A 71,668-nucleotide genomic window follows, 5' to 3' on the forward strand; every position below is an offset into this window, starting at 1 on the left:
ACTTTCTTTTTTTGATGCCGCAAATGTGTTTAACAAACACACTGTCACAGCAGCCAAAAAAGACAAAATATATAATAAGTGTTAAGAGCCCAACTAATGAAAACACTAATCACTGTTATGGTGACACACATTAGAGTTAAACCTTTGTTAATTCTCAATAAAAACTTTTGTGGATGTCTAACAGAAATAAAGTCAGTCTGGTTAGTAATAAGTGAAGCTGGTAAAGGTGTTTGTGGAGTTGTTTAATCCTCCTCTGGTGAGATCTCCAGAGATTTGATGTCTTCTTTTATCTTCAATTGATTTCATCTAAGGTTGTGGCTGAAGTCAGTTTTAGTTCTTGTGTTTCTGCTCATCTCTTTTTTGTTCTCTTCTTTCCTTCAGTGATTCTACTTGTTAACAGGCTTATTAAGGCTGAAATTACTTCATTTGTAATATAGACACAGATTTTGTGGCTCAGATAAGGTCCAGTTCTGGTTAATTTCTTTACTTTTGGCTGACATGTGGCTTTTCTATGGCCTGCTTGTGGTTCAAATCTGGCAAACAGGAGCGGTTCCAAGGGCCATCATTCCACGCTGCATGTGGGCCAGATCATCTTTCCACGGGTGCCAGATGTGGGCCGGATCTGGCCCGACACAATGTTGCTATGTGGGTTGTGTTGCTGTGTTGAGTTTAGATAAAGTACTATAAGTTTTGGTAAACGCTTGTTAGCAGTTGAAAAAAAAAACTGTAATGACAATTCCCTTTATTACTTATTGTCTAGACTCTCTGACAATGAGCGTTTTCATTTTTATTCCCAAAACTTCAGTTGCACTAATGCTGGTGATATTCTTTTCTATGTTTTATAAAATCTTCAGTTGCACTAATGCTGGTGATATTCTTTTCTATGTTTTATAAAATTAAAAACACTTTTTCTCAAGATTCACAATCATAATATTATATTGTCTCATTTATCAAAAAAAAATAAATAATTTTATATATATATATATATATATATATATATATATATATATATATATATATATATATATATATATATATATATAGCCCCCATGGCACTGTATTCATATTTAAATATTGATAAAGTTTGACACTATATTGAGCAGAACATTGAAATGTGTTTCTGTTGCTACATGAGAACATCTCAAGACGTCAGTATATTTGACAAATATTGCATTTAATCCACTTCATTTGTAATAAAGTATGCATACACTGAGCGTCACTATGGGAAGCACAAAGTATCTCTGTTTTCAACAAGTCATCGAGACGGAGGAAGGTTAATGTGGGAAGGGCGTAAAAAGTGGAATGCAGTCTTGCAGTTGTGCAGGAAGAGTTGAAAATGTGGACCACTGTAGTGATTTTCAGATGTTTTCTCATCTGATTTTCAAATGTTTAAGCTGGACATTCAGTTAAATTGTATTTTACATTCGTGAATGAAATATGAGTAAATGATTTCTGCTCCCAAGGGATAGAAATTTTCTTCAGATCTCAATTAGCTAATAGCTGGAAATATAGATAATTTTGTTTTGTCCAATTACATATAAAAACCTCAATCCAGTGTTTGAATCCACATTAAATCTGAGAAACTCCTTAGCTGGGTGAATTTCATCATCATATTCAGAATATTAAAAATCACTTGACATGTGGAAGGGGAAACAAAATATATTAGCTTCTGAACTCATTTACTGAATTTCTCCTGAGATGTTGAAAAAAAGCTACCCATACAGTATAAGACCAGCATAGCTTTAAATAAAATTAAAATTTTTTAAGAATTAATTTCAACCAGATTTGGAGATGATGTGCTATTCACCGTTTAGGCTAACAGATGGCTAAATCGTGAAGAGTCTTAATAAAAAAAGAAGGAAAAAATAAACTCAAGTAACATGAACCCTTTTGCAGTTGTTTCTTTCGTTTCATACCTCTGCATGATCATACATGTGCTTCTAGAAAACACACGGCCAGTATCAAGAGTTCTAAAACAAATCAGGTTACAATCCTGTTTTAACTTGTATAAAAGAAATTACTTAACAACAATGGCTTTACTAAAAATAGTTAAAAGCTTATTTGTTAACCTAACAGTTTTATATGTAAAGATGATCAACTATGTGAAAAAAAGATGTGATGTGATGTGATGTGATGTTACTATAACAGGACAGGATGAAACCCTTCACTTACAAACTCAACATACATCAAACAAATACCAACGCAAGCACTTACGCACAACCTGTCTGTCCATCAGCAGCTCAAACCACATTTCTGAAGAAACTCGACCGCAGCAGCTTTCAAGCTGTCTCAGCAGACGACTCTGCTAGTCAGAGTTAGCAGACTGTATGCAATATACTGTATGCATTTGCAAAAAGTGAATGATTGCAAAACATTTTTAAAACGCATAAGCTTTATTGTACCATGAAATTTAAGTTGACTGTCCAATGTTCACACAGTACTCTCTCTACAACTACATAATAAACACAGACAGATCTGTAAAAATTATCAATGTTCAATTATCAACAAGTGAAGTCTTAAAGGAATATATATATGTATATTGGTTCTCAGGGGAGTGTTTTGAAGAACCAGACAATCCAAGATAATGCTAAATCAACAACGATCAAATCCAGCTGAGTTAGACATGTGCCTTCATTGGTTGATTCGTGTCATGTGACCCTTACTGTTTTGTTTTAGCAGCCCTCATGTTGCCATTGTCTCTTGTTGAGTATTGTCCCAGTAACCTGTTGGTTAGCTTGTGGTTTTGTTTATGTCAAGTCTGCACATGCTATGTCTGTTCATGCCGAGCCAAGCCAAGTTTATTGTTTGGATTACGGTTTTATGTTGGGATCACTTTGAATAAAGCAGCACTTGGGTTCTCACTAAGCTCGCCTCAGTGTACTATTCATTACATAAAGCTCTTTCTGATTCTGAGTAAGGATTATAAATAAATAAATGGGGACAAGCAGAGAAAAAGAAGCAGGCCTATCACTGATGAGTAACTATTTTTACATATGGTGTACAACATGACTTGTCTATAACCACACTGTTACAGTGAACCACCCCAACACATCAGTTACCACCCTGTCACAAGGTCCTTTTCTTACATTTATAGAAAGGAAATTAAATGTTACATAAATGAATGTTGAATGATGCTGATGTGTGTGTGGATTAATCCAATAAATGTAAATTTTTAAAATCTTATTTAAAAAAATCTCTAATGGTGTACATATTGTCCGATATGGGATGGTAAAATTAAGGCACTCTTTCCTGCATAAAAATTTGTTAGTTAGCTAGCTTAGCTATAGCCTTGTAGCTTATTTATCAAGTTACATAGTCATTAAAAGATCTACTTAAAGTTTGGGGTGGTGAAATGATCCTTTGACAATGTTTCCTGGCGCCAATTACATTACTCTCCAGTTGGCAGTTCTCAGAGTAATAAAACACGTTACTTTCTTTTGTGTCCTTACTTCCTTCTTTATTTACTTCCTTCTTATTCTCGTTGTCAGTGCAGAATTGTTATTGTTTGTATCTTATCTATTGTACCTTATATTGACTATTATGAAAAGAGATTAGCGGCCTGCATAGAAAAGGCCTTAATTAAACTTTAAACAACAGGAGAAAAATATAATTGATGACTAGACATAAATATTTAATGACTCTAGAAACCTCTTTGTGAAGACAGGGGCATAATACAGTGAAATATGTTCTTTAGCTATATAAATACAGTCATGTGTGTGGGAAAAATTTACCCACTGGCGCTTTTACATCGACCCCTGGCAGTTGACTTAACTTGACTTGACTTGACAGACTTTTATTGTCATTCAGTATACAACAAGTGTGTACAGAACGGAATTTCGTTTGCATAGGCCACAGTTTCAGTACAAAGTGTTTAAGTGTTCAACAGTCTGATGGCTTGGGGAAAAAAACTGTTATAGAACCTGGTGGTCCTACACCGCATGCTGAGGAACCTCTTTCCGGAGGCCAGCAGAATAAACAGACCATAATGGGGGTGAGAGGAGTCGCTACAGATTTTTCTGGCCCGAGATGCACAGCGGTTCTCTGCAATATCCTGAATGGAGGGGAGAGAAGTGCCGATGATTCTCTCTGCTGTCCTCACCACTCTTCTCATATCCTTCCAGTCAGAGGCACTACAGCCTCCACACCACACTGAGATACAGCTGGTCAAGATGCTCTCTATGGTGCTTCTGTAAAATATGGTGAGGATAGGTGGAGGCAGATGGGCTCTTCTCATCCTCCGTAGGAAGTACATCCGCTGCTGTGCCCTCTTCACCAGTGATGCAGTGTTTACAGACCAGGTAAAATCATTTGTGATAAGCACCCCCAGAAACTTTGTACTACTAACCACCTCCACGGTTATGTTGTTGATGAGTAGTGGAGCATGGCTGGGCTGGTTCTTCCTGAAGTCGACAATGAGTTCTTTGGTCTTGTCGACATTCAGGATCAGGCTGTTATCTCTGCACCAGCCCACCAACTGCTCCACCTCTTCTCTGAACTGAAGTCCAGAAACAACAGCCTAACATGCGTGTTCTTCTCCTCCAGATGTGCAAGGCTCGAGTGTAGAGCGGAGGAGATGGCATCCTCAGTGGAGCGATTTGGCCGGTAGGCAAACTGAAAGGGGTCAAGCGTGAGAGGGAGTCTAGAGATGATGTAGTCTTTGACCAGCCTTTCAAAGCACTTCATTATGATGGAAGTCAGTGTGATGGGCCGGTAGTCATTTAGAGAGGTGATCCAAGATTTTTTTGGCACTGGGATAATGGTGGCGGTCTTTAGGCATGATGGCACTATGGCTTGGTCTAGCGAGATGTTAAAAATATCCGTCAGAACACAAGCCAGCTGGTCTGCACATTCCTTGAGCACTCGCCCCTGTATGTTATCAGGGCCTGGAGCCTTCTGGATGTTTACCCTCCTCAGAGACTTCCGCACATCAGTTATGTCCAGGCAAAGCATCTTTTCTTGCTGATGGGGAACTGCTTTCTCAGCACGGGTGCTGTTTAGTGCCTCAAACCTTGCAAAAAAATATTTATATTTTTATATATCTAGAACTGTAATTAATAACAGTTCTAGATATATAAAATATTAACAGTTTCACTGTCAAAAGCTGTCAAGCCAGGTTTATTTTTTAAGTTTTCATTTATTGTTTTTGTTTTGTTTATTTCATCTGATTAGTTTAAAATCACAAACACATATTCATAATATACATCAGCACTAGAATATACATCAGTAAAAAGGGAGTTCTAATAATTCTCTTCCTATGAATAAATTGAAAGCTTTCAGGCTTATTATAAGAAATCTGGCATTGAAAGTGTTAATCAAGTTTGCATTTTGAGACTCATTTATTGTTCTGTAATGCAGGGCTCCACCCTCATCCGTCTATTTTGCCTCCTTCCTTGGTTTATATCTCTCTTGCTTTATTGCTCTCACTTACGCTTCATCAGTCTGTGGACATGACTATGCAAAAATAATGCTGCTCCGTCAGAATTTTATCATCATTCTAGTGTTCTTTGGGATGGTATTGAGTGGGTATGTGTGACGACCTGGGTATTCATTGGGCTTTTTTCCAGTAGACGTCGGATGACTCCGCCCCCGTAACCTGGTTGCATCCGTGACACCTGTGCCCAATTTCCCTTGCCTCTTTATAAGAAGCAAGCTTGATGGCAGAAGAGCGGGCGGCCAACTTGATTGTTTTTCGTTATAGTTTGATGTTTCTTTTTTGCACACATCACGAGACCACACCACAGGATATTACCTTCTCGCACATATCTTTAGGATGCCATTACTGACTTTGAATACTATCTTAAGACGTTTTGGTATATTTGTTTGAGCTAAATAAAACGTTTTTTTTACGAATTGGCTTTCTTATGTCCCAGTTTTTGTTGCGTCCCCTTTTTGAGTCACGGGACGTAACAAATGGGGGCTCGTCCGTTCTTAGGCAAATTCTATGCCTTAGTTGAATATGTTTGATTATTTGGATTGTTTTGTTGTTTTCTATTCCTTTAAAGGGGATTGGAAATTATTTGGTCGTGACGTTTGGGGGATCCCAATTTGAATAATTACGTCATGATAGCTGCTTTGGGACATCTGAAAGCGTTTGGTGTAGCTAGTTGTTTGGTCGTCGTTTGAATCCTCCGACTGGTAAGTTTCTTTTGTGCAATAGTGTTTGTTTTGACTTGGAATTTATCCCTGGTAGGTTTAGCGGTGTGTTTCCTTTGAAACATATCGGGTTTTGTTATAGAGTTGTGGTGAACGCGGGTAGTAGCGGTTGTCTCGGGAGCATTTCCATGGTGTTGAGAATTGTCGCTGGTTTAACCAGTTGCAGTTCCACCCACTGGGCTTGTGTGCTTAATTTCCCCCCGCCAGTATCCACATGAAGATTTAGGTTTTAGTTAAGTAGGTAGATTTTTGGGAGTTAGATAGTGGGCTAATTTCCAAGTATTTGATTGCACATTTGAATACTTTCAGTCTGTGGTTTATTTGCTTATGGCTGATATTGACCAGTTTGTTGAATCGCCGTCGTACGTGTTGTTAAATAAGTGTACAAAAGAACAACTTTTGAAAATCGCTGAATATTATGAAGTAAAACTTAGCGATAAGAGAATAAAAGAAAGTAGTATTAAAACTGAGCTGAGGAATAAACTGGTTGATAAGAAAGTTCTGACAGCTGAAATGAGTGAAAGTGACCAGCATGTAAAAAGTTTGACTACACAGTCTGCTTTAACTTTTGACCAGCAAAAAGAGTTATTATTGTTACAAATGGAACATGAGAAAATAAAGCAGAAATCGGAGCGTGATAAAATAGAATTGGATAAAGCAAGGATGGACTTGCAGTATTTAAAACTGAAGCTCATTGAAGAAGGTAAAGTTGGTGACGTTGGGTCAATTGTTGGTCAGAGTGAGAAGTTTCCACTGAATCAAAGCTTAAAACTTGTTCCTAAATTTAATGAGGTTGATCCGGATGTTTTCTTTACTATGTTTGAACGTGTTGCGGTGTTACAAGGTTGGTCTAAAACCGATTGTGTTCTGTTACTACAGAGTGTATTGGTCGGTAAGGCTCAGTTAGCTTTTGCTGCTTTGAGTACAGATGACTGTAGAGATTATGAAACCGTTAAATTCGCAGTTTTGAAAGCATATGAGTGTGTACCAGAAACATATCGACAACGTTTTAGGTCTTGTAAAAAGGAGCAAGGACAGACTCATTTGGAGTTTGTGCAAGATTTAAGACGACATGTTACTCGTTGGTGTGCATCGCTAAAGGCCAAAACATTTGAGGAACTGCTGGAATTGATTATAGTTGAACAGTTTAAACTTTCCGTTTCTGATCCAATTGCGATGTATATCAGTGAGCACAAAATTGAGTCTCCTGAGGCGGCAGCATTGTTGGCTGATGACTTTGTGCTCACTCATAAAAACACTGCTGCTGATTGGAGAACACGTGAAGTTGCCGCGAATCGTGTTACATATGCTGGTTCTCAGGGTGGATACTTTTCTTCAGGGAAGTTTGATTCGTCTAAAATATGTAATTACTGTCGGGGAAAAGGCCATTGGAAAGGGGACTGCCCTATACTTAAAGAGAAAAATAAACAGATTGACGTAAATAAGTTTAAGCCTGCTGCAGTGGCAAATTCTGTTCATTCTAGTGGGGCTGAGTCTGAGGATAAACTGTTTAATGATTATTTGTCCACTTATGCTCCTTTTATTACAGAAGGTCGAGTGTCATTGTCAGATGGAGTTGAAGTTCCTGTCAGAATTCTACGTGACACAGGTGCTATGGATTCTTTCATTTTAGAGTCCATTTTGCCGTTTTCAGTGCAATCTGAAACTGGTAATAGTGTTTTAGTTCGAGGTATGGGCTTAAATACATTAACAGTTCCTCTTCATAAGGTTAAGCTTCACTCTGACTTAGTGACTGGGGAAGTAGTAGTGGGTTTGCGTCCTGCTTTACCAATTGAGGGTGTACACCTTATCTTGGGAAACAAATTAGCAGGAGATAAGGTGTGGCCAAATGCGTCTCCGTCTCCTATGGTTTCATCTAGTGGAGAGTTGAGTGAGTACGAAATGGTGGTAGACCCTGTGGGGGTTGTAACTCGCGCTATGGCTAAAAGTATGGAGCATTTGAAGCCTCAAGAAAGAAGTGAGCTAAAGGCACAGCACATTTTTTTGCCTGTACCTGATTTGTCTTCTCTGCCTTTTCCTCTGTCTGCAGATGACCTGAGTAAAGAACAACGGTTAGATTCCACTTTGGATGAGCTGTTTACCTCTGCACTTCAGGATGGCGATGTATCAGATAAGACTAGAGGCTATTTTGTACAAGATGGGTTATTGTTGAGGAAATGGAGTCCTCATGGTGAGAATTTTGTGGGAGATCCTATTGTTCAGGTAGTGGTTCCCACAAAATTTCGGCGTGGCGTGTTGGAGGTTGCACACGAAAAGTCGGGGCATTCTGGGGTGCGTAAGACCTATGATCGTGTTTTGCAGTATTTTTTTTGGCCACATTTAAAGAGCAATATTTCAACCTATATACGGTCATGTCACGTTTGTCAGGTAACCAGTAAGCCAAATCAAAAACTGAAACCAGTTCCATTACATCCGATTTCTGCTGATTGTAATCCCTTTGAACATCTCATAGTTGATTGCGTGGGCCCTATGCCACCTTCAAAATCGGGAAGCAAATATTTGCTTACGGTCATGTGTTTGGCTACACGTTTTCCTTCAGCCTATCCATTGCGAACAATTACATCGCGATCAATTGTAAGAGCTTTGTCACAATTCATGTCATTTTTTGGCATTCCTAAAATCATTCAAAGTGATCAGGGTACTAACCTTACCTCTCATCTCTTCCAACAGGTTTTAAAACAGCTTAAAATCAAACATAATCTTGCTAGTGTGCATCATCCGCAAAGCCAGGGAGCGTTGGAGAGATTTCATCAAACGTTGAAGTCTCTTCTTCGTGCTTATTGTGTGCAGTTGGACAGAGATTGGGAGGAGGGTTTGCCCTGGTTACTACTGGCTGCACGTGGGGTTGTGCACGAAAGCACTGGGTTTAGTCCCAATGATTTAGTTTTCGGTCATAAAGTTCGTGGGCTTGTGGGAGTGTTACAAAGTTCCGTCAAAATTTCTGACTCACCGAAAAATCTGTTGTCGTACGTTTATGGGTTTAGACAGAGGTTAATTGAGGCTAGAGCATTGGCCAGAGTTCAACAAAAAAAACAACAGGCAGGCATGAAACGGTTGTATGATCGCCAGGTGGAATGTCGTGTTTTTGAGCCAGGAGACCAAGTTCTTGTGTCACGTCTTTTGCCATCTTCTCCTTTCGAGGCAAAATTTGAAGGCCCGTATGTGGTGAAGCGTAAATTGAGTGATGAAAATTATGAGATTTTCACTCCGTTTCGGAGAAAGTTAACTCAATTATATCATGTGAATTTACTGAAACCATATTATGAGAAGTCTAATGGGGAAGTAAACCCTGTTTGTTCTGCTCTCCTTGCTGTTTCAGGTGTTGGAGCTGGGTTTTGCTCCGGGCAAATGGAGAATGAGGGTAAAGAACCAGATGATGGTATTTTACGTGGACGTTTAAATAATTCTGAGTCTTTGGAAAGGTTAAACGATGATCTGGTCCACTTGTCTCCTTCGCAGGTGGCGGAGTTGAGTGCACTTTTGCGGAGTTTCCCTGGGTTGTTTGGAGATACGCCGTCTCGAACAGATTGGGTTGAGCATGATATTGATGTGGGTAATGCTTCCCCTGTCAGACAGCGTTATTATCGTGTGTCACCAGAAAAAAGAGATTTGATGGAAGCAGAGATTAGGTATATGCAAGAAAATGATATTGCAGTTTCTTCGTGTTCCAACTGGGCGTCTCCGTGTCTATTAGTAGGAAAACCTGATGGGTCTGTAAGGTTTTGTACAGACTTTCGAAAGGTAAACGCTGTGACAAAGCCTGATTGTTTTCCACTCCCTCGGGTGGACGATTGTGTTGACCAGGTAGGCTCAGCTAGGTATGTAACTAAACTTGACCTGCTAAGAGGTTACTGGCAGGTGCCCTTGACTCGGCGAGCTCAAGAAATCTCTTCCTTCATTACACCATCAGGTCTTTACTCCTACAAAGTAATGAGTTTTGGGCTTAGAAATGCTCCTGCCACCTTTCAACGCCTGATGAATCGTGTGGTATCAGGCCTTGAGGGGTGTGCTGTGTATTTAGATGATCTGGTTGTCTTCAGTGACAGTTGGGATTTGCACTTACAACGTCTGCATGCAGTTTTGATGCGCCTTTCGGAAGCTAGCTTGACTGTGAATTTAGCCAAGTGTGATTTTGCTCGGGCCACTGTGACATACTTGGGTAAAGTGGTCGGAAGTGGTGAAGTTCGACCATTAAATGCAAAAGTTCAAGCTATTCAAGAATACTCTGCGCCTACTACCAAAAGAGAGCTTATGCGGTTTTTGGGTTTAGTGGGTTATTATCGTTCCTTTTGCTGTAACTTTTCGTCAGTTGTTGCACCACTTACCGATCTTTTGAAAACCAAAACAAAGTTCATATGGTCGTCAAATTGTGCGCTAGCTTTTGAAAATGTTAAGTCTCTATTGTGTTCGTCTTCTGTCCTTGCGGCTCCTTGTTTTGAAAGGTCCTTCTCTTTGCAGGTTGACGCAAGTCAGGTTGGAGCTGGAGCTGTTCTCCAACAGTCTGATGAACAGGGGGTTGTTCGGCCTGTCAGCTTCTTTTCGCGCAAGTTTAACTCATACCAGCTAAATTATTCCGTGGTGGAAAAGGAGGCTTTAGCGTTGATTTGGGCGTTACAGCATTTTGACATCTATGTTGGCTCAAGTCAACCTGTTGTTATTTATACAGACCACAACCCCTTGACGTTTTTAAATTCTCTTCACTGTCCTAACCAAAGGCTGATACGTTGGTCTTTGTTTCTTCAGGCTTATTGCCTTGATATTAAGCACATTAGAGGGTCTGAAAACGTTGTGGCAGACGCCCTGTCACGTTCCCCTATGAATGAGGCTTAAGTTGGTGTAAAAAAAAAAAAAAAAAAAACACTCTTTTGGCTCTGGTTGCTGTCTTTGGTACTTAATTTTTTTTTTTTCTTTTCTGTATGGTGTTTGTTTTTGTTTTAATTGTTTGTTTGTTTGCAGGGATTCTTAACAGATCCCTGTTCTAAGGGGAGGAGTGTGACGACCTGGGTATTCATTGGGCTTTTTTCCAGTAGACGTCGGATGACTCCGCCCCCGTAACCTGGTTGCATCCGTGACACCTGTGCCCAATTTCCCTTGCCTCTTTATAAGAAGCAAGCTTGATGGCAGAAGAGCGGGCGGCCAACTTGATTGTTTTTCGTTATAGTTTGATGTTTCTTTTTTGCACACATCACGAGACCACACCACAGGATATTACCTTCTCGCACATATCTTTAGGATGCCATTACTGACTTTGAATACTATCTTAAGACGTTTTGGTATATTTGTTTGAGCTAAATAAAACGTTTTTTTTTACGAATTGGCTTTCTTATGTCCCAGTTTTTGTTGCGTCCCCTTTTTGAGTCACGGGACGTAACAATATTAGGAGGCTTGCTTTGTGTTTGAGTTGTGAATTGATGTGATAATAATGCGGTTTTATTCCTCAAAAGTTGGTAACATTACCGCTGCTGGACTTAATGCTATGCAATGCTATGTATTTAACATAGCATTGCCACTCTATTCTGCTTATGCAACTTTTATTAATGACAAAAATCTTTATAAACTAACCTTGACAAACATACTTTACATTTCCAAAACTGCATTTTATGACCCATTTAATTTTTTTTTTTTTTTTTGGAGAATTATATTAAGAGTGGTTTAGTGGTTCAGGTTTCAGGATTTCTAAATGATAGGTTTGGGACAGGAAACTCTAAAATATATAAAGCAATTATTTATTTACTCAGAATTTTTTGTGTACATGACAAGCAAATAATCTCATTCAGATCTATGTCTTTCTTTACAGGATCATTTACCTGAACAATAACCAGTGCAGGTGAGTCTAGTGAATTAAGAAAAACATAGTGCAGATGTAGTGCATGTGTTTTTCCCATTCAGGGAACTCGAGCTGCATCAAAAATGTCTCAGGTTACTTATGTAGCCATGGTTGCCTGAGTAGGGAATGAGATATTGCGTTCTCTGGGGTTGCTATGGGGAATGCTTCGTGTGATCCTGCAATAGCCCATGACGTCACTACCAATGCGACTATAGTATAAATAGGCACCGGGAGAACATGACATCCACTTCTTTGTCTGAAGCTTCCTTCCGAAGCATTGCAGAGAACCATGGTTACACAAGTAACCTGAGACGTTCCCTTTCAACCGCGTTTCCATTGTTGGGACAAAAGCAGGCATGCTAGTGCGTTTACAATACAAATTGTTGCAAAGCTGCTTTGTAATGATTTTTATTGTAAAAAGCGCTATACAAATAAACTTGAATTGAATTGAATTGAAAGGGAGCGAGATTAATAACGTGTAACCCTTACCATAGAGGTTTTCAGAAAGTGTGCAGAGTTTTCCCCCTCAAGAACATTGCGTGCATGCTCTTCACCCAAACAAAAAACACAGAGATGTGTGTCATCAAGTGTCAAATAAGGATGACATGGATTTACACATACTCTAAATACCTTGCTAGTACACACCATAATTTGGGAATAGATATCGCTCTTACTACTGAAATGCACGCTTAAAACAAAACAGTCAAGGTCAAATTCAAGGTCAAACTTATTTATATGGCACAATTAAAACAACAAGAATGTTAACCAAAGTGCTTCACAAGCAGAGCACGTACACACAAATAAAACAGGGCTGGAAGGTATTCAGTCCAATCATAACAAGATAATTTAAACACAATTATAAAATAAAATAATAATAATAATTACAACCCCTAGCATTTAAGAGATACATAAGATAAACCCAAATTAAGAATAAGCCTGAGAAAAGAGGTATGTTTTAATTGATGCTTTAAAAAGTCTTAATGTAGGAGAAGCTCTGATAATTAAGGGTAGTGTTTTCAAAAGTTTTGGAGCATAGACTGAAAAAGTCCTGTCGCCTTTTGTTTTCAACCGAGAATTTGGGACATTTAAAAACAGCTGGACTGAAGATCTGACTGAGTGATCTCTGAGGGGAATATAAACTTAAAAGTTCTGATGTATAGTTAGGGGCAAGTCCATGTAGAGCTTTAAACATGTATGTTAAAACCTTGAAATCAATTATTTGTTTCACGGGAAGCCAATGAAGAGAAGCCTGTATAGGGCTTTTTTGTCCCAGTCAAGAAATGAGCTGCAGCATTTTGGACTAACTGTAATCGTGTACTGTAACTGTATTAAAAGGGATGACTGTCTAATTCCAGCATACAATGGATTGCAATAATCAAGCCTTGAGTAAATAAAAGTGTGAATTAAAGTCTCCAAATCCTGAAAGGTGAGGAGGAGCTTTAACTTTCGCAGTCGCTTTAGCTGGAAAAAGCTAGCCCTGACCACTGAATTTATTTGTTTGTCGAACTTCAGGTCAGCATCTAAAATGACCCCCAGATTTTTCACAATTTCTTTGACTGAAAATGCCCCAAGAGACCACTGTATTTGTCAATCTGTGGTTTAGACCCAAATAGGATAATCTGGGTCAATCTCGATAATTCTTTAATATCCTTTAAACATGCTAGTAGAGAAATGACAGATTCACTACCAGAATCTAATGGTAAGTAGAGCTGGGTATAATCTGCATAGATTTGATAGGAGATGTTATGGCGCTCAAAATTAAACGCTCAATGGAAGCATATAAAGAGAAAATAAAAACTGGACCCAGAATAGAACCCTGTGGCACCCCACAGGTGATTGGCCTAGGGAATAATGAAGGTTCTCCAATTTCTACAGATATCCTCCTATTTGATAGATAAGACTCAAACCAATCTAAAGCAGCTGTCACTGAATATGAAGAAAAAGATGACGTATTCTCCCGGCACCTATTATACTATACACACACCGGTAGTGATGTCATGGGCTGCTGCCGGCCAACATGTTGCTGCTGTTTTTGAGCGTATGCTTCAGACAAGGGTCACAACAAGCCGTTCCAAATAGTGACCCCTAGAGGATGCAGTTCGAAGTTCCCTTGAAAGGGAACTGTTGATTTGAGAAGTTTGTATTACTGAATTATTTATTTCTACTGTTTTAAGATGCAATCAGAAGATGAAAGAACAAGGCATCATCAAGTATGAGGAGCAACTGCATGCACACACATGCTAGTTTTTATGTACATGCTCATGTTCAAAAACACAAGCACACCCTGTTTTATTTTTCATTTTTCAATGTTTTATTGATATTTTGAGTGTACACATAAAAGTAGACCCTTTTCAGATTTGTATTATTCTTATATGTACTATCAAGTCTGAGGGAGCATTTTAAGTTCTTTTCACTGTTATCATTAAAATCTGCAAGTGGTGGCACCGACGAAATCATCCACCCAAGGAAGTCAAGATGCAATCAGCAGATAACAGAACAAGGCATCACCAAGTGAGTAATGATGTAGTACACACATACACACACATGCTAGTATTTATGTACATGTTCATGTTCAAAATCACAAACACAGCATAATCTAATTCAGATATGTAAGGGTTTGACTTTGTTATTATCAGCCTAGAATGGAAGCAAAATACCTTTGGATTGCGCTCATCACCAGGGTAAGTAAAACTTCATCTTCTTAAAAGTGACTTTATTTTTAAGTTGATCCATAGTTAAAAAGGACAGATGCTTAGGACAAATATATTATTGGTTTATGGTTGTTTTTGTTGATCTGTTCAGATGACCAGTAATAACGAGTTAAACGATGATTCTTCAGGTCATAGTTGGAAATAATAATAAAAAAAATAGGAAACCCATGTTTTAAATGTGTATCGACTCTTTGAACAAATCAAATCTCTGTTGTTCTTTCTGCTCGTTAATTTTTATAACAGGTTGTTGTACAACCAGCAGAGTGCATTGGTAGGGTGAGTATTATGTTATAGTATCAACCTTTATAGCCCATTTCCACTCCTAAATAGATTGATTTACAGTGTTGTATGTGTGTTTTTAAAGAAGTCGGACAGATGTTGCTTCTGTGACTTCATGGTCAGCTCCAATCATTTGGGAGGGAACATTTGACTCCACACTGATCGACTCGATCTACAAACAACAGAATCTCACCATCGCAACCACTGCCTTCGCTTTGGGAAAGTAAGCTTTCATGATACTTCTTTTCTTGTATTGTATTGTACATTTCGTTTCCCCTCCTCTGTTTTCTTTGTTTCTGGAAATATTAATGAGTAAAGGATAAATTAACACTCTAAAAAAAATGCAGGGTTAAATACAACCCTGTGTTGGGTAAAATATAGACAAAACCTGCAATTGGGTCGTTTTGACCCAGCGGTTGGGTTGCTGGGTAAAATATGGACAAACCCCGCAGTTGTCTAAACTAGCCGGTTGCCCATTTGTCCATACAACCAGCACTGGGTTGTATTTAACCTAAAAAATTTTTAGAGAGTAATATAGCTCCCTGTATTTGTTTTCTCTGTTTGTTAGATACGTTCGTTTTGTCAAAGATTTTCTGGAGTCAGCTGAGCAGCATTACTTTGTTGGATTTCGAGTGCATTACTACTTGTTTACAGATCAACCAGAATTAGTTCCTGAAGTGAAGATGGGTGAAAACCGTAGTCTGACAGTTCTAAAGGTTCAGAGTTTGAACAGATGGCAGGACATCAGTATGAGCAGGATGGAAAAACTGGAGAAACTGATAGAGAGTGAACTGGCCAGTGAGGCCAACTATATCTTCTGCCTGGACATAGATACCAAGTTCTATGGCCGTTGGGGTGTGGAGTCTTTGGGTCGTCTGGTAGGCGTGATACATCCTTGGCTCTATGATACTTCAAGGGATAAATTCACATATGAGCGCAGTCCAAAGTCTCAAGCATACATTCCAGCTGGGGAAGGTGATTATTATTACGCTGGAGGTGCATTTGGTGGTTCATTGGAGGATGTATATCATCTCACAAAAACCTGCAGGGAGAAGATGAGCATTGATGCTGCAAGCTCCATTGAGGCGGTATGGCAAGAGGAGTCACACTTGAACAAGTATTTCCTTTTGAACAAACCTAGTAAACTGCTCTCTCCTGAATATATGTGGCGGGACATCAACGCAAGTGCCGCCCAAATAAAAATTGTTCGCTTCACTAATGTACCTAAAAACTATGCTGAAGTTCGTCCAAACCCGTAGGAACTGTTAGCTGAGGTGTTCATTTAAGTTGTAACTGTGTATTGGATGTTCTTGTACAAAACAGAAATGAAATAAAGTTTGGTAAAAATTTTAAAGTCTTCTACTTTAAAATTGAATTTAAAATTAAAAGTGATTAAAGGCAGTACAATAATAAAACAGAGCAAACTATTACAGAATAAACATGGAGGGTGATTTACAAATGTACATATACATCTAAACACATTCAAGTATCTACTCAAGAACTTAGGGACTAATTTTTAATAGGCAGGCAAACTATATCAGCTATCACATTTTATCACAGTTTTTTTTTTTAAGTCACAACTCGAACTTCTATTCAAACTCAGCTTCTTACAGAAGACATATTTAGGAGATGGGTCGATTTAGTGTGCAGCTTTTCATCTGAAAACACACTGCAAACATTTCCATTAGAGTCAGGCATTGTCTTTTTTTCAACTGGGGGCACAAGAGTGGCCATAATTGATACAGAGGGGACAATTGTAAGTTTTTTTTTTATTTATATGTAGAACTGTAAATATCCAAATCATAGTTGAAAATGTGTACTTAAGTACAAGTACTGTTACATTGATGAAAAAACAAAAACAAAATTACAAGTAAAAGTATTGCTGTCAAAACAGTACTTAAGTTAAAGTTCTCCTCTCAAAAACTACTCAGAGTTCTAGTTTCTAGTTACTTTTTAGCTGCCGATTTTTAATGAATTAACCAAATATATATATATATATATATATATATATATATATATATATATATATATATTAATTCTTATCAAAGATCTATGTGACAGTCGAGGTTCAAAACTACTGAATTTGTTCTCACTCACCGAACTTGTTTGTGTAGGTGATGCAGGGGTGCCAGGTTTTTGCAAAAAAATCTGCTCAATTGCTGCTTAAAAATAGTCCAAAACTAGCCTAATCACATTTCTAGGAGTAAATTAAATGTCATGTTTTCAGAATCAGAATCAGAATCAGAATGAGCTTTATTGCCAGGTATGTTTACACATACGAGGAATTTGTTTTTGTGACAGAAGCTCCGCAGTACAACAGAATGACAGCGACAGAACATAAAACACATAATAAAAGAATAAAAAATACAAATAAGTAGATAGTGAATGACAATATACAAATGACAATTGTAGGCAGGTATATTACAAAATGCAGTTATATATGTACATGTAAATTATGTGCAAAATTTAAGTGTATACTAAGTATGTGTGTTAGATAAATAAAGTGTATGAAAGTGTATTTATTCCCCAGTAAAAATTGCATTCAAGAGGGTCCCATGCAAGTTTTTTTTTTTTTTTTTTTTTTTTTTTGTGGGGTTCCTCTGGTAAAAATTCGCATTCACGTTATTGGGGTTGCTTCAACCCGCAGCAACAGGGTTAAGTAGCCAAGCTCCGCAGGAAAACCATGGACCATTAACACTGAGGTGATGTAAAAGAGGAAAGCAGGCATTTGGACCAAAGCACTGTGAGTCGAGGGAGGGGGAGACCCAAAATGTTTCTATACTTAAAATGCATTTTTGCCACATTTATGTAATTTTACTACTCACACAATTATTAAAGTATAATTATATAAGTATTTATAAGTATAAACCATTGTAATTAACAATGAGCAGTGTGGTTTATGATCATATTTTTTTTGGGGGGGAGGCCTAATGGTTAGAGTCGGACTCCCAATCGAAGGGTTGTGGGTTCTAGTCCCGGGCTGGCAGGAATTGTGGGTGGGGGGAGTGCATGAACAGCTCTCTCTCCACCTTCAATACCACGACTTAGGTGCCCTTGAGCAAGTCATCGAACCCCCAACTGCTCCCCGGGCGCCGCAGCATAAATGGCTGCCCACTGCTCTGGGTGTGTGCTCACAGTGTGTGTGTGTGTGTGTGTTCACTGCTCTGTGTGTGTGTGCATTTCGGATGGGTTAAATGCAGAGCACAAATTCTGAGTATGGGTCACCATACTTGGCTGAATGTCACTTCACTTCACTTCACTTCACTTCACTTCACTTCACTTCACTTCACTTCACTTCACTTCTCTTTAGGTGGGGCCTGTTTGCACCTCCACTTTAATCAACAGGAAGCAGATGCGTGTCAAACTCACTGTCAGAGAGGAAAGAGAGACACAGCTTGTCTCTGTGTATATCCGGTAGATACTGTGGAAAATTAGTAATGGAACCATGTCAGATATTTCAGTATCTGCATCAAAATATAGATGATAAGTAATTGATAAATTACTCTGAGCTCCCTCACTGTCAGATCAGGGGTAAGTTCAAGCTCAAACCGGTGCACAAAGTTTAGCTACGGTTTTCGTAGCAATTTTAAAATTGGAAGAACCACTTCCAGACCACTTCTGGAAAAGTATTCTTTGGACGGCTGAAATTAAGTTCAACCTGTACCAGAATGATGGGAAGAAAAAAGTATGGAGAAGGCTTGGAACAGCTCATGATCCAAAGCATACAACATCATCTGTGACACATGGTGGAGCAGTGTGATGCATGAGTGTGCATTGCTTCCAGTGGCACTGGGTAACTGATGTTCATTAATGACATGACTGAAGACAAAAGCAGCCGCAAGAGTTCTGAAGTGTATAGAGATATAATGTCTGCTCAGATTCAGTCAGTTGGTTGGGCGGCGCTTTATAATGGACGATGACCCAAAATATACAGTAAAAGCAACCCAGGAGTTGTATTTTTCATTTTAAAATACAATTTTCATAAATTAAAAAAAATGAAATGAACACTACTGAACTGAAAATAAGTGCTGATTATTTTATCTATATAAATGATTAGATTAATCTGTAAAGTTTAAACTGCTCCATCTTAATTTACATTTTAGAACTATAATGGTGGCGCAGTCATTTTGGAAAAAAATTTGAAAAAATGTTGATGTTTTAAAGTAAAAGAATAATAGGAGAAAATATGTGTCTGATTTTAATTATAGTTCTAAATGATATAATATGAAAAATAAGTATGATAGTATAATATGAATAAAAAAAGAGGACAATGTATAGTTTGGTGTAGGGCTGGGATAAACGATTATTTTTTAAACGATTAATCTAGCGATTATTTTTTTCGATGCATCGATTAATCTAACGATGAATTTTTTCAGACCCATTCGATTTTGATTATCTCCCCATTAATTGACTACTAACAATTTATACATGTTGATTTACATATCTGAATGAAAAAAACATGAATTCCTTAACATTGCAATATATGTTTATTGCTCTTAAAATTACAAAATAAAAGACTAAGAAAGAATTACTTTGCACATGTATAGAGATGGCATTGAATAAAACCTTGAAGCCTTGAAAACACATAGCTTACTGAAACAAACTTACTGAACACATAGGGCCTAGCTTACTGAAAAAAAGTTCTTCTTTCAGATGAAAATAACAACAACTTGATGTCACCCAAAATACTTGTTTAGAGCAATTGAAAGAATACAGTAACCAATGTAAACTTGAGGGCTTTAAGCTAATACAGAGAGTGCTTTTACAAAAAAATAAAAAAATAAAAAATTAACAGTGGGAGCCAGCAGCCTGTCATGGAAAAAAAAAAAAATCTCAGAATGCTCCACGTGAAACTTTGGCGTTCCGCCCTTTTTCTATCGTGTCTAATGATTTTGATTAATATGCACAAGGGAGAGTGAGAGCAAGAAGCACTCGTGTTGTTTGAAGACTGTTAGTATGCGCGCAGCCGGGGCTCTCTCTCGTATGCGCCCTGTCAGGCGCAGCAGTCATTCTATTCTACATCACTCACGGATCAAATAAAGCTTTGACAGCTGCCAAAAAAAAAGATCAATGCAGAAAAACCCCTGGATTGGTTATACAGGTCCTTCTAAAAAATTTGCATATTGGATAAAAGTTCATTATTTTCCATAATGTAATGATAAAAATTAAACTTTCATATATTTTAGATTCATTGCACACCAACTGAAATATTTCAGGTTTTTTATTGTTTTAATACTGATGATTTTGGCATACAGCTCATGAAAACCCAAAATTCCTATCTCAAAAAATTAGCATATCATGAAAAGGTTCTCTAAACGAGCTATTAACCTAATCATCTGAATCAACTAATTAACTCTAAACACCTGCAAAAGATTCCCGAGGCTTTTAAAAACTCCCAGCCTGATTCATTACTCAAAACCGCAATCATGGGTGAGACTGCCGACCTGACTGCTGTCCAGAAGGCCATCATTGACACCCTCAAACGAGAGGGTAAGACACAGAAATAAATTTCTGAACAAATAGGCTGTTCCCAGAGTGCTGGGTATCAAGGCAACTCAGTGGGAAGTCTGTGAGAAGGAAAAAGTGTGGCAAAAAACACTGCACAACGAGAAGAGGTGACCGGACCCTGAGGAAGATTTGATTCCAGACCTTGGGGGACCTGCGGAAGCAATGGACTGAGTCTGGAGTAGAAACATCCAGAGCCACCGTGCACAGGCGTGTGCAGGAAATGGGCTACAGAGAAGCAGCACTGGACTGTTGCTCAGTGGTCCAAAGTACTTTTTTCGGATGAAAGCAAATTTTGCATGTCATTCAGAAATCAAGGTGCCAGAGTCTGGAGGTGGAGTGGGGAGAAGGAAATGCCAAAATGCCTGAAGTCCAGTGTCAAGTACCCACAGTCAGTGATGGTCTGGGGTGCCATGTCAGCTGCTGGTGTTGGTCCACTGTGTTTTATCAAGGGCAGGGTCAATGCAGCTAGCTATCAGGAGATTTTGGAGCACTTCATGCTTCCATCTGCTGAAAAGCTTTATGGAGATGAAGATTTCGTTTTTTCAGCACGACCTGGCACCTGCTCACAGTGCCAAAACCACTGGTAAATGGTTTACTGACCATGGTATTACTATGCTCAATTGGCCTGCCAACTCTCCTGACCTGAACCCCATAGAGAATCTGTGGGATATTGTGAAGAGAAAGTTGAGAGACGCAAGACCCAACACTCTGGATGAGCTTAAGGCCGCTATCGAAGCATCCTGGGCCTCCATAACACCTCAGCAGTGCCACAGGCCGATTGCCTCCATGCCACGCCGCATTGAAGCAGTCATTTCTGCAAAAGGATTCCCGAACCAAGTATTGAGTGCACAACTGAACATAATTATTTGAAGGTTGACTTTTTTGTATTAAACTTTTATTTTATTGATCAGATTAAATATGCAAATTTTTTGAGATAGGAATTTTGGGTTTTCATGAGCTGTATGCCAAAATCATCAGTATTAAAACAATAAAAGACCTGAAATATTTCAGTTGGTGTGCAATGAATCTAAAATATATGAAAGTTAAATTTTTATCATTACATTATGGAAAATAATGAACTTTTATCCAATATGCAAATTTTTTTAGAAGGACCTGTATAACGTAGGACAGAATGATGATCCGGTCATAGCGTATATTCAGCGCACATAAGGTGAATGTTTTGCAAACGTTTTTTAGAGAAATAAAAACAGGTCGACGAATCGATGCGCACATTTTTCGTCTACGTATTTTTGGCGTCAACGTCATAATGACCTCGACGCGTTGTCCCAGCCCTAGTTTTGCCATAAATGCATTTGTACACTTATATATATATATATATATATATATATATATATATATATATATATATATATATATATATATATATATATATATATATATAAAATAATTATTTGGATGAATTACACTTTTTTTTCATTGTAAATGTTTGTTTAAGGCATTGTTGAATACATACTGCAGTAATACTCAGACTAGGTAGGCTAATCAAAGTAATGAAAGCCCCACAAATTAAGTATATAAACAGCAAAACGCATCAAAGAGTTAAAAAATATAGGTTAGCATACGTTGTTAGCTTCTTTTTTGTTTTGCTGTGTGCCTGCAATCAATCAGGCAAAACAGCTAAGAGATGATTTATCATACAAGCTGTGGATTGTGTTAACACTGTTGCAGTTAATGCTTTAATGCTTCGAAACGTCATTATTTTTCATATTAATAATTAATTTTATTTATGTGACAAAAGCTTTTTTCCAAAATGATTCTGAAAATAGAATTGAGTGTCTCATTGATGAAAGTATTCACGGTATGATGCCATGTTACTTTTACATGATGATTTTATATTACCTGAGCATTTACAGGGACCACTCAAAATATTTTTCCATTATTTAGGTAAGTGGTTCCCAATCCTGGTCCTTGAGAACCCCCAATACTTCACGTTTTTTATCTTTCTTATCTGACACACACACACATCTGAGGTCTTGGAGTCTTCACTAATGAGAGTTCTTCAGGACCAGGATTGGGAACCACAGATTTATGCCAATGAAATTTATTTGATCTCTGCAGAATTTGAAACCTCTTCGACGGATATGCTCTTGTCTCATATGCTCTCAAATCACCCACCTCCAAGATCAGAGATGGATATATTGTGCATCACGACTCAATAATACTCACCACTGACAGTAACACTAAAACTCCTCATGATGCTGAATCTGCTGCTGCTGATCTGTAATAGATAGAGTCCAGAGTCTGTGGTTCTGGTGTCTGTGATGGTCAGAGATCCAGTCTGATGATCCAGCTTCAGTCTGTCTCTGAATCTATCATTACACTGATCATCTGAACAGATCTTACTCTGATCTCCAGTGATTTCAGCGATGAGAGTGTCCATGAAATACCATGTTATTGAATTGTTTTGGTTATTTATTACACGAGTGTCTAATGTAACAGATTCTCCCTCCTTCACTGACTTTCTCTTCATTTGATCTCGATCAGCAGCAGAAACACCTGAAACACAAACCAACAGCTGCTGGAGGATCTTTTTTACGGAGAGGGAAACAATGAAGAAAAACAAGTTACACAACATGAAATAACTCTGGATATAAAGCCACCAAAAGTCAATTCGGATTAAATAATAGACAGTTAAAACAGATGTCCATAGAAGCTTATTGGAGATGGTGAGAGTAGAAACTTTCATCTCCATTACAGCTGAAGAGCAGCTTTTAATAAATCAAAAATGTACTCACCATGAACATCAAGGAGAAACAGCTTTGTACTTCTGCTTCCACGGAGACCAAAACTCCTGATCAGTAAATCATAAAGTCCAGAGTCTGTGGTTCTGGTGTTAGTGATGGTCAGAGATCCATCTCGATTCAGTTTCAGTCTGTCTTTGAGTCTCTTATTACGGTCTTTACACGGGACATCTTTACAGATATCCCTGAAACGTGCATCCATATATCCCATGCGTTCAGCTACGAGATTTTTCGTTCTCCAAAGAACCCAATCTTCTTCGAATGGAGGCCAAATGCCATATTGTAGAGTGACTGAATCTCCCTCCATCACGAACACCGTTTTTGTTTCCAAATCAGACACAACTGGAGAAAAGATAAATATAGTCTTACCATACACGAGTATACACATGAGCAATAAGAGACAAATGAGCAACTTTGAGACGAATCAGGGTATCTTCCGTCCAATCCTAATCCGTTTCCAATTAAAAATCAGAAAACGAAAGACTCAAGAAGATTCAAGTGAGAGAACATGAATTCAATAACGAGAAATGGAAAAATGGCTCGTTTATTCGTTATTCCATCTAGGTAAACAAACGGAAAATGAGTTTTTGACTTGATTTCTCATTTTGTCATTTGGGGTTTAAACAAGGGGCAAGGAACTCGATCGGAAGTTGAAGTCGGGTGGGGGCTGCCATCTTGTAGCAGAACTTCACTTGCGTTAGCATTCCCATTGACTCCCATTCATTTTGGCGTCACTTTGACAGCGAATAGCTTTACATCTGAGGCGTTTAAAGACTCTGTTTGTCCATTATTTATTTCTAAAGATACACGACAATGTATAAAGAGCTCCATTACCTTCTATGTTACATTATGGCCCCGTATAAACAGTTTTTGTAAAAAATAGGCTAACGATTGCGTCATAACCACTCGGCTCTCTGTCGCATTACCGTACAGACATGAGGAGAAGCTCGCAGGCAATTAACTTAATATGGCGTACTGGCGTTACATTTTAAAATACTATACAAAATAATTAAGCAGAATACTTACTCCTGCTCACTCACGACAAAGAACTCCCCGCTCAAGCTCGCCGTCTCTGCAAGATTAACGATGGCAGTTTGCACGCACAGCTACTAGAAGATTTACATCTGTCAGACAGGTTGCTGACGTCGTCAAGCCTCGTTTGAGTCTGCGCATCAGAAACGGAAGTGCTAAAAAACGCTAAAACCGGGCTTCATTTGTCTCAATTGAGTTCCAATGGGGTCGCTGTGTCCATTTCTTTTACTGTCTATGGGTTTAAAAAACGGTTTATGGCTTCAATGTTTCATACGCACTTGTGGGCGGAGCTGAAACGCTCCTTTCATCTGATTGGTCGAATAGCTCCGCCTTCAACTCGATCTTACATTCTTTCAGAATAAGAGTCTTATAAGAGTAGTGTCTGAAACCACCGCTGACTGTTAATTAACATAATATTTGAGTCAGATGTTGCTGCGCACATAATTCGTGCTGTGACTTGAAAGTCACGCCTTTAAATTATTTCTAGGTTATAGTATTGTATGAATATTGTCCCACTGTAAATAGAGTGCAAATAGTTTTGTCTCCTTGGATAAAAGTAAAGTGGAAATAAAAATCAATAATAGACTGAACAGTTCCATGATAATATGTCTGTAACATTTACCACTCTCATCTTTTAAGTCAAAAAGCAACAAGATAGGTGTGTGTGTGACATTAATAATTTATTGGGAAAATTAATATAGTTAAATTTATGAAATAAATTAGTAATATTAGTTTTATTCCATACTAAATTGAATGGTTTTTCTTTTAGTCTTCTTTGTTGGCCTTGAGAAAGCCGACATATATTTGAACATTATTATCATTTATTATGAGAGTAATTGACAACGACTAAAATTTTAATGTTTCACCAAATTCAGCTCAGATCTTCAGACTCGTTTGACTTGTCGCTGTAACTGGTCAGACTTTTTCCTTCTCAAAAAATCCTAGTGACTTTCATTATCTGAGCGATGAAGGTCTTACACTTAAGGTCCACTAGAGGGGGAGACAGGAATTCTATTTACATAAGTTTAAATGACAAATAAAAACATTACCATGAATATGCCATATCTGTGTAACACAGGTTCTTCATTGATAGATGGGCTGGTAGGGGGGTATACCTTAGCTCAATGATAGCTGTATAATATAAAACAACATTAACTACTGCAGCTACTCATCAAATAAAAATGATTAAGTTTTGGAAAACTGCAAGTCAAATGTACTTGCACAAATGACTTGCTGTTACATAATACCCCATATGCGTTATTGGGGACGTTTTCGTCCACTAGGTGGTAAAGTTTAGTCTTATTTTGGCCACAACTTTCTCTGTGTTTCAGCTAATGGAATGATTGCTGACAAATCTTATTTTGACACTTATTTTGGGAAAATGCTTGAAATTTTTCAAAAACTCAACAGTATACTGTGGGTAAATTCACTACCCTTTTGTTATGTTCGGGATGAAAACACCCACTAAATTAAAATGCTGTAAAAATGTCTCAGATAAAGATTTTTTAATTTTGTTTTGCATAAATCTATTAATCACCCTCAGTCCTGATCAAAACTACCAAATGTTTAAAAAGAAAATCCAAGATTTTGGGCCCTATTTAAACGATCTGAAACGCAAGTGTCAAAGCGCGAAGCGCAAGTAAGTTTGTGGGCGGGTCTCGGCGCTGTTGCTATTTTCCCGGCGGGATAAATGGCTCTTGCGCCCGGCGCAAATCTAAAGTGGGTTGGTCTGAAGTAGCTTCATTATTCATAGGTGTGGTTTGGGCGTAACGTGAAATAAACCAATCAGAGCGTCATCCAACATTCCCTTTAAAAGCAGGTGCGCAAGTTCCATTATGGATTGCTATTATTATGGCGTATTTACCAGGCGCACGCCAGGAGCGGTTCACAGCCGAGGAACCTGATGTTCTTGTAAGAGCAGTGAAAGACAGAGAAGTTGTGTTGTATGGGGATGGGAGAATAATTAGCCTGAATAATTTGTGAGCTAGTTTTATGCCTATTTTTTTCACATCTTCGTGGCACACCACAATGATTTCCGTCATCTCATGTGTTAATATTTTTTTAGTGTAACAATTTATGATTTGCAAAAATAACTGTTGCATCTGTGTAGATTACATGAGCAAAGTGTATGCGCGTTGTGCACGCTATACATTATGGTCAAGCATGCGCCCTTAAAATAGCATAATGAACTACGCGCAACGCGCCACTGACTTTAGACTAGGTTTTTTCTGGTCAGTGGCGCAATTGTTTAATGGAACAGCAAAATAGCACCAGGGATCGTTTGCGCCGGAACACGCCTCCTTTTTTGCGCTGAACCGCCCAGGGAGCGCAAGTTCATTCACTAGTTTAGCGACGTGCTTCTGTGGAGGGAAAAGCGCGCTTTGCGCGGGTGCAAAATAGGAATGACACATGCGTCGGTGTACAAAGTCAATTGCGCTGGGTGCAAGATAGGGCCCTTTAACTCTTTAATTACCAAGTTCATAAATGATGTCACTGATTTGGGAAGAAAAAACACACACAAAATGACATATTTTCAATATAAAAAGTAATTGTGGACTGGATATTTTTTTTACCTTTTATGACAGTCTTGGGCATGTCAAAGATTAGTAACTGTAGATTGGCTTTGATGTATTGTTAGTTTTTGTGCAGCATTAGATTTTATTTTTTTCACCCTCATTTATTGTTGGTGGCTGTTTTTGTCCCATTGACTTCCATTATAACGACATTTTTTGATGCAAAGCCATGACACCATATAATCATGCACTCTTGATTGTTGGTGGTTTTCCCTGTTGGGAAGAGGTAACATTTGTTATTTTTACAGTTGATCACTAGTTGGGACCATTAACCCTTTAGGCCTGTGCAAAAAAAGGCTTAGTTTCTGGCCTGTATATAGAGTTATATGGAGTTTAACAGCAAATTATAGTGTGTGTGTGTGTGTGTGTGTGTGTGTGTGTGTGTGTGTGTTTGAGAGAGAGAGAGAAAGAGAGAGAGAGAGAGAGAGAGAGAGAGGGTGAGAGAGACCTTTGTGCACTTTGTGCACCAACAGGGAAAACCACAAACAATCAAGAATGCATGATTATGTTTCATGGCTTTGCAATCAAAAATGTAATTATAATGGAAGTCAGTGAAAAAAACATCCACCAACAATAAATTAGGGGACATTTTTTTTTAATCTAATGCTTACAGCAGTTTAATTGAGTGGATGTTTTAATCCCAAACATAACGAAAGGGTAGTGAATTTGAACAATGCACAAGGGATACATAATAATTTTTATTTGGCACCAGCCGCAGTTAATGTTGACAGCTAGCAGGAGTGTGGTGGGGTGCGAGGTCTGTTTTGACCAATGGATGGAAACCTCAAGGCAGTGGCCTAAATGCTTATCTGAAGATTTTGTCTTTATAGATTACAGTTTACATTGTACTTACTGAAGTACACCTCTGCATGCAGACACCCAACTGTACAAATTCATTTATAGATTTAAAACCCAGTCCTGAACCTGAAGAACCATGTTCTGCAGAGTTCACTTCCAACACACTTGCTTGGACATTGCTACTGATCCTGAAGACCTTGCTTAGCTTAGGTGTGTTTATTTGGGGTAGCTAAACTTTGCAGGACACTGGCCATCCAAGAGGAGGACTGAGAGTCCTGACATTAGCATTTACATTCAGTGCATGTGATTTATCAACAGCGAGTACATCTTAAAATGTACAGCTCATGAAAAATAAAAGTTCTAGATGGACAAACATTAAATGCATAAACCAGTGTGAATAAAAAATATATTAAAATACATTTGGATGTAGGTTGAAAAAGCCAGAATGGGAAGTTTTAAAGTACAGCTTGAAGTGTGAAGTTTATTCGTGTACACAGATATGGCATATTCATGGTAGTACACATGAAATTAATGTATTTATTTGCCATTTTACGTAAATAGAAATCCTGTCTCCCCCTCTAGTGGACATTAAGTGTAAGACCTTCATTGCTCAGATAATGAAAGTCACTAGGATTTTTTGAGAAGGAAATTTGGTGAAACATTAAAATTTTAGTCGTTGTCAATTACTCTCAAAATAAATTATAATAATGTTCAAATATATGTCGGCTTTCTCAAGGCCAACAAAGAAGACTAAAAGAGAAACCATTCAATTTAGTATGGAATAAAACTAATATCGCTAATTTATTTCATAAATTTAACTATATTAATTTTCCCAATTAATTATTAATGTCACACACACACCTACCTAGTGCCTTTTGACTTAAAAGATGAGAGTGGTAAATGTTACAGACATATTATCATGGAACTGTTCAGTCTATTATTGATTTTTATTTCCACTTTACTTTTATCCAAGGAGACAAAACTATTTGCACTCTATTTACAGTGGGACAATATTCATACAATACTATAACCTAGAAATAATTTAAAGGCGTGACTTTCAAGTCACAGCAGCACGAATTATGTGCGCAGCAACATCTGACTCAAATATTATGTTAATTAACAGTCAGCGGTGGTTTCAGACACTACTCTTATAAGACTCTTATTCTGAAAGAATGTAAGATGTAGACACATAATTCGTGCTGCTGTGACTTGCAAGTCACCCCTTTAAATTATTTCTAGGTTATAGTATTGTATGAATATTGTCCCACTGTAAATACAGTGCAAATAGTTCTGTCTCCATGGATAAAAGTGAAGTGGAAATAAAAATCAATAATAGACTGAACAGTTCCATGATAATATGTCTGTAACATTTACCACTCTCATCTTTTAAGTCTAATGGCACTAGGTAGGTGTGTGTGACATTAATAATTAATTGTGGAAATTAATATAGTTAAATTTATTAAATAAATTAGAATTATTAGTTTTATTACAGACAAAATTATATGATGATGTTTCTCTTTAATCTTCTTTGTTGGCCTTGACAACGACTTAAATTTTAATGTTTCACCAAATTCAGCTCAGATCTTCAGACTCGTTTGACTCGTTGCTGTAACTGGTCAGACTTTTTCCTTCTCAAAAAATCCTAGTGACTTTCATTATCTGAGCGATGAAGGTCTTACACTTAAGGTCCACTAGAGGGGGAGACAGGATTTCTGTTTATGTAAGTTTAAATGACAGATAAATACATTAATTTCATGTGTACTACCATGAATATGCCATATCTGTGTAACACAGGTTCTTCAATGATAGATGGGTTGGTAGGGGGGTATACCTTAGCTCAATGATAGCTGTATAATATAAAACAACATTAACTACTGCATGTACTTGCACAAATGACTTGCTGTTACATAACACCACTAATGCGTTGTTGGGGACGTTTTCCACTAGGGGGTAAAGTTGAGTCTTATTTTGGCCACAACTTTCTCTGTGTTGCAGCTAATGGAATGATTGCTGACAAATCTTATTTTGACACTTATTTTGGGGGAAAACCACAAACAATCAAGAATGCATGATTATGTTTCATGGCTTTGCAATCAAAAATGTAATTATAATGGAAGTCAGTGAAAAAAAAACATCCACCAACAATAAATTAGGGGAAATTTTTTTTATCTAATGCTTACAGCAGTTTAATTGAGTGAATGTTTTCATCCCGAACATAACGAAAGGGTAGTGAATTTGAACAATGCATAAGGGATACGTAATAATTTTTATTTGGCACCAGCCGCAGTTAATGTTGACAGCTAGCAGGAGTGTGGTGGGGTGCGAGGTCTGTTTTGACCAATGGATGGAGACCTCAAGGCAGTGGCCTTAATGCTTATCTGAAGATTTTGTCTTTATAGATTACAGTTTACATTGTACTTACTGAAGTACACCTCTGCATGCAGACACCCAACTGTACAAATTCATTTATAGATTTAAAACCCAGTCCTGAACCGGGAGAACCATGTTCTGCAGAGTTCACTTCCAACACACTTGCTTGGACATTGCTACTGATCCTGAAGACCTTGCTTAGCTTAGGTGTGTTTATTTGGGGTAGCTAAACTTTGCAGGACACTGGCCATCCAAGAAGAGGACTGAGAGTCCTGACATTAGCACTTTATATTCAGTGCATGTGATTTATCAACACTGAGTACATCTTAAAATGTACAGCTCATGAAAAATAAAAGATCTAGATGGACAAACATTAAATGCATAAACCAGTGTGAATAAAAAATAAACCTTAAAATACATTTGGAGGTAGGTTGAAAAAGCCAGAATGGGAAGTTTTAAGTACAGCTTGAAGTGTGAAGTTTATTCGTGTACACAGATATGGCATATTCATGGTAGTACACATGAAATTAATGTATTTATTTGCCATTTTACGTAAATAGAAATACTGTCTCCCCCTCTAGTGGACATTAAGTGTAAGACCTTCATCGCTCAGATAATGAAAGTCACTAGGATTTTTTGAGAAGGAAATTTGGTGAAACATTAAAATTTTAGTCGTTGTCAATTACTCTCATAATAAATGATAATAATGTTCAAATATATGTTGGCTTTCTCAAGGCCAACAAAGAAGACTAAAAGAAAAACCATTCAATTTAGTATGTAATAAAACGAATATTACTAATTTATTTCATAAATTTAACTATATTAATTTTCCCAATTAATTATTAATGTCACACACACCTACCTATTGCCTTTTGACTTAAAAGATGAGAGTGGTAAATGTTACAGACATATTATCATGGAACTGTTCAGTCTATTATTGATTTTTATTTCCACTTTACTTTTATCCAAGGAGACAAAACTATTTGCACTCTATTTACAGTGGGACAATATTCATACAATACTATAACCTAGAAATAATTTAAAGGCGTGACTTGCAAGTCACAGCAGCACGAATTATGTGCGCAGCAACATCTGACTCAAATATTATGTTAATTAACAGTCAGCGGTGGTTTCAGACACTACTCTTATAAGACTCTTATTCTGAAAGAATGTAAGATCGAGTTGAAGGCGGAGCGATCCGACCAATCAGATGAAAGGAGCGTTTCAGCTCCGCCCACAAGTGCGAATGAAATATTGAAGCCATAAGCCGTTTTTTAAACCCAAAACAACAAAATGAGAAATCAAGTCAAAAACTCATTTTCCGTTTGTTAACCTAGATGGAATAACGAATAAACGAGCCATTTTTCCATTTCTCGTTATTTAATTCATGTTCTCTCACTTGAATCCTCTTGAGTTTTTCGTTTTCTGTTTTTTAATTTGAAACGGATTTGGAATGGACGGAAGATACCCTGATTCCTTACGCACTGGAACGCGATGATTTAATTATGTCTCGCGCCGTTATTTCAGATGACTGCATAAAAACACAAAAACAAGTCACAATGCTTTGTAAATGTTAATTTATGGTGTTAGTAATTTAAATTTTCAATTTTAACGATTTTGAAGGCTGGTGTTTGGAATATATATATATATATATATATATATATATATATATATATATATATATATATATATATATATATATATTTATATATATATATATGTAGTACTAATAAATCTGGATATGCATTATTATTATTATTATTAATCATTTTTTTATTTTAATTATTATAACCTTAAGATGTGAATGCTTGGAACGGCAAACACAATTTTACTCGAATTAATCAAAATGGATTTATAGCGTTTTGGAACCAAACTCTTCAAATATGAATCCCACCCTGTGCTCTCTTGTTTACTGCTTGTTTTGTTGAACTGAATTTCGAGAGCATGTATTAGACTTACTGTATCACATACATCACGTACTATACGGTATGTTCTGTTGAATATTTTGGCAAGTCATCGCTCTCTAGTGTCCCAAGGAGAAAATCACAGCTCTAATAATAGCGCTATACTTTCCCCCTGATAGAGAGCGCTATAAACGGCAAGATACTGCTGTTCTCATAGAGGGAAAGCTAAGGAACCACTAATTATAAGCATGGCTGTTGCCAGGCTTTGAAAATTAGTGAGTTCCAGGTGGTTTCTATAGTAACCCCCTTAGTATAAAATTGTGCTATAATAACCCCTATAAATACAACTAATTAAATACACTCACATTTGAAAAGAGACAGAAATGTAGATGTTTTTTGAGGGACGCTCATTTTTTAATCATACCCTATTTATTGCATCAAAGTTTGTTAATACTATATTTATGGGGTGGATAATTTTATCAGTTGTTTCACGAGTTCATACTTACATATAATTAGCTGAGGTATGGTATGCATATTTGGCGTGCTGTCCGGGGAAGGGCTCCGAGCTTGTGAATAGCCCGAACCTAGAGTACCCCCCCTTCCCGGTCTATTTATAAAGTGAACTCGAAGTGAGGAGATGGGGTGGAGGAGGGATGCTGATAAACCGTCAATGCATAGAGGTAAGTCAGCGATATTTATACTGTGGGATTGATTACTTGATTATGGTCCACCTGTGTTGATTAGGCTAAGTATCTGGCGCGCTCCTCCCGAATCTTGTTAATAAAACATCATTTATTATTCGTGCAAACATATTGTCCACCAAACGTGTTATTGTCGGATAGTCAAAACTACAAAAGACAATATATGACAATTAGCTCCAATGGCGCAGAAGATAAATTATGTGCATTTTGACATGATTGATCCGGGATCAAATCCTCCTATTGGTGACATTTTTTCTCACTTTTCAAATTTCAAATCACATCAGAAAAGCATTTTTTCAATGAAAATCAAGTAAATAATCAATAAGTAAAGGGTAGGTGTAGGGAGGGCTTTATTGCCCCAGTAATGTGGCATCCAAATAAGTTATTATTGCATACTGATTTATAATGTACTACAATAGCGAGGTGCAGATATGTGCACTTAGTGTAAACAGCCGCTGCCTTTTTTGATTACTACCAGACTAATGCTGGCGGTGCAATGTTGCCAGATGTTATTATTACAATAAAAAAACCTATAAATAAATAAAATAAACCAAAATTATTTACGGATGCTAAACATTATGAATTCTGCATGCAAATATTCATATGAGGAATCTAGCAGCAAACTAGTCAACCAGAGAACAAATTTCTATTTTCGAAGATGAAAAATTTACAGAGGGCCGGCCCTCGATGACCTCATAGCTGGCTACGGCCATGATTATAAATAAGGTGCACAGGCTTAAAAATAAATAAATAATCCACCTGACCTTTCAAACGTGAATTATGATGAAAAAAGTGGAAGTTAAAATGATGAATGGACCTGACATGAATCTAACATTAAATCAAAACAATACAATAATGCAATGGAAAATTTCCTTTAATATTTAACTTACATATAAGATCTGTTCTGCGGTGCAAGGTAAGTCCAGTTTGCAAACATTAGTAATTAAAATGCTCCATTTTGTGTTATGTAAGGAGCTGCTTGCTCTCAAGAAAAGGTTGAAGGACGAGCCCTTGAAATGTTAAAGGTTACATGCATCGGAAAGTTTTGGAAAGTAAAGGTCACATTCCATCTGTGTGTTAGAGACGCACTAGACTCAAATCTTAACTTTGTCTTCAGTCATTTCTACAATCACTAATGATTTCGCAAACAAACTTACGGAACAAAATCTATTTTTAACGGTCTATCAACAAAGAAACTTTGTTTTCCAGAAAGTAAATGCTTTTGAGGCACTTCGTCATCGGCTGAAAATTGCAGAATAGGACATTTTAAAAATACTTTAATACAGGACAACTTTAATAATAAGACTTTAATACAGGACAAGCTTCCTTTACAATGCATTTTATCCTAAATAAATCTTATGTACTGTTAATTTACAACATTTAGACATTGTTCATAATGTGTTAATGAAAAAACTAAAACAGCCATAATGATGTTTACATGTGTTTTGGATGGTTCTGTAGGCAGGCGGTGAACTCGTTGACCGGATGACCATGGTAACAGATCTGATAAACTGCATTAAACAGGGGGAAGCTGAAGAGAAACAGAGAAAGTTTTACATAAAAGAGTTTCCTGCATGTCATGTGACCATTAACTGAAAACTTGAAGACTTTCGAAACCAAAACTTGAATGCTTTCTGCGTTAGCCTTCCTTAGAAAGGAAAATTTAATAAAAGAAGAATTAAGGAGGATCAAGAAATTATGAATAATCTATTTCTAATGTCTGCATAATAATCATGTAATAAAAAAAAATGTAATTGTAGTCTTATTACAAGTATTTAAAACCACCCAGCACTGATTGCGAACAACTCAAAAGGGAATTACTTTTCCAGCTGGTTTTTATCTTTGAGGAGCTGATGGACTTCTGCTGCAGTTGCCGGACCTTGAAGTTTCTGGCCGTTCAGCAGTTCCTTCTCAAGCTCCTCGATAGACTGACAACAAACCGAAATATTTAACGCTGCACAAGAACACTGAGAGAAAATGAAGTAACGTTCAAACCTGAGGCCCAGACATACCTTCCCCGTTCTAGCGAACGCTTCTCCGATTTTGCGGTTGCGTCCACTATAGCAGGTGGCGATGAGGTCGGCGACGCCGCAGCTCTCCAGAAAGGTGGTGGTAGAAACCGGACCGGTCGTGCAGAATATGTGAGTGAAGGCGATCATCTCCATCAAACCCAGACGGATCACGGCAGCCTTGGTGTTGTTACCATAGTCCAGACCGTCACAGAAACCAGTGCCCACTGCGACAATATTCTACAATTAAAAAAACATCCGTTCTTGACTTTAATGCCACTAAATGCTTCAGAAATCGAATGAAAATAAATAGATTGATATTTACCTTTAACGCCCCACAGATCTCCACAACGTCAGCCTCTTCCACAACGGTCACACGGAAGTTTTGGGTTTGCACCAGTTCCTTTAACATGGCTCCGTGAGCTTTGTTTTTACACCCTGAACACAAAATTATTACTTACTTGAAGAAACAGTGGCTGTACATAGCTGTATATAGTGGCACGTATAGGCACATTTTCCTTCTCCATCTCTGCTAACCAATTGTAGTTTCACAGAATTTCTCATCAGCGACCTCATTGGCCAGATTGGCTCCCATCAGCACGGTCATGGTGATGCCGAGTTTTTCCCTAATGACATCAGTGATCAGTTTCACTCCATCAGGACCCTTATTCACACCCTTGTGGAACACACACAGCGGTGTAACAGTGCTGCGGGGCCACATATAAAACCGAAATGCAACTACATATAGTAAGACACTCACCTTAATGAGAGACAATCCCAAAGCGTCCGTTTTGATGTGCCCCTTAATGATGTCACAGGCTCGGGACACAAATTGGTGAGGGATAACGAAAATGAGTATATCTGCACCCTTTATTGCATCCAACAGATCCGGAACTGCCACCTGAAGAAAAACTGCCATTTAACCCTGTTTATTTATTTTATCAAACACCATTTTAATGCTCCTTTGCATGAGTTTCTTTACTAACTTTGGTTAAGATAACTTTACTATTTAATATCCAAATTTCCATTGAAGTACTGCATTTATCATTGTTCACATGTGAAAAGCAATAAAGCTTAAAGAGTTCAAGGATTCTGGAGACGCTTTGTGTTCTCACCACATTGGGCGGCAGCGTGTGTCCAGGCAAGTATTTTACATTCTCGTGTTCGGTGTTGATGATTTCACTGAGTTTACGTCCGTTGACCATCTCCTCAAACACCCACATGTTCACAGTGTTTTCAAACGTGCTGTGTTTTGCTGCATTGGCGCCCACTATCTTGGCAATAGCAGAACCCCTGAGGAAACGAAAGAACTTTGACAATCTGCAATGGATAAACAAAAGCCAATACTTCTGACATAAATGCACATACTGAGGGCTTAGTTAACAAAAGAACCAAATTCATCACATCAAAAAGATTATACACAGAATTAATGTGCAGTGCAAGTAGCAATAAAGTGACAAATTGTAAAGTGTCAAGTGGTGATAAGGTGACAGTGTAAAGACTAGTGTTTAAATTGTCAGTCAGATGCGTTATGAGTGTATGACGGTCCAGCAGGTAAAAAGTGCAGAGTGCCATTAAACAGGCTGAGTTTATCCTGATTATTCAGGTGGAAGTGGCAGTGGATTTTGACTATTTATCAGTCTAATGGCTTTGGGGTATAAACTGTTCTGGAGTCTGGATGTTCTGGACGCAGTGCTCTGGTACCGCTTGCCAGACTACTTGAGAGTGAAGCAATTGTGGATGGGATGGGTGGTGCCCTTGATGATGTCGCTAGCCCATTTGCAGATCATTTTTGTATATGTCCTGTAGTGAAGGGAGATCAGTCCCTGTGATTTTCCATGCCAGATTAATAACCCTCTGTAAAGCCTTTCTATCCCGCGTTGTGCTGTTGCCAAACCACACAGTAATGCAGCAAGTTAACACACTCTCCACAGTGCTTCTGTAGAAATTATGGAGAATCTGTGATGGCATGCCAAATTCCCTTAGCCTCCTCAGGAACTACATTCTTTGATTAGACTTAGTTTCTTACTAGTTTCTTTGTATTTACTGTCCATTTGAGGTCTTCTCAGATGTGTGCACCCAGGAACTTATAGCTGCCAACTCTCTGAGCCTCAGCATCTCCGATCAGCAGAGGCTGATAGATATGTTCACTCCTCCTCACGTCCACAACCATCTCCTTGGTCTTGCTGATGTCCAGTGTGAGATCGTTAGCCTCACACCATGTGCCCAGTTCAGACACTTCTTTCCTGTATGCGGTCTCATCATTGTTAGTGATAAGGCCAACAACTGTGCTGCAAAATTTACGATGATGTTGTTAGGATGGCTAGCAAAGTCATGAGTGAAAAGAGTGTACAGCAACGGGCTGAGTACACAGCCTTGAGGAGTGCCTGTGTTCATTATACTGGAGGAGTGTTTTCCGAGGCGAACGTGCTGAAGTCTACTGGTGAGAAACCTCAGTATCCAGTTACACAGTGCACAAAGCAGGCCCTTGGTTATATAACTTGTTTATGAGTTTGGAGGGGATGATAGTGTTGAATGCTGAACTGTAATCCATGAAAAGAAGTCTGGCATAGCTGTCTTTATTTATTTGATAACTATTATGGAATACAATGATTACATTATAAAACTTTTAAAATTGTGTCTGCAATCATAAATGCATCCTTCTAAATATAAACTTGATAATCCTCGAACACTGGAAGCAAGAAACATGCAATTAAGATACTAATTGTGGACGGTAATAGTAATTCAGTTCATATCATATTACAGCTTTGCTTCAGTAGGCTATCTGCAAGGCCATAGAAAAAAAGTTTATGGGTCAGAAAGAAAAGACTGCAGCCTATTATTTTTGTTTAATAAGGACCAGTGGACATTTGGGTCAATCATTACTCAGCAATTATTACCCAAGCAACTAAAAAATCTGTAATCTATCCTAATGTTATCTGTAATATTCAAAGAGCAGAGAGGTTAGGTATTCCTGGTTCACACCTGAGATCCGCAGAGGGAAGCCATGCAACATATACTAGGGTGACAAGACAGCCCTGTTTTCCAGGGACAGTCCCAGTTTTTGAAGTTGTCCCTGGAAATGTCCCCATTTTACACCACGTTCAAAACAACCCGCAAATACACTGAAAAAGCCCAACCAATTTAGCCAGCTGGCTATTATATGATTGTGATTATATTCCCATTAGAGGACCCGCCAGCTGATTACTTGGTCGTAACTCGCAAGCCTTTATTGTTGCCATGTAAAGCTTGGACGAGAGCAGAGCACTATTATCATCAGTTATCGAAAGAGATCACGTTATATACATATTAAAACAAAGTATTACTGTTTGTGTGCAGTGTATAACACGACATGAAGGTTGCGGGATTGTTTTGCACACAATAGTCCTGTTAAACATTCCTGAAACTCACAAAAAATATATATATAAAAAAATAAACTTATCAATTACACTTGCACAATAACATTTGCAGAAAGCAGATACTTTCTAGTCAATATGAGCCTAAAATCCAAAATATTAACCCTAATTTGGGATAGAAAAGGTCAATTTCCAGAAGCATATTTTTATAAACAAAATTTGACGATATGTATCGGAATTAAAAGTCTATCATTTCATATAATGCTCTATCGTTTATTTTGTGGTGCTTCAAAAAACATGGTTTACGGTAATACATTTTCATACTTTGAATGACGTTTGTCTTACATGCATTACACGGGGATGCAGACAGAAGCATAAATAATAGCATGTGCTCGCTCACATCACGTGGCAGTGGGCGTGGTCACGGCGACTTAATGTTTGCAAAACTTTTTATGCACTGCAGTTTAAAACAACTGATTTTAGGCCGTTGAAACACAAACAAAATAGCTATATATGTTCACGGTCTCTGTTTCTGTGTGAGAAGAGTGCTTAAGACACGGATCAGTTGCTAATAGAGCTTGTGAGCATTTTTGTTTCCGTTTTATTGGCTTTGCACGATTGCATAAACAGTTATATGCGTCCAAATGCCCAGTTTTGCAAGTATCCTCATAAACACAGTCATTTAGGTCTTAAGGGAATGTAAACAGTTGCGAGAGAAAGTTAGCTACGTCAGACTTCGTACTTCCGCTCAGTTTCAGCTCGCTTCTGTTTACGAAGCAAAAGGAAATAGCAGAGTTTGGTATTACCAGGCTAAGAGAACGCGCATATTTAACAGTATATTGGATCCGAACCTCGGTCTTAAAGGGGAAGCTGTCCAATATTCGTCCTGTCTGCCATTCATGAAAACCTCTCACTGCTCTTGACTAAATCACTTTTGTAACTAGAATAAGAAGAAAATAAATAATAGTAATACTATATATATGGATATAACTTACACAGTGAATACTAACTCATTTACACAATGGATTTCTTATTTATGGTAGTTTTTTTTTTTGTTATAATTAAGTATAAGTATAATTAGTTTCTTGTTCTTATTTCATCACTGACTGTTTATTTATCTCCAGTGAGCTTGAGTTATTTTTTAGTTTTGTTTGTATTATTTTCTTGTATTAGTTTGATATCGACTCGAAACTGGTGACAAGGATTATGAAAATTGGCAAAGATCTTAATATAAAATAAAAAAAACGTATTAAATTAAATGTATGCATTTAGCAGATGCTTTTATCCAAAAGTGACTTACAGTGCATTCAGGCTATCAATTTTTACCTATCATGTGTTCCCGGGAATCAAACCCCCAACCTTCCACTTGATAACGGAATGCGCTACCAATTATTAGCTACAGGAACACTAAAATAAAAAATTATTATTATTATAGTATTAAAATAAAAATAACTATATCAAGATATCGTTATCGTGATATATGTGTTTATATCGTGATTTATGATTTTGGTCATATCGCCCACCCCTAGGTAGTAGGTATTTAGCCAACACACAGTTGTACATTTTTAAATACAGGTAAAAAGTTAAATAGTTACACGGCCACCCCTGTATAAACTCTGGCCACCCCTGTGGCCACCCCTAAGATTATTTGTAGTGGGCACTGGGTACTATTAATTTAAATGCAGAATGTAAATTCACAATAGTTTAAGAAGTGAAAAAAAGTGCAGCACATGCTGCAGCCACAGTTTTGTGTCTCTGAGCAACATTAAAGTGTTTCGTTCCTGAATGACTCAACCGTTTAAATGATTCGGTTCAATCGCAATGACTCACTTATTAACAGTGACTCGCTGCCACCTATTGGCATTGACATTTTATGGAACCTTTTCATTTTTTAAAGGGGGGGTGAAATGCTATTTCATCCATACTGAGTTTTTTACACTGTTAAATAGTTGGATTCCCATGCTAAACATGGACAAAGTTTCAAAAACTAAGTTGTACATTTGAAGGAGTATTTTTGTTCCCAAAATACTCCTTCCGGTTTGTCACAAGTTTCGGAAAGTTTTTTTTCGAGTATGGCTCTGTGTGACGTTACATGGAGCGGAATTTCCTTATATGGGTCCTGACTCACTTCTTCCTGGAAGAGCGCGCGTTCCCGTATAGCGAGGCTGAGCAGCACAGACATTTCACTGATCAGAGCGATTCACTGATCAGAGCGAGAGCGTCGCGAAAAGTCACAAAAGAAGTGTGTTTTTGGTTGCCAGGGCAAGACAACCCTGCACAGATTACCAAAAAAAAAAAAACAGCATTAAGGGACCAGTGGATGGAGTTTATTTTTACAGAGCATCAACGGAGTTGTGCAGGTGTTTGTGTTTGTTCCCTGCATTTCGAAGATGCTTGTTCACAAGGCCCAGTTTGACGCCGGATTTGCGTATCGTTTATTTCTTAAGGATGATGCAATCCCAAGGAAAAAGGGTCACGATTGTGTGTTGGAACCGCAGGCGGTGAGTAAAACTGCTTCAAAATATCTCTGCCTCCTTGTTAGTGCGTCCCCTCCCATGCTGGTGACTCGGGTTTGAGCCCTGCTCGGAGCAAGTCGTTGCTGATGCTGCTCTCGTTCAGTTTCAGCCTCTGGATCTGATTCTGGATCATAAATAAACGGCTGAATCTGACTGTAAGCCATGGTTTCTTTTGGATGATGGTTTTTCCCTCACGGTAATGTCACAGTTTCCAAATGCTCTCAACGCAAAAGCCTACTGGCGCTCATGATTCTTTAGCTCCGCCCACACGTCACGCCTCCAGTCTGTCGTGTTTTTCCGGGAAAAATCGGTACAGACTATCTTTCTCTTATGAATATAATAAAACTAAAGACTTTTTGGATTTATGAAGGATGCAGTACTACTCTATATGTACTCAAGATTAACAGGATATTAAGTGAAAACGAGCATTTCACCCCCCCTTTAAATAATTTCAAACATCAGTTTTCAATGTTTTATCTTTAAAATATCAAAACATTATTTATTCATTTGTAACTACAGGTTAAAGTATTCCATGTTCCACGGAGCTGCATTAAACAGTGTGTAAAAACATCTAAATGGCACTTCAGGTGCAGCTTCTGTTTTATCTGCATTGCAAAGATCAATTTTGTTGATAATGATTGCATTTGCTTGGTAAAAGCCCAAATGCAAGTATTTGACCTAAAACATGGTGCACACTTTTAGAAACAATGGTGTAAAGGTAAAAATAAAATAAAAAATCTGGTGTCAGCACAATTAAAAATAAGATATCAGCACAATAACACTCAGCAAAATAGTCTAATTATCGTTATCGATAAAATCCTAGAACTCACAGAGATATAACTTTTTGTCTATATTGCAAACTCTTATATTTTTTCTTTATTTTAATGTGCCACCCCAAAATTTACTGTGGCCTCATTTGGCCACCCCTGTTAAAATTATCTGGGGGCGCCACTGGCAGGGGTTAAAAATTTTCTACTTGAATAATTTTACTTTCTATCTATCTATCTATCTATCTATCTATCTATCTATCTATCTATCTATCTATCTATATCTATATTAATGTATATTAATGTATGGTACCCACAAAAAAATACAAATTAATTAATTAATTAATTAATAATAATAATAATAATAATAATAATAATAATAATAATACGGAACTAGGAAATGCCCCGCGGTTTTCATTTTAGAAATCTTTTCACCTTAACGTATGCATCATTCTTCAATTTTCTAAGATAGAAATAAGTTAGATTTCTGTTTGTGCTGTTTCCAAATACCCTACACTTCAGTCAGTAGCTTTGCATTAATAAACATAAACCAGCAAAAACAATGTAAAATAATCACGCAGTGTAAATGTCACGAACCAGTTGCCAGAGCCGATGATGCAGACTTGCTTAGCCGTCATACTGCGTCTGTCAGCCGGCTGTAAGACTTCCGTGTGCTTGAGACCCGCTGATGGTCCGGAGACAAACCTGTGGACGTGCTTTTAAAGAGCCCTAGGACGCGCCTCACTGCCCTGAACGCGCATTGGCTGATTTCTGAATGGTTTGTTTTCCCCCACGGCATAATCCGTTATGACGTTTTTGTGGGCGTTCCGACCAATGCCGAACAAGAGAAAAGCACCCGGATGCAGCCTGAAGATCGTGGCGGGGCTGCATCTTGGGCGGAGCTGCATGTGTCGCCCCGCCCCATACCTACTCTGATTGGTTCGATAGGTCATGAATATTAGGTTCAGAGAAATATGATAGAACCTGTGTGCGTAGTTGGTGTAAGACGGAATAGGTTGTTTAAAAAGCTAAAAACGCTTAGTTTTAAAAAGCTTTCATAATGCACAGAAGAAAGAAAATAACACATAAGTCTGTAACTCGCCATGTCCCTGAAATGACTGTCTTACTTAACCAAGCTGATCTTTAGGCTAACAGACGAACAAGCCACTACATTTAATACATGTCTTCAGATAGAAGAATAAATTATGGATTCAATATTTTTTGAATATGTGATTATTTCTTGTGAGAAAGGAAATGAAAAGGATGGATCAGTTTTATTTTCATTTCTATAGCTTGAAAAGACAATTATTGTTACATATAGGCTATTTATCTGTCATGTAGTTGATAAATGACACCGCATTAGGCTAATGTTGTCGACTGTGTGCCATTTTAATTTTTATTGATTTATTAAGCTTGAAAGCACAAATGTATTTTTGATTAAAACGTCTTTAAAATAAGTTTGCATTTGGTGAAGTACAGCCAACTTCTAAGTTGAAGCAAGTGCGGTTTAGCTGGGGGTATTTTTACATTTATTAAGTAGCTACTGTTGTACACAAGGTGTACATTTTCAATAATCTTGTTAAACAAATCCAAACTGATCAAACTCAAGCTATGTAAACCAGTTATAGGCCTACGCATCTTCAGTCCAGATAATATTTTTTTCCAGACACACTATTATTGTAATTTGTATTGAGAACATTTGGTTCAATCACTAAAAAAAAATAATAATAATAAAAAAAAAAAAAAAAAAAAAAACCAGAACATGCAGAATCAAACGAGTTCATTCAAAGAAAAATAATGCAAGGTACTTGTTTCAAATCACCCTTGCTGCTGGAATAGAATATAGTAATAGGGCTAAAGATGATACATAAGAAAATCGACTTACATTATCTAACGTAATTGACTGTTTTTGTGTGGGTCTGCAATTGTTTGTAATAGCATCTATTGTGACATAAAAAGTTATGAAGCATGACACAGCCTTGAGGTTTTGTACTAGAACAGGTAATTAACTGTTGGAGTGCTACAAACCTAATAACTTCTCACCACGAGGACATCAGTGTAAAGGGAGAGAATTACTTTCACGGATAATAAAAAAATTACACTCAAAATTCTAATATTTTCCTAATAATATTATCAATGCGTAATGCATATAGGCAATATTTTTTTCTCCCATCCATTGCTATGGTTATCATTATTCCATTGCAATTACGAAAGTGAATTGTAACGCAATAGAACACAAGGGCCATTCAGAGGTGTTTACGACATAATCAGATGTCTGCAGTTAGCTAAACGCTACAAAAACATGGCGTCAATATAAACGTTTGATGCTCTCCAGAGTGCAAACACTATTACGCACTGGAGAGGCTGCCAAATCGGTTTAATCAAGATCTTATTAGAGTTTAAAAATCTATTAAGCACTTTTGGAAAAAGATTAAAAGATGTATTGATTACACTTTACACCGGCTTCTGCATCGATACAAGATTATCTTTATTATAACACAAGGGCTAACAGAGAAATACAACATTTGGTCCATTAAAGAAAATAAAGAAAAACAAGATTGTAAAATATAAAAATCAAAGCAAAATGCATGACTTTAGGAAACCAACAAAATATAGGTAAAACTTAAACTACCCAGAATGTTTTTAGCACTTGACTTCGAAACGTTTTGAATTACTTGAGTGGAAGAACCCATGGCCTCTCTGCAGCGCATCTATAAAATATTAAAAGACTTGTCCGTCTTCCCAGACATTTTGTGGGTTTCACGTTGTCCTCCTTTCAGAGCTACAAGTTGACTTTAATGAAGATAATTAATCAAATAAACCAAAAAACTATAAAGACAATTCTCTAAATGTATCAATACATATCACAGCAAGGTTAGATTGGAATTACTTTAGTCGAGGGCGAAGCTTGTGACCAAAAGATCTATAATCAACCAGGTCGATTGACAATACATCTAATCGAGTGGATCTAAAACCACTATTGAACGGAGGACGTGGAAAAAAACTCTTATTTACTGATAGTTGCAGAAAACGTTAACCAGTAAGCTTGCTTTAAACGCCAACAGACTTGTCTGAGGAACTTCCTCCAAATAATTCATCTTCACAAGAGCTGAGGTACTAAACTACGTCATTATCCGCCATCTACGCTTAACTAGACTAGATCTTCATAAAGTTCATATTATGGGAACATTAAAATATCAAAGACAATATCAATAACTTTAAAAATAAACAATGACCCCTCCAACTGATTGGTTAATATGGAAAGCAGCGAATGGGCTCAAACATTAGCACGTCCAAGAGCATTCTTGCGACTTGGAATTAAATTATCCAACGAAGCCTGTCAGTTTGGTCGGAAAACCACATTTTCCAAAGTGACAGCATTGCAAAATCACCTTGACGAATGTTCAGTCACACGGGAACCTTGAAATAAGGAGGTCAAAATAAGGATGACAGCAGACAATGGGTTGTTTTTCTGGGCAGCTACAGCAGGACAGCACAAGATAAACTGTAATATAACTGTAGTGATCAGCGTCTGGAGCACAGAGCAGTAGGACATTTGCTGCCCAGAGAACCAATTGGTACTGTGTCGTGACGGCCGGGAGCTTGCTTATGTGTTTCGAATGCCAAGAGCCTGTTCCAGCTCCTGTCTCCTTTGCTGAACCTGAGAGAACGAAATCGAGAGAAACGTCAATAGAAAGACGAGTGATTTCCCATGCAAGCTTTGAGATTTCAAATATTTCAAGGTGGCTAAATAAGTGTAAAGTATTACCTTTGAATAGAAATATCGGCACACAGCTTCCTGAGCCCAGGGCTGGTAGTAGAACTCGGCTCTCCTCTCCTCCTCCGGGTTTCCAACCACATCTGTCATGGTCTGCATGGACGCAAAATTCAGACACCAACAGAACAAGATGCAACGGTTACTGATTAATGGCTTTTGTCTGGAGCAACACTCTCTCTGCAGCATTAAATCCCAAGGAAATACACGCAACTGCGTCACAACAGATGCTATATTTTTAGCCTGATAAATTCTGAGTGAGCAAACAGATGCAAGCTTTATTTCCCTAGCGGTTTACAAATTCAGCATCCTATACAACTGCCTGTGAAACATCCTCCCAAACCCCGAAATCATTACAAGTCCACTCAGTTGAGCAAACAGACAGATGGAGAAAGACTACAGCTCTTAGCGAAGGTTAAACGACATCTTCCGACAAGCGAACTAAGAGCTTAGCAAAAGCTTTCATGAACCCTGAAGGCTTTATAAGAGAAAATGGAACTTCCAAATTCATGCATCCAAAAAACATGGCATTATCATGGGACCAGGGTAAAAAGTGTGGTATTGCCACTAATACTTATAGTATTAGTGTTCCTGTGGCTCAGTGGTAGAGCATTGCGTTAGCAGCGCAAAAGGTTGTGGGTTCGATTCCCAGGGAACACATGCTAGGTAAAAATGTTAGCCTGAATGCATTGTAAATCGCTTTGGATAAAATCGTCTGCTAAATGCATAAACTTAATTTGGACTCACCTTCAAGTCTCGGCATTGTGACTGGAGCCAGTCGTTGATGAAGCCCTGCGGGTCTCGTGCGAAGCTCAACATGAACTCCCTTTGAGTCTTCAGGTGGTTAATGGTTTCGATGGTCTCATGAATCTACAAGGATTATACAACATGTTTACTATACAACAGTTAGTTCTGGTTCACTTGTTTGGATGTGTACTCCATATAAAAGTTCTTTATTAAAACTGTTGTATAAGAGCAAAATCACACTCCATCTTGCTTTACATCATAACAGTTTTAACTGTACTCCGATATTTTATAAACAAACAGACTAAATACAATGGTCAACCACTGACTGTGAAGGACATATTTTGACTGTTGCAAACTGACTAGTGGTTCAACTGGGTCAAAGGGGAACAGCAAAAAATAATAATAATAAATAAGTTGAATAGCCTGGAGGTTAATATACATATATGAAAGTGGCCAATGAATCACAATTCCACTTTTGATTGAGTGCAGTGCCATAGAAAGGATAGATGAACTCAAAGAAACTCAACTTTAACCCACAGCTGATTTATCTTCGCAATTCAGCCAATTCACAATCACTTGAACTGAAAACCATGATTACATCAAGCAAGGAGGAGTAACTGTGGCAACAATATATCCACGGCGAGTCCGGCTTCTATCCCTGAAGTGGCTACTAGACTACTAAAATTTCTAAGCAAACAGATTAGGATAAAATTAAACATGTCCAGTGCTGACAGAAAGCAGGATGCTGTTCTCTCTGGCTTGGCTTCTGTTCGCAAGAAAACCGTTTGAAAACATTCAGACCGGCGTGTTGCCAAGAGCCACTCTGATATGCAGCAGACAAGCACAGGCTGTGCAACAAAACACCAGTGCAAAGGCAAAGGCAGAGCTCTACCCTGCAGAGATGTACTGAGCACTTTGAAAGACGTTTTGTCCAGCCAGAACAAGGGGGCTTTTGGCCATATTCCAAACCTTGTTGTCGAGGCCTGCAATCTCTTGCTGACTGGCTGTGGAAAGCAGGAAAGAGTTCATCTGAGTCTTCAGGGTGTCATCTACCTCCACGTCTATATCATAGCACGCCGTCTTCTTCTGGTCATTGGGGTCCACGCTGAGATACAAAAGGATGTTTAGGCGTTTAAATCACATTATGGGGCAGAAACAGCAATTCTAAGTGACATCATGTGGGTGATGGTTACCTTATGACATGGTTGATGATGATTGGCTCGGGGGGCATCAGTAGTGCATGCAGCCGTTGAGGAATCTCAGAAAACTTCATCCTCTGGGTTTCAAAAATCTAAAACAATGAGAATCTAATTATTGGGTTTCAAATAGTCTCAGTCTCACGCCTAAACGTTGGCTAAACATCAGATGCATATGGGACACAAAAGGGGAAACACTTCAAGAGTGTTTAATTCATCATCGGATTGGTTGAATTATACATTTCAGGGGAGACGTGTATGTCACGTTCAGAAACGTTCTGCATGGAAACAAAAAAGCTGTGGTGCCAAACCCCCCCACAAAAGACAGGGTTTATAATTGTTACGTCAAGCGCTTCTCAGGATCAACTAAACGCTGGATATTCAAATGTCAAATATTTAGTTTACGGCATATAAACTTTAAAGTATGTCCAAGAGTTTTACTCAGCTTTCCACACCTGAAACGTGACACTGAACAAAATGAACTGTGTTTGTTTGTTATGTCGGTCTAAAGGCCTCATGGGCGGGCCTTGGCCAATGAAAGCTGCCATGAATTCCAAACCTTCAGCCATCAGGCTGATGATCTGGCTATGCGAGATTAGGTTTCAAAGATCTTGAATTAGGAAAACCGTAAAGTATTGGTTTCCAAAAATATTTTGCGAGAACTGAGAACTATTGGGTTTCAAAGATCTAAAACCGGGATAGACAACTCCGGTCCTGGAGGGCCACTATCCTGCAGAGTTTAGCTCCAACCCTAATTAAACACACCTGAACAAGGCAATCAGTGTTTTTGGGATTACTAGATAGATACAGGCAGGTGAGTCTTTATGAGGGCTGAAGCTAAACTCTGCCGGATAGTGGCCCTCCAGGACTGGAGTTGCCTATCCCTAATCTAAAACAATGAGTATAAACTATTGTAGGGTTTCAAAGAAATGAGGAGAACCAACAATTATTGGTTCACAAAGATCTTGAATTAATGAGTAGTGAAAATTTCGGGTTTCAAAGATCTAGAGTGAGAAGAAGTGAGGTAACTAGGGAAATCTTTAAAAGGAGGACTGACAATTTTGGCTTTAATTATCTAAAAACAAGGCAAACCTAAAAGGAACAGGTTTCAGAGATCTTGAGCGAGGAGAACCAACAATTACTGTTTTCCAAAGATCTTGAATCAGAACCAATAATCATTGCATTTCAACTATATAGAATGAAAATAACTGGTCCAATTAGTTAATTTTATCCTTGAAAAAATACACATAAGGAGGGCTTACAAGGTCTTGAATGAAGAGAAACAGCAACTAATGGGTTCCAAAGATCTTGGAGGCAAATTGTAGATTTTTGGGTTTTATTGATTTAGGAGGAGCAAAAATGATTGGGTTTCAAGATCTTAAACAAGGAGAAGCATCAATTACTGAGTTTCGAAGATTTAGAAACGAGAACCACCAACAGTTATTGGTTTTCAAACATCAAGAAAAAAACTAATTTCTTTAACAGATCTGAAGCCATTAGCATTACAGCTACTGTCCTGTAGGACTGGGAGATGAATCTATTTTAGCGATTAATTCGAATGTTTAGTCTACATCAATTTGTTTGAATGAAATTCGGTTTTCTTTTTTTTTTTTTTTTAACTCACCATGTCTACACTGGACACAAGTGGTGCAATCCAACAAAAGACAAGAGAACCCATTGATGTTGTCTACACTGGACACGAACCCCATCAGTAAACTGATACCTCGTTCTATTTATGATGAAATGTACTGACATTACATTCAGATGATTTGCAACTGTAGTGTGGTGTCATCAAGTTTAGACAGAATTACAGAACACCTAAACCAGTGGTATCACAAAATAGAAATATAGAATAGAAAATGATTTTCACTTGCTCTGTCCTACGTCCATGATACTAATTCACTGTGCAGTTGCCAGTTTTAATCTGAACAGCTCTTAACGCCAATTGTGCACTTGGATGGTTAGATGCATGACTAGTAAATATACATATATAAATAAAATAAAAACTTAATGTCTTTCCAGCATTAAGGTACAACTGCTCTTTTTTTTATATAAATCATCTTGTATCAGTTATAAATTTGACTGGTAAAGGATAAAGAATGAGAGCCCCCTTTGTATTTGCCCCCACTGCATATCAGGGATGACAGATTGACAAAAAGACATGCTATATATATATATATATATATGACTAGATGTAACTTTATACTTTGTGGTAAAAGTGGCTCTCTGATCGACTCTGCCCTTTCAGTGCGGCTCCCATGAAAAAAAATAATAATGAAGACCTCTGACAGTCTTACCAACATTTACAAACTGCATCCAGTATAAGAATGGTAGATTTTGTTATGGAACAAGAGCTGTTCAGATTGTTTACAATGGCAGGGCCTGCCATCTTGTATTTTTGGCTTGTTGCTTCTGATTGCACTTTAACCCAAAGGGAGCAATCCAGATCAAACCCAAGAAGGTAAATTCAAAACAAGATCAAATTAAAACTGGTTTTGAACAATTTCTTTGTTATCTGAAAATTGAGTTTAAGTGGTACCTGTTGGAGGTATTTATCACAGTTAATGAACTCTCGTTCATGAGGGTCCTGGAGTTTGTGGGTCTTGACGTACTGCCACAGAGCCTGGATGATCACAGGCCGCGTTTGAGTGTGGATCCCCAACAACCGGGCAAGTCTGGGGTCCAACTTAAACTGAGGAGGCTAGAACGTGAACAGTTTGTGTCATTAGTCACAGCTCCTCACATTTACTAATAACGTGGAGCAGTGCCACCTGCTGGTAGTTTCTGAAGAACAACAAGAGCTAAGCTTGGAATAGCATACTTCATGCATTATGTAAACAATGGATATTGGTGCTTTGTCATGTTTGTAATCACCTGGTAATCCAGCATGAGGAGTACAGTACAGCGGACGCCAACATCTCCAGGCCTCTTCACCTGAAATCCATCGGTCTCTTGAGTCGTGGCTGTTCGGTGCCACTGGAAACAACACAAAGACACTTTAATTATTGAAAAATGGCACAAAAGTGGCATTACAAGAGATCTAGGGGACAGTACATCAGTGGACTAAGTTTAAAGCACTACAGTTGAGAAATGCACTTTTCTGCATCTCACCTCCACCAAATGATTGTCAGGTCCATATAAGTCTTTGTCCAACTCGATCACTAAAGACTTGAAAAAAGAAGAAAACTTCCTCTTCTGCTTGGTGGCTTCATACTTGGACACAGCAGTCTGAAACAGAGAAACATTATTCAGAAATAATAAACAATAAAGAGTTTGCCTTTACGATGACAGAATCTCATTTACGTCTTCAAGAAGTCGTCCCTCCACACGCAGCTCCCAAGATGCAACGGTTCCTTCGCCGTCCTCTGCATCCGGTTTGGCAGGGTTGAAGGTGTTGGAGATAAATATCCGTAGTTTTCGTTTTTGCTGCACACAACAAAGTTACACCTTTTGAACAACTGTATGACCTACATGAATTACGATAAATAACTTTTTTAATATAATCTAAATAATTCCTTTCAAAAGTCTTTTTTTTATTATTGACTTTCATTGAAAGTAACAAGTTTTATTATTTAAAGGGTTATTCTATTATTTCTTAAGATTAAGAAACTGAAGCCTTCGCCTTATTTTTCTTGAGTATCAAGAACACAGGAACACTTAACAATTGTAACATTGTAAATTAACAATTATTTTATGGCATTACTTTACAAAATAACAAGAGTTATTGGTGTTTGGTCACAGTATTCAACACCCAGAGGCAGGGTCGTAGCTGGGGTCAGCGGGGCCCCGGTGAAGGTTGTTCCAGTGAGCCCTGTTTGAAATTGTTTAATTTGTATGTTCGTTTATTTTTATTTATTTTTGCTATTTACACAATCTTTAAGTTTTTTTCAAGTTTGTAGGTGTCCAGTTACAGAAACCGAATAATTAAATGTAAAATAGCAGTGTATAGTCTTCAGTGTAAAAAATAAAATATACAATCAAACCAAAATTTATTCAGACACCTTAAACATTTCTCACATTATTACAGTTTATTTGCTATTGCTTCTAAAATGGTTATAAAATATGACAAGAATTTAGAGTTAAACTGTGTCAGAACCAAATTCATCTTGATAATGTCATAACTTTGATAGAAATGTACGTAATGGATTACAATCAACCAAAACTACAGACAACTGTTATTATGACAATATTTACTCAACTATCAATACTTCGATGACCAATTACCAAGCAATGCTTAATTTTGTTCAGACTGTGGTGTGAAAAGGTCGCATTAGCAATTCAGAAAGAAAAAAAACACATAAGCAATGCATGGTGCTTTATAAGGTGCTGAATAATTTTTGGTCCCAATTTTATAGATATATAGATAGATAGATAAAACATTTATATCTATCTATTTCACTAGCAGTTCACTGTATGAAGATTATTTGGGTATAATATGTCACAGTTTGCTTATACTCACTTACAAAAATGTATTCGTTTTCTGTACCTACTAGTAAAATATGTATATATCAAAAATTATATCTGGAGTCTGGATAATTTTTGGTTTGACTGTGCATAAATTCTTGTTAAAACTACAAAGTAGGGATGCTCATATTGACCGTTTAACCGTTAACCGAAAGTAAAAATTTTGACCGATTAATACTATCAGTTAAACGGTTTAAACGTTTTTTTTTTAGGTTATTTTTGTTTAGTTTGCTGCATGGTTTCGAAAATAAAATAGCCTAGGCTACTATATAGCTTATTTATTAACTCACGGAGCGCGTCGGCACGCTCAACCACACCCGTGACACATGCCTGCAGATTTTTTTTTTTCTGAGCAAGGGAAGCAAAATGAAGCGAGCGAAAAGAAGCACTGTGTGGGATTATTTTAACAGAAAGGGCGACAAAGTTACCTGTAAATTATGCGGCGCCGTATTAAAACACAGCAGTAGCACAAGTACGATGCAGTACCATTTACGAAGCAAACACCCACAAGCTTCGAGTGATGAAGGGCAACAAACTCTGCCCTCCATGTTATCAGGGAGAAGATGCGATGCACGGCGATCTGAGGAGATGACGCACTGATTATCCAGAAGCAGAGGTTGACATCTACATGAGAGACGATCCTCCTCCTCTGGATATTAATCCTCTTGACTGGTGGAAAGCAAATGATAGGCGTTAGGCGCTTCCCGAAGCTGGCCACTCTATCGAGACGTTACCGATGTATTCCCGAAACATCTGTCCCATTGTAGAGGGTGTTTTCTGCCGCGGGTCTAAGGCCGGGTTCACACCGCAAGCTGCAGCAGAGCAGAAGCAGCGCGTATTTTTTTCGGTGCCTATGTTAACAGATGAGAGCGTTCACACCGCACGCAGAAGCTGCGCGGCAGAGCGTTGCAGAAGCAGAGCAGAAGCAGCAGTGCCGCGATCGTTTCGGCGCTGGGTCTATTTTTGCAGCGCTGCTGACGCTCAGTTAAAGTGAAAGTACACCTTTGATGGACAAAATAAATATGATTTCACACAAAAAGTGCTCTAACTGCACAAAAAAAGCACATCTAGGGTGTTTTAACAAGAACTAGAGTATGTTACGAAAAGGAAATTAATATAAAAAAAATATGTATAGAAGATAAAGTGACCATGGCCAAAATGATCATGATCATGCTCAAAATACACATGTACTTAAACGAAAATTTGCCCAAAATTTGCATTTATGATATCTACTGTGTTCTTAGCAAATTACATAAAAAATTTATGATATTTAAAACCACATATTTTTCTATTTTTTATTATAATTTTTTTTTTAATTTTTTTAATTTTTTTTTTTTTTTTACAAAATCTGTTAAAGTACTTACAGTTCTATCCAAAAATAGACTTTTTTGCCGAAATACAAAAACAACTTTAAATAATTTATATTGCTAGCTTAGCCTTGGAGATTTATTTATTATTAGTAGTTGTCCTATTCTTTTAACTAGGCCTATGTATTGGCAGAAGAACGGATGTCGTGCTAACAATCATAAACAACAGCACGTGGTGTCACAGGCGGTGGTCTTCAGAGTGCCCCTGGAAAGACAATAATGGACGACACTCGTCTCATTGTGGAAGTTGAGAAATATCAAGTTCTTTATGATCCACACAATGTACTTTATAAAGACTTGCAGGAGAAGGAAAAAGCATGGGATTATTGCATCTTATTGCAGATGGTAATTAATTTTATAGTGTTTTTGACGCTTTCGCTGGCACACGAGCAAACAACTCAATATTTGATTCAAAATTGATTCAATTGGAACCATTTATTTACAATTTCTAAATTACACATAAGCACACAAATAACAAAAGCAGGTGATACATGCATATATAATAAACAAGTAAATGCTGATTTCAAGATGAGCAGGAAGTCAAGGCTGTGAACCATTTACAATACACATAATTTAAAACCGTTTATTAAATTGGTTTTCAGGGTGTTTTTTGGTAAATTTGATTGCAAACAAACCCAGTGACAAGATGGTAATATGCACCATGTTCTCTCCTACGTCGGTTAATGGGATGAACCCAAAGTCTGGGTCTTTTTAGTCTCCTTAATAACAAATATAGCGCTATGGCCTTTCTTCTATCAACAACACGTACTGCACGGAAAACAAAGACAGCAAAACAAAGATCCAACAAAAGTAACAATTAAATTATTAATTAAAAAAGCTTCTTGCCTAGTCTTTTTATTTAAATGTATTTTAAATGGGAAATAAAGCAATGCGAATGTACCCATTATAGAGCACTCTGACCAAAATCTGCAGTTCAGTTGCGCGCTACCTCCGCTGCCGGTGTGAAAGCAAAATAGGCGCGCGCTGCTTCTGCTCTGCCTACCTGCTGCTAACGCGCTGCTTCTGCTCTGCTGAAACTTGCGGTGTGAACCCGGCCTAACTGTCAACAGGTTGCGCTCCAAACTGACCCCACATCACGTTGATATGTTGCTTTTTTACATAAAAATTAGACAAGGTTTTGAGGTAGGGCTGCTATTTTTATTTAATTAAAAATCTTAATCTAACGGGAAAAAATCCGGTTTGAAAGCTTCGTTCAAACGGATTCAGTGTTTTCTTTTTGTCATCTTAATTTGTTAATTATTTAAGTTAAAAATATATATATTTAGTGTAGGCCTATTTTGTATTTAATTTGTATTATTTTATTCTATTTTTCTCTCACTGTCAGAAATACTGCAGGTGCGTGGAAATTTAAACTGAATCCAGGTTCTGTTGTTGATCTGTTCTGTATGCTGCTGTTTGCACTTTGCACGTTAAAATAAACCCTTTGATTAAAAAAAAAATGTTTGTATTTTTTTAAAGGGTCACAGATATGCGTTAATTTTATTTGTATTTAATGCCAATTCAATATTATAATCTTATCAGTTAACGGTTAATAATCGATTAACCAGCGGCGGTTGTCGGTTGGGAAAATTAATCGAAATGAGCATCCCTACTACAAAGTAATTCAATCAAGAGCAGTGAGTGATTTTTCTTTCATTAACATTTTAGCAGCTAGTAGCTAAATTAGGCCTGTCACTTTCAGAGACGATGAACGCATCTTTTCCCTCAACTGTTTACTTTCACTTAAGAAATAACGGTTTTAAGTTTTTTCGAGCATACTTTCCAAGACGGGTATTTTGACATTATGTATGTATTTGTCGGCACAAGAGCAAAAAGAAGCAAATTCGGTGCACGTTACAAGCGTTTTGAGACGCCTTTCTCTGCGTGAGCCCTGAACACTTCAACACCGCGCTACTGAATTGGGCTCTTTCACGTCCTTTTGTTTGTTCAAAACTGCTATTAGTATTTGTTCGTTCATGTGCAAGAGGGACTGACAGTGATACACGGCTCTCTCCGCACCGAACACAGTGGGCGAGGAACCAGCTACTCTGCTCAGCTTTTCCGCGTCTTGTGTTTGGATGCTTGATACGGATTGTTAGCGATGAGCTTGAGCCAGCTGCTAAACGGACCATCTTCGAGCCATAGATCGTTAAAGGTACTTTCCCATTGTGATAGCCAGGATGATTTCAATTAAGCTAAGCAGTGACTCAGTATGACACAGTATGTTCGGAGTTTGCGCGGGTTTCTGTGAAAGTCCGTCTGACAAGTCTGTATGCTGCCGCATGGACCTTGTAGTTCTGGAACGCTGTGATACCAGTGTGATTCCACCCAGATTCCTCATACAGAACTACAACAGGTGAAACAAATGAATGCCATTGCCGCTGCGAGCGCATTTTGATGGAAGAACAAATTAATGGACTAGCATATCAATTTAAGACGTGGCTAAATGTTTTTTATGACCTTGTATGGAAAATCCGGCCCTTTCATGGCCTTAAATTCTTATTGTTAAATTTATTACGTTTTATGACTTTTCATGGACCCGCGGAAACCCTGTCTAAAGGAGTCAGGACGAGGTTGGGAAAGAATCTGCATGTATAGAATACTGCCTTTAACTATCATTTTGCATTATTGAGACACTGTTTTCCAAATTAATGTTGTTCAGTGCTTTGACGCAATGTATTTTGTTTAAAGCACTATATAAATAAAGGTGATTGATTGATGTACCTTGATGGGTCTTTTGAGAGCTTCCTGGATATCGAGTCTTTTGCGCATGATGGTCTGGTCCAGCTTTCTCTCAAACGCTAGCAGGTCCATGTACGCCTGAGACTCAGGAACTAGCTCTCGGATCTGAAATAAAGCCATGGAGAAAATCAAGATCATCTACAGCTGTTTGAACCAAACCTTTTAGCGGTTTTCAATCCAATCCAATGTTTTTAGTGTCTATTTGACATCTATTTCTTTTTGAATAATGCATTCAGCAAATATCATCCAACAAGGTTTTTCTTACTTTAATGGATTGAAAAATATTCAGTAAAAAAAAAAAATCATACCAATTACATAAACATTGAAGAGCTTTTGCAAAAAATAAAAATAAATAAAGTATAAATGATCAAGGCAATCTATTTGTACTGTACAAATACGCCTCTAATTACTCATCTTGAACAATTAAAGCCCTTCAGACACATTTGGGGATTTACAGTCTAATAAATTTCATGGCCACTTACTCTCTGAGGTAGTATTTTATCTGCCATTTTCTTCTTCTTGGCACTGAAATGAAAAAGAGCATTGCGTGAGAGAGTGATTCAGGTAAATTCTGTTACTTAATCATCAAATGAAGTATGAACTGGACGTACTGTTGGTTGCGATTCTGTTGCTGGACCTGTTGGATCTGATTTGGCGGCGGGCGCTTGCGGGACGGGTCCATGACTGGCATACCGGGGCGGGACACTGGACTGGCCCCGTAACCTGGGGGTCCCATGGGGGGTCCCTGAGGGGTCATACGATTGGCCGGAGGCATTCCTGGCCTCTGCAAAGGCAGCAATGAAGAACATTTATCCAACTGGACAAAAAGCAGGAGACCCGCTGTTGTGATGTGAATTCTTCTTTTGGCTTTGTATTTATGGAGCAATATGAGATAGCAATAAGACATCTCATACAGAAGTCAATACAAATCAATATTTTACCAAAATAATGTGTGTAATTTAAATATTTATATATAATAAAGGATCTAATGAAAGAAAATTAGATACTGGTTGTTGAAATTAAACATTGTGTTTAGAAAATTATTGGATTTTATATTGCAGTCATAAAATAGGCGACCATTATAACAACCAAAGCATTTGGTGGTTTGTTTTCAGTAATAAGATTCTGTTAAACAGCACAATTTCTCTGGCTGATGGTTCCCCACTCATTGCAAATGTCAAGAGACAAATACTGGAGTCTATTCATGCTTGAAAAGGATAATTAAAAGTGGACAAGTTGTCTTAATTACTTTTTCTGAATCATAAATAACAAGAGTCTCGACAACTGGAGCATGCAAATGCAAAGTTGGATGAAAATGCACTGAGAGAAAACTATTGCTTTTCTCCTAAACAAAAGAGAAAGTGTGTTCAAGGTTACACTAAAGTTCACACAAGAGCGCAAAAAAAATTATACATCCTTGGATGCAAGACGTGGCCAGCACAAATTGTCAGTTTTTCTATTTTCCTGACACAATAGCCTTTTAGTGGCCCTAAAAGAAACCTTGAATGCGGAGTTCATAAAAAAAAAAAAAAAAAAAAAAAGGTTGGTTTCTGGGTCAATACAAAATAAATATATAATAATAATAAAGCATTGCTGATCATCTGATTCTTGACTAAAGTTCAAGATGCCATTAAGAACATCTCAAATCACGCTGAAGAACACAATCCTTCCTAAATCTCTACTGGTGTTCTGAAGCAGATTTGTAACATCTGTACAAACACACTGGCCATCAGTGCAACCAAACCCATCCGGATGATGCTCTCGTAGGCCCCAGGATCACACAAATCTCTGTTTTTCTGCTGAAGCACTCTTAATTATCATCAAAATTAACCGGGGATTATTGCTTTCTTTTATGAAAATTTTAAGTGGAATTCACAGAAATCATCTGTTCGAGATTATTATTTGTAACGTGAATCATCTGGAGTTTGATGCTTTGCAGTGACCGAAGTTAGTCGAGCAACAGCACTGGAGGCGCGTAAAATAAAGCCAGATATTCTCATTTTAACACTTTTTAATTCATATCAAAACAGCCTGAATGTTTGCTGCATTGAATAAACCATAATTCCTGTATGCAAATATTAAAACCAATCCTCTCGGTTTAGGATCGGCTGCTTCTTTGTTCTACTCGCGCCTTACCGGGTATCCGGGCATCGGGGATCGATACATATGGTTCTGCGGGCCGCCGGGCCCCATCCGTCCTGAGGGCGTACCGGGCCCCATTCCGGGCCCTGCACCGGCTACTGGCGGGCCGGGTCCCATCGGGGCTCCGCCGCCTCCGGGAGTCGCAGGCTGAAAACCACCACGCGCCGCCATCTTCTCCGCGAGCCGCAAACAAGACGGAGCGCCACCGGTTAGACGTGAACGAGTATCGCGAGAGCTGAAGCGCACCAACGACGAGCTGTTATGGAGTCTCGCGAGATGTGAAGAGTTCCCGCTTGATAAGTGCAGAATATTTATACGGTATTTTTTTAATTTTTGGAAGGTGCTTTCTCGAGGGAAAGAAATCAGGATACGAACGATATAATAACTTTATTATTCTTGTATTTTATTATTATAACACACACACACACACACACACTAATATATATATATATATATATATATATATATATATTATTAATTTTATGTATGTAATTCATACGTATAATACAAACAAATTAATTATTGAATTATATATTTGTTGTTTTATAATATTGTGTCATTAGAAATGTAGATAAAGATGAAAAGAAAAAGTTATTTCATATAACGGTTATATTCATCAATAAAAAAAATGTTGTATTGTATTAATATAGCTGCAGTCACTATGGAAAGGCATTAATGTAAATGTACATGTATGGTAAAAACAAAAACAAATAAAAAATGGTCAAAGGTTTACAATCACAATTTCTTTACAAAAAATAAATAAATGTATGAGTCAATGCACACTATATCCAAAAGAGGGAGACAAACACCCATAAATAGTTATCAGACTCCTATTTAACATGGTCTAATACTGTATTTCTTCTATGAAAAAGTATTAATATTACGGAGTCATTTTTATTTTTCAATTTTTGCAAATAAAAACACACTACCATAACACAGGAGAGGACTATAAGAAAAGGTCAAAGGTCATCTATGATGTTGCATGAAAACAGCATAACACTCTAAATGGTTACCGGTACAATGACTTTTAAAGCTCTGTCAACTGCATTAGAATCCCATCAGATCAATTAGAAGTCAAACATCTCTCTCTGTGTCCTTTATTTTGACATCTGGGCGTGCATCCTAATGCATGGATTTATATGCACACAAAGTGGTTTAAATAAGCACTCACAGCGGTTGATTAAAAGGGACGATCAGCTTCCTGCCGACTGCGCCAGCGTCCATAAGTCACACTTCAGCGGTCACAAACACTCTGATGCTATCATTAAACTCTTTCCCATTAGCATACTCTAAAATCAATCCCTTAATTCACTGCACAAATATATGTGTTTGATGTAATCGTGGAAAAAAAAAATTCCATGGAGGCCATAGAGAAATAATTAACTTTCAGGCCACAAAAAAACTGTTTTCTATCCCCTAATATTTCCAGTTTCTGGCAATCTACAGCCTGGATGAAGTATTACAATGACACTTATGAAAGTACAGCTCTCAAACACTAATAACATGTTTTCTCAACTGCATTGTGCTGACAGGAATGCACTTGTACTCATTTCGAGCAATTAGTCGCAGCACATACAGCATCATGAAACAAGAACGAGATGATCAGACCCCCTTCCTGCTTCTTCTCATTAGAAAACAAAGAGATGATTTTAATTTCAGTCCCCTCAGTTTATGTTGCAGAGGGCCTCTTCTCCCTTCACTTGTGATTACTTTGATAAAAGATGATGCTTTGTTATCGAGACTTCATAAAAAAAGATATGAAAGAACATGATATTAGAAAACAGCAGGCTTCGCTGGATTTCATTTGTACTATATAACAGGTGGCCTACTTTCCACCCACACTTCTGATCAATAAACACAAATATGAGCATCAAATATACCTTCATATATCCCTTTTCTTGTCAAGACTCTGTAAAATCAAGGTAAAAAATTCCTGCTAAAGCTCTGGGTTTCAAAAGATGATAGGTCGAACGATATCAACACAGAAAGAAAACATCCCAAAGATGTTCATATACTAAATTGTTACAGGTTAAAAAAAAGTGCTAAAGTTAACTAAGGTCAAACTGGATCAGTTCTCAGAGTTATTTAAATGTATTCATATCATATACAACTCCATGCTGATGGTTCCATATTGCCCTGGCATATAATATAAATAATAAGAAAATATCATTAGGAGCTGATATAAGATGTTTATAATTGTCTGCATAATAATGACCATAAATCAGACAATGCACTTTAATAAAAATACAGTGACAGATCATTTTGTTTCGCCGATAAATTAATTGTACAATATGATTGTTCATGAATTCACATCGATGTAAATGTAAACTCACTCTCATAGTTGACATTAGAGCGACTAAAAGCGAACGAACTTTAATTTTAATATATATGCACATGTATAAAACAATTTATAGTAGAATATTAAAATGATAAATTTAACTGTAATCTGGCGGTATGCGTGACGTCACAATTTCCTCAGTTCGCGCCCTTTCAAAGCTGCTTTCAGCTCCGTCAGAGTTTATTTAGCCGTTTAATTTAACCGATTTTGTTGATAACATATTAGCTTAGTATTTAAGTTAAAGTATTCATCATGATTTCTAGACATGATATGAGATTAACGTGAGTTACATCGAGTTTGTTTCATATTCGTATGACTAAATATGTAATTACGCTCTTAATAGATGTTAATGTGAACAAGCGCGAGCATTAATGTAAAATATTATATAATCATTGACAGCTGTTGATCCATCAGTGTTTTCCTTTAAATCTCCATTATTTTAAGCAGTTAATGCTGTCCAGTTTCGCTGGTCTGACCTGTTTTTATTTATCTATTTATTTATCTATTATTCTTTTTCACATTCACGTGCTTAATCTGTAAGAGAGCAAGATTATTATATGCCAGTGATGATGCATATGTTGCTTGTTGCATGGTTCGTACAAGGTGCTTAAAGTGCTTGAAGTACTTGAATTTGACTATTTATTAGAATTTGAAAGATAATTACAATAGTCTGACAAGTGACATCTCTTATTTTAAGCCTTGAAAACCAAAAAAGTAGTGCTTGAAAAGTCCTTGAAAGTCCTGAAATTTCATTCAGCAGTTTCTGTACAAACCCTGTTGTTGATTTTTCCCCCCTTTAGCCAAATCTGACATGCTACGGTTTTCTTTCTTTCATTTTTTTTTGCTGCCAGAGACTTATTCTTAGCTCTACAGTCTTGTTGCCAATCAATTCAGTGACCTCCTGCAAAAAAATATGATTATTGATGATCCAAGTGGGCGACTGATGACACAGAGACAGATGCTGGACTTTCTAGATATGATGGATGTATGCAAAACTGGCGCGAAAGCAAATGAAGGTCTCTCCAGTCGACCCGGTTAAAAAGCGCCAGTCTCCGGAGTTCTTATTAATCCTCTCAAAGAGCACGACGACACTCTTATCAGTGACGAACGGCTGCAGCTTCTAATTGTGCCACGAGATCTGACAGGATAAATTGGCACAAGGGCAGAAACTCCTGACAGTTGCATTATGGGAAATGAATAGGAACTCATTTTCAATGAGCGAGTACCAGTATGATGAACTCAAAGAGGCTTGTGGGGTACTTAGATTTTCACAGTTTCAGATTATCTGAAAAATTAAGTGACACAGCTAATGGGATAATACTTTATAGGAACGTAACACATATCAGGTGACACGGATGTTCAGTTATTTAGTTCTATCTTTTACAAACTATAAAACATGTTGTTCAATGTTAGTGCAGCTACTTAGAACTAATGAGAGTAAATGTTGTAGGAACGTTATACTAACCATAAAAATACGTTCTTGGAGCATTAAGCAAACTGGACATTTCAACGTTATTTGGAACGTTCACAATAACGTTTCCACAACCAAAAGGGAACGTTAGGAAAACGTTCTCACAACATAAATTTGTTAGCTGGGAAGCACACAAGAATAGGTTTTATTATCTGAAATAAGTAAATGACAAAAGTAAGTATATCCATTAAGTACACCGGTACCATCCAGGTTCCTTTTGCATTGTATTTTTTTACTATGATTGTAGATGCACAACATCTTTTCATATACTATTTAGGATGGATAGTTTGCAAATTGGGAGAGTCTTATAAGGGTATTGGTTCTAAACCCTAAACAAATTGTGGATTCACTAGAGCCGCAGCTATGCCGAATCAAGACTAAATGCATCTTTCCAAATGCGTTTGGAGGACAAGGGATGTCTCAAAGGCGCTAGTGTTGCACTACAAGATCCTCATCAGAATGCACTGGCGGTTTGGCTTTGCTGCCTGAAGTGGTTGGCAGTTTTCCCTGCATCTGCCAGAGACGCTCCCACATCAGCACAGAGACGAGAGAAGGAAATGACATTCATCAGTCATTTGTGATGTCCCTTCACTTCCTTCAAACGTGCTGGACCACCCCAAGGCCAGACGCGGTCCAGTTAGATGTGAACTGCTGTTTGCATTTAATCGTGGTTCTGATGCCAGTAGGCTACTTTAATATACATTTTCCCGAGGAGAGTCAGGTCGGATGTCATCCTACAATCTTGATGGATGTCTCATGCTTGAATTTTCTCGAATTCCTCTTGGGTTTGATCTTTCAGCTCATGCACTCATGTCCTGTATCATGATACCGTCTGATGGCCATGAACATCCCCTTCCATCTTTGATCTCCCTCTTCCTACTTTCCATAATGTGGGTTCAAAATAAATTCTACCTGCTGTTTGAATCCATGAATAGAAAGTATGAAAGTATAGGGATGGGTACCGAGAACCGGTATTTTTTTTTTTTTTTGGACTGGTACGTAACTGGTTCAGGATAAACGAGACTGTTATCTCCATATACTTCAATGTAAATGGCAATTTAGAAGCTGCTGCTTCTCATTTTCCTTCACTGAATGATGTGGCTGACTTTTGCTCAAAGTGTGTCTGATATCCATGCGCTTGTGCAGTGTGAGTTTACATGCAATTAGTAATCGCGGAAAGAGTGAAACGTGCGGGGATCACATTACAACACTAAGCGACCCCAGTGTCAGATGCAATATATGCAGTAGTGTAACTGAATGAAGGAGGCAACACTAGTAATATTTACATTTACAAACTAAACACAACATATACCTCAAGCAATGTTTCCTGGCTCCAGCTCCAACTTGTAAAACACATTTACACTTATTCGCAATCACAAAAGTCTTTATTTGCATGTGCTTTAAAGCCTTGCTGGATAAAACATTTAATTTGTGTTCTGTTCTGACGTTGCTAATTCAGAGCGCGTTTACACTAAAATAATTGTTTTATTTGGGTTTGCAGACTCTTTTATCCAAAGCGACTTACAGTGCATTCAGGCTAACAATTTTTTTTACCTAATGTGTTCCCTGGGAATCGAATCCACAACCTTGCGCCGCTAACGCAATGCTCTACCACTGAGCCACAGGAACATTGCCAGTCAAACAGCACCTGATTATTTAGTTACCCTAATCCTGTCTGATTGCGCTAATACTGTGAAAAACAGACAAGGTTTACGTATAGAAGCAGTTAGTTATGTCTAACGTGAAAGTAAACATTTGAGAGAGAAATGGATGCATGCAGATCTTAAAGGGACAGTACTAAACATGCTGCCGACTGTCATTAAAGGGATCATATACACGCAAATCTTCCTTTCTCTTTGGAGTGTTACAAGCTGTTCGTGAATAGATACGATCCCTAAAGTTGCAAAGGCTAAAGTCTAAAAAAAAAAAAAAAAAAAAAAAAAAAAAAAAAAAAAAAAGGTTTTATGCAACATATTTTATTGTGATACACAACAACGTCTCAAAAAGAGAGTATAAGTCATTATAATCAGTAATTATGTCCCCACTGGATGCAACAAATTACTTGTTTGTAATGGGTTTTATTAGTTTTGTTTCGTTGTGCGGAGGACACGGCCTCACATTATGGTAAGAAGCATAACATTTCCATAAAAATCTATGCTTTTCAGAAAGCTGGGGCACAAAGAAAAAACAATAATCTAAATTCTGTGGAAAATAATGTTTTTTAACCTTAAACTGCATAAACACATTGCATTAAAACATAATGTTGTTTTTTTAACAATGTCATATGTCCCCTTTAAAGGGATAGTACACCCAAAAATGGTAATTTAATTATTTACTAAGTATCATATTGTACCAAACCTGTAATCATTTCTTTCTTGTGCTGAACACAAAAGAAGATATTTTGAAGAATGTTGGTAACTAAACAGTTGCAGGTCATTACAGAATATGATAGTAGGAAAAGAAAGTTGCTGGGGACCAGAAGCTGTTTGGAAGAAAGAAACTCATTCAGGTTTAAAACAACTTGAGATTTTGTATATGATGACAGTTTTCATTTTTAGGTGAACTATTAATTCAATGTTAATGAAATAAAACACAGAGAAAAATAACTTGCTTCTCTTGACTGAAGAACTTTAATACAGTTGCTAAAATTCAGCAATATTTAAATAACTTTTCACATCATATCTTTTTGTACGAAATAGTATCGATAGCGGTATCGGTAAGTATCGGTATCGATAAAATGTAAACAATAACCATTAAGTGAAACTGAAATCGGGAGCCCCTTCTAATTCAGATGCATTTTAGTCAATTTCTTCAAAGAATACTGCAGCTGAATAATTTCCATGTTCTGCAGTTCTGTTAACAGTTCTTTTGTTGATGCAAATGTAAAATTATACTAAAACACAAAAGTTGTTTTCTGTTCTTGTCATGGCTAAAGAAATCTAATGCAAGCGTGCATTCTAGAATAACTCAATAATGTAAATAAATCCAGAAGAATTATTATTCCTATCTCTGAAGTTAAACATGAACGATCTCCCGATGTCCACCGTAAACCTTAATGAAATAACAATGAGACATTTGTAAAATTATGAACGATATTTATTATACCTTCATAGATAAATAGAACAGCCTATTATCTGCTGACTGCACTATCAGGCAATGATTGTAGTAAAAAAAAAAACAAAGGATCAAAGAGTACTAATGAATCTGTTGATTATTATGATAACACTGATAAGAATATTTTATCATTCTTTAACATGACCTTTACATATCGGTGTTCTTGTTTGTGCTTTGATATGAAGTTCGCGTAATTAACGGATACATCTCGGCAAGTACAGAATTCAAATAAACAGTAAGCCGTTAAATGCACAGTTCAGTTTTCTTTGACAGAATGGAAATAAAGACAGAAGAATAAGTGTCTCACACAAACAAACACACATAAGTACGTACAACTACAACAGTTTGCAGTTATGACTGGTGTGCTGTACGGGTGTTCGGCCTGGTCCACCCAGTAATACAAACTCTTTGGTTTGTTGCATTCCTGATCCTGGAAACACTCTCGTTCAGAAACAGACCAGCAACACCATGCAACTGATGAAAAACACATCACACACATTCATGTCCAGTCACACTTTCATGCACACATAAACAATCATGTATTCACATGTTAGCTAGGGCTGGGTTTTGATACTAATTTCATGATTTGATTCAATTCTCATTCACAGAGCTTTCGATTTGATTCGATTACCAATTCGATATTGATTCTTTTGAATATATTATAAGGTACAGTACATGCCAAATGTTCTCAAGGAAAGACAAGTCAGTTTGTACTATATTACTACAATGTCGAAAGTTAAAATTGACTGATTTGTTAAAATGAAACTTTTTAAAAATAGATTAAAATAATATTTCTACTTCAAATTTTTTTTTTTTTAATAAAGCCTAAACATAGTGGTGGATGTCATTCAAATTTGATGGATTTATTCACACATAAATTAAACATCGAAGAACAGTAAAATTTATAATGAAGGTGTTATTTGGTGCATATATTTAGAAAAAAATGCTCCTCTCTACAGTTTATTTTTCTCTCTGATTAATATGTTTATGGTCACCAAAACGGAAATTATTGTTTGAATACTATAATACAATAGAGAGAATTTGAAATCTGAGACTTTGTTTCATATTAAAAGTACCAACGCACACAGCTTATAGTGCATGAACACAACGACCAATCAGATGTGTTTAAGAATCCGCTCAACAGTGCTCAAATGTTAGTGGGAAATGGACGGTTTTTAAATTTACCACTGATATCGTGGTTGGTACTGTGGGCAACACTAAGTGGTTTTAAAAACCAGATGCATTTACTCTTGTTTAGCCTTGTCTGGAATGTGGCCCAAACCACCTCCTGTGGTTTGAGCAATCAGATTTAAATCCATCTTGAAAGCGTTTCAGAGGGCAATTACTCCTAGTCTTTTCAAGAAAATTTAGTGACCAGGTGTAAACAGGCCATGAATGTCACAAAATATCAAATAAAGTGACAAAACGTTTAACAAAAAGTTGCAGTAGTGTTATAAATGAAAAACAGATCTCCTAGATCCAATAAAAACTCCAAAACAACCCTGCAGCATTTTTGATGTGCAATCTAATGCAACTTCCCATTCACATTAATGGTTTGTCGGGTATGCTAATTATACAAGACTAATCCTAAATCTTTTTGGCATTTTTAGATATGAATTTATACATGGTTTAGTTTCAGTTTGAATCCTTGTAAACAGGTTCTCACAAGGTGCTTTTGTCAGCTTCTTGTTCTTCTGTAGTCACTAAGAAACTTCATCCCCAAAAGAACAGCAATACCTGTGCACGCACGCTTATACAGACAAAAAACTAACTTTACACCATCTCCCAACACTAGTATATAATTGAGGCAAACTTGGCGAGATTAATAATGAAATCTAAAAACTAAACTAAAAACATGCACAGAACAACCAGCATGCATTTACAAGATGAGACCTGTAACACAATGCCATATGATGGGACGTGAACCCTCCAGCGCCCTGAAACCCCCTTTGATGCTTGTAATGGTCACCTTTGTCCGGGAAGTTACATTCACGTGATATACACTGAGGCTGAATAGATCAAACGGATGGGACGAATGAGGCTACATACAATGAATAAGCGCTATATTAATCTACTGACCTACGTAAGCCACTGATCTTAAGACAGTTTAAAGCCATCACTATGTACATAAAAGGCATCAGGGTCCAGCTGCGGAAAGCTATTCGATGTCCAAGTCACGTAATTTCCAAGGCTTCAAGGAATTTCGTTTTTGAGGCAGTATTTCCTTGAAATATTCGATAAAACATCAAAAGTTTTCCCATGGAACGTGTCAATACCATTCCTCCGACGTCTGGATATATCTCAGGATATGGTGGTTTTCCGGTGTGTGGCAGATCCAGAAGGTTGTTCGGTAATGTCCGGTTATGAATGGGGTCCGTACTGATGTGGTCAGCTTTGGTTGTTCTCTGTCAGACGGGCTGCTCTTGCTTTACGCTCAACAGGTGAAGTCTTCAAAGTTGCCCTGGCCGGGATGGTGAGGTAGCATGTTGGCAGGATAGGTCGATGGGGTACGGAGGTTTTCACAGGGAGCCTGAGTGGAGAGATGGACAATCAGAAACTGCAAGGCGGAAAATGAATACTGTCTACAATTAGCCAAAAAGTAGCATGCCAAACATCATGAATCAATATTTTTTTCAAACAAAATTTTGTGCAATTTTGTGTAAAAATGATTGAACGTTTTTCAGTCTAATAAAATAATAACTCGATGATGCTACTAAAAAAGGACAGCTGATATAACTACCATTTCTGGCAATAGAAGGTCAAGTTGAACATATTGCATTGTGGGATACAGCATCTCATGCAGCATTCTTTGCTGTATTGGCATATAATATAGTTGGTCTTCCAGTTAAAACTTTAAAACAGACTTCGTATGAGTATTGTGACAGTATACTATTCTGAACGCAGTGTTTCTTGTCTGTAAGAATGAGTTTATCAGCCAGCACAGATACTGGTGTGATAGTTACTGACGTGACGCTTCACATCGTCCAGGCTGAGAACGGCTCCTCGTTCGTTGTTGTTGCTGCGCTGGTGTTTCTTCTTGGCGCAGTGACACAGTTTGTACTTGATCACCTTTGAAGAAAGAAAACATACCCACACATGAAACCTGCTCCGCTCAGTTCAAACTATGGATGGTCATGGTTTTAATCGAGGAAATTGTACTTAAACATCTGAAGGAAATCAGAAAAAGGAAAAGGATGCATTTCAAAAGCATTTGATGGTGGATTAGTCTCTATGAAATTCAAATGTGATAACACAAAGACAACACCCGTTGTGAGATTAGAAATGCAGACATGGATGAACTGAAATCTATGGGGTTTGTTGAAGTCCTATTTGCCTCTTGGCTCCCAAGTGAAGCCGACATTCAGAACATTTACAGGAACTCTACATTTTTCTTCTGTCCCCAAACGCTGTTTTACCAGAGATTGACAGAAACGATATGAAGTTCTAGATCTGAACTCGTAACTGGGGCATTTCCCCCAATTCCCGTGTGGGCATCCTGACACACAAAACAACATGATGGTTGGATGATGTATTGTTTGTTATTGGCTCTCGGCTGTCATGTACCAGAAGTCAGTTTAAACCAGCCAGATTACGCAAACACGACTCCTGGAACTGACAGTGTTCGTGTCTCATTTCCTGCAAATGACTCCAGCTTCCACCTGCCACATCAGACAGCCTGTCTTCCATCTGTGTCCTAATGTCACGGGCGCTGAGTCAGAACCAGACTCCAGAGACTTTTCACGTGGAAAGTCAATTGAACCAAATTGGTGCATGGCAAGATTTAGTTATATTTTCCAAAGGAATTGGTTTGGGTATAGAACCCCAAAAATGAAAGCATTATTTTGGAAAGATAAATCACTAAAAATGGCTAAATAAACTGTTGGGACATGTTGGCTTGCCCAGGCCTTGGTCCCTACCTTCAAGTTCTCCTACAAGGTTTGTACATACAAATCTGAATATCAAGTTTACTACATAATGTGTGACTTTGGTCAGAATAAAACAAGCATACTGGATGGTTTCATATTCTCTCTCTCTCTCTCTTTCTGAAAAAGGCCACAAAACATACCAATTCTCCACTGGGAATGATGAGATTGTGCTGTGTTCAACTCATGCATGCAATCATTTTGACAAGGATGCAGAAACTCATTTCATAAGCCAGCATGAACATTCTGCTAAACATCTCCTTTTGCATTCTACAAAAAACTTAAATAAACGTCATACAGGTTTTGAAATGACATATGGGTCAGTTATAACCGATTTTTCATTCTTGGGTGAACTATCCCTTTCACATTTCATTGTCTTTTCTTTTTATCTTTCAGTAGAAATACTTTGAACGCTAGTTTCGAATGCTTTAGTTTTCCAAAGACTCGTGTGAGTCTGTTGAGCAGAGGTGCAAGTCAGCACTTCCTGTGAAAGATCATGTGATCTGTTATCAATCACCACCATACAGAGATAGCCAAGGAGCATCCCAGAGAACAGACTAGAAAAATAGCTCTCCTGGCATCGCTCCCCTATTTTTAAAGTCATGTGTTTCAATGCATGGTAGGATTGGGTGTTTGGCAATATAACATTAAGCAAAATCTCGATTATTGTGGGGATTTATGACATTTTCTATATTTACAACATTTTCAATCATATGTGGTCAAAAACAAAGATATAAACTGAAAATCACCAAAAAAAGGGAATAATACTGCAATACTCTCTACACCGAAGTGTGTAATAATTCTGCAGATGAGGCCAATTGTTATCACTCATATTCATCATAAGATCTGAGGACAATATTCTTAGCAGAAGTTATGTTGATTATGATGCTAATGACAGAGTGTGTGCATGCATACCGAAATTATTTCTTCATAATGCCTGAAGCACTGCATCTGCCAACAACTCTGAGTCCTCGGCTTGCTTTGAATAAGACTCTAGTAGTTTGCCTCTGCCTGCTGGATTGCCTATTATCACATCCGATGACAATTTTCCCAATCATAAGACAATTCCACCCTTCGCCTTCAGGTATTGATATCTTGAAAGCAATCACATCCTGAGCCAAGGCTTGAAAAGTAATAATATATTTACAGTCTATTCAGAAGCGGAGCGTGGCGAAGCGTCCCATGAGGAAGAAAACTCCAACGTGAAGAGAGCACAGACTTCGTGAAGGTCATGCCAAGCACAATTACGGGGGAAAGGAGGAATGTGGGCTATTTTGAGTGATAGAAACGTCCACTGCTGCTGAGTTTCAAGCCAATTATCTCTGAAGTGTCTTTAATACATTGCGAAAAGACTGAATAACAAGTGCAGGTTTGGATTTGAATTATGGAGGTTTTACCTCGTACAAGTAGTCAAAGAGCTCCAGGATGGTTAAGATACTGGCCCCGATGAACAGCCCCATCTGTCCGCCAATGTCACCTGAAATAGTTGATCTCAGTTATCAGCCACATGAACAAACAAGCAAGCAAGCAAGCTTTGCAAAATTCCGTGCATACAGTATTGTTCAAAATAATAGCAGTACAATGTGACTAACCAGAATAATCAAGGTTTTTCGTATATTTTTTTTATTGCTACGTGGCAAACAAGTTACCAGTAGGTTCAGTAGATTCTCAGAAAACAAATGAGACCCAGCATTCATGATATGCACGCTCTTAAGGCTGTGCAATTGGGCAATTAGTTGAATTAGTTGAAAGGGGTGTGTTCAAAAAAATAGCAGTGTGGCATTCAATCACTGAGGTCATCAATTTTGTGAAGAAACAGGTGTGAATCAGGTGGCCCCTATTTAAGGATGAAGCCAACACTTGTTGAACATGCATTTGAAAGCTGAGGAAAATGGGTCGTTCAAGACATTGTTCAGAAGAACAGCGTACTTTGATTAAAAAGTTGATTAGAGAGGGGAAAACCTATAAAGAGGTGCAAAAAATGATAGGCTGTTCAGCTAAAATGATCTCCAATGCCTTAAAATAGAGAGCAAAACCAGAGAGACGTGGAAGAAAACAGAAGACAACCATCAAAATGGATAGAAGAATAACCAGAATGGCAAAGGCTCAGCCAATGATCACCTCCAGGATGATCAAAGACAGTCTGGAGTTACCTGTAAGTACTGTGACAGTTAGAAGACGTCTGTGTGAAGCTAATCTATTTTCAAGAATCCCCCGCAAAGTCCCTCTGTTAAAAAAAAGGCATGTGCAGAAGAGGTAACAATTTGCCAAAGAACACATCAACTGGCCTAAAGAGAAATGGAGGAACATTTTGTGGACTGATGAGAGTAAAATTGTTCTTTTTGGGTCCAAGGGCCACAGGCAGTTTGTGAGACGACCCCCAAACTCTGAATTCAAGCCACAGTACACAGTGAAGACAGTGAAGCATGGAGGTGCAAGCATCATGATATGGGCATGTTTCTCCTACTATGGTGTTGGGCCTATTTATCGCATACCAGGGATCATGGATCAGTTTGCATATGTTAAAATACTTGAAGAGGTCATGTTGCCCTATGCTGAAGAGGACATGCCCTTGAAATGGTTGTTTCAACAAGACAATGACCCAAAACACACTAGTAAACGGGCAAAGTCTTGGTTCCAAACCAACAAAATTAACGTTATGGAGTGGCCAGCCCAATCTCCAGACCTTAATCCAATTGAGAACTTGTGGGGTGATATCAAAAATGCTGTTTCTGAAGCAAAACCAAGAAATGTGAATGAATTGTGGAATGTTGTTAAAGAATCATGGAGTGGAATAACAGCTGAGAGGTGCCACAAGTTGGTTGACTCCATGCCACACAGATGTCAAGCAGTTTTAAAAAACTGTGGTCATACAACTAAATATTAGTTTAGTGATTCACAGGATTGCTAAATCCCAGAAAAAAAAAATGTTTGTACAAAATAGTTTTGAGTTTGTACAGTCAAAGGTAGACACTATTTTTTTGAACACACCCCTTTCAACTAATTGCCCAATTGCACAGCCTTAAGAGCGTGCATATCATGAATGCTGGGTCTTGTTTGTTTTCTGACAATCTACTGAACCTACTGGTAACTTGTTTGCCA

The 71,668-nt window shown here is 37.7% G+C and overlaps 5 protein-coding genes across 11 annotated transcripts in view; 1 reads left to right on the plus strand and 4 right to left on the minus strand.

Moving 5' to 3' along the window:
• Nucleotides 1–5,399: 5,399 nt before the first annotated feature.
• On the plus strand, nt 5,400–16,338 carry LOC127988020 (histo-blood group ABO system transferase). Its single transcript, XM_052590515.1, has 8 exons — nt 5,400–5,523; nt 11,972–12,001; nt 14,176–14,211; nt 14,438–14,512; nt 14,638–14,682; nt 14,956–14,988; nt 15,077–15,214; nt 15,560–16,338. The coding sequence occupies exons 1-8, from the start codon at nt 5,465–5,467 to the stop codon at nt 16,248–16,250; spliced, it is 1,107 nt and encodes a 368-aa protein (XP_052446475.1). The 5' UTR covers nt 5,400–5,464; the 3' UTR covers nt 16,251–16,338.
• Nucleotides 16,339–22,475: 6,137 nt separating this feature from the next.
• Nucleotides 22,476–23,814, minus strand: LOC127988425 (uncharacterized). Its single transcript, XM_052591183.1, has 2 exons — nt 23,256–23,814; nt 22,476–23,016 (listed from the first exon to the last, which is right to left on the minus strand). Exons 1-2 carry the CDS (start codon nt 23,647–23,649, stop codon nt 22,673–22,675), a joined length of 738 nt encoding a protein of 245 aa, XP_052447143.1. The 5' UTR covers nt 23,650–23,814; the 3' UTR covers nt 22,476–22,672.
• A 9,683-nt stretch (nt 23,815–33,497) lies between these two features.
• Nucleotides 33,498–42,053, minus strand: LOC127986855 (glycerol-3-phosphate dehydrogenase [NAD(+)], cytoplasmic-like). Its single transcript, XM_052589111.1, has 8 exons — nt 41,885–42,053; nt 35,764–35,941; nt 35,409–35,549; nt 35,186–35,324; nt 34,974–35,086; nt 34,652–34,888; nt 34,461–34,567; nt 33,498–34,170 (listed from the first exon to the last, which is right to left on the minus strand). The coding sequence occupies exons 1-8, from the start codon at nt 41,923–41,925 to the stop codon at nt 34,074–34,076; spliced, it is 1,053 nt and encodes a 350-aa protein (XP_052445071.1). The 5' UTR covers nt 41,926–42,053; the 3' UTR covers nt 33,498–34,073.
• Nucleotides 42,054–43,751: 1,698 nt separating this feature from the next.
• Nucleotides 43,752–58,001, minus strand: LOC127988461 (SWI/SNF-related matrix-associated actin-dependent regulator of chromatin subfamily D member 1). Its single transcript, XM_052591220.1, has 13 exons — nt 57,715–58,001; nt 56,190–56,362; nt 56,061–56,103; nt 55,561–55,683; nt 50,309–50,431; nt 50,117–50,233; nt 49,880–49,981; nt 49,545–49,706; nt 47,003–47,100; nt 46,779–46,914; nt 45,810–45,932; nt 45,057–45,158; nt 43,752–44,948 (listed from the first exon to the last, which is right to left on the minus strand). The coding sequence occupies exons 1-13, from the start codon at nt 57,889–57,891 to the stop codon at nt 44,895–44,897; spliced, it is 1,533 nt and encodes a 510-aa protein (XP_052447180.1). The 5' UTR covers nt 57,892–58,001; the 3' UTR covers nt 43,752–44,894.
• A 6,602-nt stretch (nt 58,002–64,603) lies between these two features.
• Nucleotides 64,604–71,668, minus strand: part of LOC127988472 (acid-sensing ion channel 1) — a 161,550-nt gene continuing 154,485 nt past the window's right edge. For 6 of the 7 annotated variants that reach the window (XM_052591234.1, XM_052591233.1, XM_052591232.1 and 3 more), the window contains 3 exons: nt 69,964–70,043; nt 67,611–67,712; nt 64,604–67,173 (listed from right to left, as the gene is read on the minus strand). In XM_052591234.1, the coding sequence (XP_052447194.1) occupies nt 67,078–67,173; nt 67,611–67,712; nt 69,964–70,043 (278 nt within the window). In that variant the 3' untranslated portion in view covers nt 64,604–67,077. Of the gene's footprint in view, nt 67,174–67,606; nt 67,713–69,963; nt 70,044–71,668 lie in introns of all 7 variants that reach the window. The other variant, XM_052591236.1, reaches the window with a different exon arrangement.

Source organism: Carassius gibelio, chromosome B22 (genome assembly GCF_023724105.1).
Source record: "Carassius gibelio isolate Cgi1373 ecotype wild population from Czech Republic chromosome B22, carGib1.2-hapl.c, whole genome shotgun sequence".
In the NCBI taxonomy this organism is placed as follows: domain Eukaryota; kingdom Metazoa; phylum Chordata; class Actinopteri; order Cypriniformes; family Cyprinidae; genus Carassius; species Carassius gibelio.

What these genes read in the sequence shown, in the direction of transcription:
- LOC127988020 (XM_052590515.1), top strand. Translation starts at nt 5,465, where the DNA reads ATGCTGCTCCGTCAGAATTTTATCATCATTCTAGTGTTCTTTGGGATG. An exon ending in AAAGAACAAGGCATCATCAA is followed by an intron (nt 14,212 to 14,437) that starts GTATGAGGAGCA and finishes AAAATCTGCAAG; the next exon opens with TGGTGGCACCGACGAAATCA. An exon ending in GGATTGCGCTCATCACCAGG is followed by an intron (nt 14,683 to 14,955) that starts GTAAGTAAAACT and finishes TTTTTATAACAG; the next exon opens with GTTGTTGTACAACCAGCAGA.
- LOC127988425 (XM_052591183.1), bottom strand. Translation starts at nt 23,649, where the DNA reads ATGTGTATACTCGTGTATGGTAAGACTATATTTATCTTTTCTCCAGTT. An exon ending in GTTTCTCCTTGATGTTCATG is followed by an intron (nt 23,017 to 23,255) that starts GTGAGTACATTT and finishes TTTGTGTTTCAG; the next exon opens with GTGTTTCTGCTGCTGATCGA.
- LOC127986855 (XM_052589111.1), bottom strand. Translation starts at nt 41,925, where the DNA reads ATGACGGCTAAGCAAGTCTGCATCATCGGCTCTGGCAACTG. An exon ending in ACACGCTGCCGCCCAATGTG is followed by an intron (nt 35,550 to 35,763) that starts GTGAGAACACAA and finishes GTTTTTCTTCAG; the next exon opens with GTGGCAGTTCCGGATCTGTT. An exon ending in GATAAAAACCAGCTGGAAAA is followed by an intron (nt 34,171 to 34,460) that starts GTAATTCCCTTT and finishes GTTTCTCTTCAG; the next exon opens with CTTCCCCCTGTTTAATGCAG.
- LOC127988461 (XM_052591220.1), bottom strand. Translation starts at nt 57,891, where the DNA reads ATGGCGGCGCGTGGTGGTTTTCAGCCTGCGACTCCCGGAGGCGGCGGA. An exon ending in CAACAGAATCGCAACCAACA is followed by an intron (nt 56,104 to 56,189) that starts GTACGTCCAGTT and finishes TTTTCATTTCAG; the next exon opens with TGCCAAGAAGAAGAAAATGG. An exon ending in TCCTCATGCTGGATTACCAG is followed by an intron (nt 49,707 to 49,879) that starts GTGATTACAAAC and finishes TTCACGTTCTAG; the next exon opens with CCTCCTCAGTTTAAGTTGGA.